This window comes from Mauremys mutica, chromosome 5 (assembly GCF_020497125.1).
Source record: "Mauremys mutica isolate MM-2020 ecotype Southern chromosome 5, ASM2049712v1, whole genome shotgun sequence".
Taxonomy (NCBI): Eukaryota; Metazoa; Chordata; order Testudines; family Geoemydidae; genus Mauremys; species Mauremys mutica.
The window spans coordinates 97,851,727-97,923,815 of NC_059076.1; the positions used below are offsets into that span (position 1 = coordinate 97,851,727).

At 41.1% G+C, this 72,089-nt stretch overlaps 1 long non-coding RNA gene across 1 annotated transcript; it reads left to right on the plus strand.

Annotated features, from left to right (window-relative positions):
- The first annotated feature begins 25,258 nt into the window (after positions 1-25,258).
- On the plus strand, positions 25,259-38,758 carry LOC123371731. Its single transcript, XR_006579929.1, has 4 exons — positions 25,259-25,340; positions 31,030-31,105; positions 34,170-34,254; positions 38,722-38,758. It is a non-coding gene; the product is annotated as an uncharacterized LOC123371731 (long non-coding RNA).
- Positions 38,759-72,089: the final 33,331 nt, after the last annotated feature.

Here is a 72,089-nt window from a genome sequence, read left to right on the forward strand (position 1 = left end):
CTTAATTCTGGAATCTCCTAGATTTGAGTGCTTGACTTTGTAACCTTAATGTTCTTTTAACATAGTTTGTGTGTGTGTAATATGTACTTCAGTTGCATACAACATAACTAAGGACCCTCATTAGATTAGTCAAGACCAAAAAGGACTGTGAGGAACCTACTCAAGCTAGGTGAATGGGCAACAACTTGGAAAGTTTAAACTAGTCATATACTTTAGTGTTCAAAAATAACTGTACCAAGTTAGGAAAGGCAGCTGGGCCTCACTGGATAGTCAGGGCTGGCACTTCCACTAGGCGACCCTAGGCGGTCGCCTAGGGTGGCAGGATTTGGAGGGTGGTATTTTGCCGCCCTCGGTGGAAATTCGGCGATGGGGGTCCTTCCGCTCCGGGTCTTCAGCAGAAATTCAGCGGCAGGTCCTTCACTCACTCCGGGACCTGCCGCCGAAGTGCCCCAAAGATGCGGAGTGGAAGGACCCCCGCCGTCGAATGCTCAGAGGAGGAGCTGCTGCCTAGGGCAGCAAAAACCCTGGTGCCGCTCCTGTGGATAGTGCAGTGGAGATCTCATCTCAGTGTGCCACTGCAATAAAAAAAAGCTAACACAATGTTAGGATGCATAAGAAATGGAATGGGGAAAATAAGGAATATATTCTAATGAAATTATGTAAATCAATGGGGCAGCCTCATCTGGAATACGGTGTGCAACACTGGTCACCCCATCTCAAAAGAAGATCTTGCAGAATTAGAAGGGGGTCAGAAAATGGCAATTGAAGATGATTAAAACATGGAAAAACTCGTGAAAAAATTTGGGATTATTGATTTAAGAAAGGAAATGAATATAAGGGCATACAATAAAATAACGAACACAGAGACAGTATAGTATGGGCTCCTGTTCAACTTGGTTGATAACACAAGAACAAGAGGACAGTTTAATTAAATTTAAAGGTGGCAAATTCCAAACTGATAAAGGTAAATACTGCTTCACACAATGCATAATAAGACCATGGAACTGATTGCCACCAGCTATTGTTGAAGCTAAAATTTAGTAAGATCCAAAAAGACACTGGGCATTTATATGGATTAAAATATCCAAAATTATTATAGTTGATGTTAACTAGGGGTGGTAAAAAAGTCATTTAAATCAAAATGTTCTATGGGTAAAGATTTAGGCAGAATTTTGTTGGGGAAAACTGAAACAAAACATCTCATTTCAGATTGATGTTATTCTGTGTCTGCGTGAGTCACCGCAATGTCTCTAGCTAGTTGTACTTATGTGTCTTTCATGCCCATAGTCTCCTGTAACAGCCCTTCTCCCAGGCTAGACTATATCTCCCATAATGCACCATGGCTTAGTAACAGGAAGAGACCACCACAGTGCAAGTGTTATATAACCTGCTTTTCCCTCCTCTTTTCTTCTTACTAATGTATCCACCCCAAGTCAACACGCTGCGGGAATAACTCATGCTTTTCTTAATTGGGTATAAGCCAAATTTAAATCTGCTGCACAACTGACAATTTTTTACTTTTGCTCTCAATACCTAGCTGTGGAGGAGAAGTCTGTGAACTAGGGCTCAACAGTATGAAGTTTTCAACTGCAGAGTAGTCTTAATCCTGGTCATGTGTCTTCAACCTTGGTAACTCAAGCACAGGGTTCGGTCACAGCTTTTCCTTGGCCCAGACCACAAAAGGAGCAGCAGCTCTCAGTTTTAGCTCATAGCCCAAAATGGAGTCTACCACCATGACACATAGACTCATAGACTTTAAGGTCAGAAGGGACCATTATGATCTTCTAGTCTGACCTCCTGCACAACGCAGGCCACAGAAGCTCACCCACCCACTCCACCAAAACAGCCTCTCCTCCTGGGAAGCTGAGTCCAGTTCCTGAGGGCACCCACCACTGCCTCATGGGATTTTTAGTGGGTCAAGGCCAGCATACAGTATATATGATTAGACAGACCTCGGACATGGTTCAGAGGCTTCTCTAATGGGGGGCCTACAGTTAAAATATTGACATTTCCTGCAGGACCAAAATGTAATTTTTTAATTCACTCTAGTAGTAACAAACGTTGGAAGATATATGAAAGCTTGTACTCCAGGATTTAAGCCAATTTCTAACTACTAGGGATTAGGAGGAGACCTAGTGTGGAGAACAGATTATTCTACATATGCCTAATGGAAAATTTGTTCACCTTCCTCTAAAGCTTCTGTTGCTGGCCACTGTGAGAGACAGAATACTGGATTAGATAGATCACAGGTCAGATCCAGTCTGGCAATTCTTATGTTACTATGGTACAATTTTTACCAGAGATTTTGACAAATGTACATGTTCAAAGGAAATATCTTTATAGATAATAAATATGTCGAATACATACCAGTATCTTGTCACTATATTTAAATAGAATTTCAGCACAGATATTTTAAGATATAAATTATAACTGAAAAGTATTATTAGTATAGTAAGTATATTCTACTTATATACTAGTCTCTTCTTTTCCTAAATTGTTGTGAAGTGTCTCTGAAAGCTGATATTTCCTCCACAGAAGTATTTCCATTTCAGTGTTGGCTGTAAGATGAAGTTATTCTGATAATGAGCAGTGCAGTATTTCCCAAAAATATGTTTTCAATGTTTAAAAGAAATCTGTATCCAATTTGTATATAATTTTTATGGATGTTCTAGGAAATAAGTTAACATTTGCCAGTAAGATGGTATTTAAGAATACTAGTGAAAAGCAAATGCTTAATTCAAACTTCACACTGGAAATTCAATTCTAAGAGGTATGCTCATTCAACCAGGAAACAAAAACAATCTGTGTGACGTATTTTCAATACAAACAGCACAAATTCTGAATAATGAATATGTGCAACAAATGGCTAAGAATCTTCAGAGCAAAAATTATTCACAGAAATGATTTAGTGAATAATGACTACATTGGACAAAATAATAATCCATTCATGGACAATTCACTAACAGAAAAGGCAATGAAATTTGATAAATAAATGATGTTATGAATTATTCATCTGACTCAGTTCCTGCAAATAAAAAGACATTTTTTTCAGTTACACCTGTGTAAGGCTGGAGTAACTCCATTGACTACCTAGCTATATCTATCTGTCTATTCTACTCTACAAATAAGTACCATAGAAATATCTATCTAGAACTAATACAATAGTGTCTGAGTTAGTAGTAATGTATGGACTAGTCGAATCAATACAAATTTGGACTGGCGGAGAATCCAAGGCTGCATTTCTATTTCACTTTACATCTGAGGTTTTGAACGTACTTTACAAATATTAATGCATGAAACCTCGCCATTCTTGTCAGGTAGAAAATCACTCCTAGATCTTAAGCCAGAAGAGACCATTAGATCATCTAGCCTGACCCCCAAGCCACAGGATTTTATCCAATTATTCCTTTATTAAGCCTAGTAAGTTTTGTGTTTCACTAAAAAAAACCCTAATATATCTTCTTATCCTCATTAAAAGAGAAAGAGAGAGATGGGGAAACAGAAAAAGACAGGCTGAGGCCTGGTCTACACTAGGACTTTAATTCGAATTTAGCAGCGTTAATTCGAAATAACCGTGCACCCGTCCACACCAGGAAGCCATTTAGTTCGACCTAGAGGGCTCTTTAGTTCGAATTCGGTACTCCACCCCGACGAGGGGAGTAGCGCTAAATTTGACATGGCTATGTCAAATTAGGCTAGGTGTGGATGCAAATCGAACTTACTAGCTCCGGGAGCTATCCCACACTGCACCACTCTGTTGACGCTCTGGACAGCAGTCCGAGCTCGGATGCTCTGACCAGCCACACAGGAAAAGTCCCGGGAAAATTTGAATTCCTTTTCCTGTCTGGACAGTTAGAATCTCATTTCGTGATTGGACATCGGGACGAGCTCAGCAGCACCGGCAGCGATGCAGAGCTCTCCAGCAGAGGAGTTCATGTAATCTCTGAATAGAAAGAGGGACCCAGCATAGACTGACTGGGAACTCTTGGATCTGATCGGAGTGAGGGGCGAGGAGTCTCTGCTTTCGGAGCTGCGCTCCAAATAACGGAATGCAAAGACCTACGAGAAGGTCTCCAAAGCCATGAGAGACAGAGGATACAGCCGGGATGCAACGCAGCGCCGCGTGAAAATCAAGGACCCCAGACAAGGCTACCAAAATAACAAAGCGGCAAACGGATGCTACGTAGCCTGCCACCAGTGCCCCACCAGTGACCATGGACTCTGACGATGGGACAGTGTCGACGGACAGTTCCTCGGCGATGTTCGCGGACGGGGAAGATGAAGAAGAGTTTCTGGAGGACGAGGCAGGCGACAGCGCTTACAACGCTGGTTTCCCCGACAGCCAGGATCTCTTCATTACCGTCACGGAGATCCCCTACCAACCATCCCCGGCCATTAACCCGGATCCTGAATCAGGGGAAGGAGCAGTCGGTAAGTGCTTTAACCATGTAAACTTTTATTCTTAATATAACAGGAATCTGAAGTATGTGAAAAGGAGGTCTCTCTATATATGGGGATAGAACAGAAATCCTCCTGGGAGATCTCCACGAACCTCTCCTGGAGGTAATTGAAAAGCCTCCGCAGGAGGTTCCTGGGGAGAGCTGCCTTATTGGGTGCTCCGTGGTAGCACACTTTTCCGCGCCAGGCTTTCATGAGGTACTCAGGGAGCATTGCCTCTCCGAGCACGGCTGCGTAGGGCCCTGGTTTGTGCTGGCTTTCACGCAGCATGCGCTCTCTATCTCCTTCAGTGACCGTCCTCAGGGTGATCTCGCTCGGAGACTCCTGCATGTAATTAGGGGAATTACTGTAATGTTACGCCTGGTCCAAAGTATTTTTAAAAAATCTCCGGACAGACGGCATAGCAGAGACTCAGCACGCTGCTGCGTGACGAGCGTAACGGAAAGCCAAAGAATCAAATGGACGCTCATGGAGGGAGGGGGGACTGAGGACGCAAGGTATCCCACAGTTCCTGCTGTCTCCAAAAAGGATTTGCATTCTTGGCTGAGCTCCAAATGCTTCTAGGGTCAAAAACAGTGTCTGTGGTGGGTCAGGGCATAGCTCGGCAATTTACGCAGCCCCCCAACCACCCCCAGAAGTGAAAGGGAAAACAATCCTCTCTTGACTCTTTTACATGTCACCCTATCTTTAATGAATGCTGCAGATAGACGCGATGGTTCAGCACTCAACACCGACATCCTTGCTCCCCCCACGCTATGGATGGCTGATGGTACAAAATGACTGGTATCCGTCCTCATCATCAGCCTATTGGCACATGGGGCAGTGCAAAAGGACTGGTAACCATGCCGACTAGCATCGGTAAGGTCAATCAAGGGCGCCTGGTCCTAATTTTTCGTGGTAGATGGTACAGTATGGCTCATAACCATCGTCATCATAGCAACAGGGGGCTGAGCTTCATCAGCCCCCAAACCTTCATGTGTAAAGAAAAGATTCAATTGCCCCTGGACTAGCAGCAGGATGCTGGGCTCCTCTCCTCCACACTCCTTAATGTCCTATCTGGACTATCATAGCTGCTGGAGGCTGCCTTCCACTCATTTCTCACTAACAAGTCACTGTGTCTTATTCCTGCATTCTTTATTACTTCATCACACAAGTGGGGGGACAATGCTATGGTAGCCCAGGAAGGCTGGGGAAGAATGGAATGAACAGGTGGGGTTGTTGCAGGAGCACCCCCTGTGAATAGCATACAGCTCATAATCTATGCAGGATCTGACACAGAGCAGCTGTGCTCTCTGGTTCTCTGATACAGTGGTTCTCTAGTACACTTGCCCATATTCTAGGCAGGACTGATTCTATTTTTAGATACCAAAAAGGAGGGATTGACTCAGGGAGTCATTCCCAATGTTGGCTTTTGCGCCCCTGGCTAAGAGCAGCCAGGGGCACTTATGACAGCAGCAAATGGTGCAGTGCAAAAGGACTGCTAACCATGCCCATCTTATTACCAATTTATGGTGTGGTAGATGGTACAATATGGCTGGTAACCATCTCTGCTGTCATGCAAAAGCAAAAGCATGCTGCTGTGTAGCGCTGCTGGACCGCCTCTGTCAGCGGCATCTAGTACACATACGGTGACAGGCACAAAAGGCAAAACAGGCTCCATGGTTTACACGCTGTGGCGTCTGCCAGGGCAATCCAGGGAAAACGGGCTTGAAATGATTGTCTGCTGTAGCTTTGCCGGAGGAAGGGATGACTGATGACATTTACCCAGAACCACCTGCGAAAATGGTTTTTGCCCCATCAGGCACTGGGATCTCAACCCAGAATTCACAGAGACAGATTAGACTGTGTTCATTCTTCGCAAAAATTTATCTTGGCAAGGAATTCACTCCCTTTTTCCCATCACACAGCTTGGACTGTCTCCAGACCCGCCACAGCATCCCCCTCATAAAGGCTGGCAAAGATTAGGCGGCGAAATAAAAAGACACGGGACGAGATGTTCACTGAACGTATGGTGTGCTCCCGAAACGACGCGGACCAGCAGAGCCAGTGGAGGGAGACCGTCTCTCTGTACCAGCACTCACTCAGCGAACGGGAGGAGAGGTGGCGTGAGGAAGACAAGCAGGCGACTCAAACGCTGCTTGGACTAATGAGAGAGCAAACGGACATGCTCCTGCGCCTTGTGCATGTTCTGCAGGACCTCCGGCAGGAGGACAGAGCCCCCCTGCAGTGTATCTGCAACCGCCCTCCCCCGCCACAAAGTCCCATGCCCCCCTCACCCAAAATAACCAGAAGGAGGGGCGCCAGAGGCCGTGTAAACTGTCACTGCACCCCAGCAGAGTGCTCAAGTACCCAAAAGCTCTCATAGCCTACATTTTGAAAAGTCCTTTCCTTCCCGCCTCACCCAAGCCCCCATCCCAGTTTCATCCCCTAACTGTCTAGTTGATAATAAAAAATACTTTTCTGTTAATTACTGTTTCCGTCATGTTCTTTTAGAGGAGACTGTGTTTGAAGGGGGGGAAGGGGGTTGGTAATTTGACAGGACAATCACCTTTACCAGGGTACAGACATGGGGGCAGGATCAGCAGCAGGTCACACACACACTGCAGTCAGTACGCACCCTGGTCGGTATGGGAGGTGGTTTGCAGGTTCTGTGTGGGTGGGGGGGTACGTGACTTTGTAGCGGGGGAGGGGGGTTACAGATCTCATGCAACGGTCCCTGTCCTGGACCACAGAGCCACGCAGAAGAGGAATCTGTATCCGTCCTCCCCCGCCAAAAGGCCACATAGCCCCCGCACACAGAGTCCCAAAAAGGAGGGATGGCAGGCTCCGTTGAAACATCCAGTCCGGCACTGCAGACCGCTCTGGGAGCAGGAGCCTGTCATTCCTCGAGTTTACAGGCGGTCTTTACATCACTGCACACCCTACCCAGCACAGTCCCTGTCCCAGTTTCAACCCTGTAACGCAAAGTCATCAATAAAGAAACCTTTGTAAAGTTACAGTGGAACATGTATTTTATTTTTAAACGTGTGTTGGAAGTTGGGGAAGCGGGGTGGGCGGGGTATGTAACTGCAGATGCTAGTCAACAGTCACTTGGTAAAGAAACAGGGGCAGGTTCAGCTTCTCTGTAAAGAAACTGAACAGTCACAGGTCACGCTGCTCGCTGCTCGCTGGTACTTGAAGAGTTCTTTGTCACTGTGCAAGGCGCCTGCACAGAGCTTCACGAGCCAGGGCATTAGCGGGTAGGCTGGGTCCCCGATGATCACTATAGGCATCTGCACATCCCCAAGACTTATTTTGTGTTCCGGGAAGAAACTACCTTCCTGCAGGCGTCTAAACAGACCAGAGTTCCTGAAAACAAGCACGTCATGAACTTTGCCTGGCCACTCGACGTTGATGTTGGTAAAACGTCCCCCATGGTCCACCAGTGCTCGCAGCACCATTGAAAAGTAGCCCTATTTCTCAGCAGCTGACTGTGGAAGAGGTGGACGATAAGGTGCGAGGAGTTGACAACGGCCATAACTGCAGCGGGATCCGTGCTCAAAGTGCTGTGGCGCCCGCGCTGTCACTGAGCAGAAAAGTGCACGAACAGATTGCCCGCAGGCGCTTTCAGGGAGGGAGGGAGGGAGGGCGTGATTGATGGTTCAATGATGACAGTTACCCAAAACCACCCTCGACACATTTTTTCCCCCAGCAGGCATTGGGGGCTCTACCCAGCATTCCAATGGGCAGCGGGGACTGCGGGAACTGTGGGATAGCTTCCCACAGTGCACCGCTTCCAAAGTCGACGCTGGCCCCGTTACTGTGGACTCAGACAGTCGAATTAGTGTATTTAGTGTGGATACACAAATTCGACTTCATAAGGTCGATTCCACAAATTCGAGTTAAGTAGATTCGAAATAGTCTTGTAGTATAGACGTACCCTTAGTGACTTGATGAAGGCTACAAAGTGAACCTTCAGCAACTTTGGGAATGTTATCCAGATTTCCATTTAACCACAAGACCATACCTGCACCCCAAAATTTCCAGGCATATGAGGGCTACACCTAATTTGCACTAAATTGAGCAGATTGAAGTGACACTCCTAGTCAGTGAAGGCCTGTGGTCCACAGAACCTTTGGGGTCCCACAAGTAAGATTTGTTAACTCAGCAAAATGAAACTCCATATTAAAGATGAGTATGATTATTACAGATTGCAAATACAACTTTGGCGGCCATATTTGGTTTCAGGACACACTGTGGTTACCCCTGCAATAGATATATGCACAATGCTATCAGCTGAGAAGGTTCACAAGATCAAGGAAATTTACAGAATTCATTTGTTGGCTCCAAAAAAAGGGAGGGGGCAGAATTGGTCTGTAGACCTTCAGAAATCTATACTTTTCATGTAAAATTCATGCAAATATTATTGCTTGTTTTCCAACAACTTCAAAGCTTGCGAATGGTATGCTTTCCATACGCTCTGTATAGATATTCAGAGAGTACATAAAGTGTCAGTAAGAGTGTTTAAAGATACTATGTACAGTAATATAAAGGTTTATATTGTGAAAGCATTTATACATTAATAACACTTCAGTTGCAGGGTATCTACCATACTAATAGCAAACTATTATAAAATGATGGATTTTCTAGAATGTCATTAAAAGAAAAATTCAAAGGTGAACTGGGGAGCAGATGAGATAAACACACACAGTTTCTGTCACTTTTCAGTCCTCTCTGTTTTTGTATCTAAAGAGATAATCATGAATCTTTCCTCCATTGAATAAAAAAAGTAAAATCAAAACACACTCATGCATGCATGCATGCACACACACCACTGATGCAGCTCTGATACAAGTTTGAAACCAGAATATCATCTGCAAGTCATTTTCCCCATGTCTGCACATTACTGCAGCTAAATCAAATATGCTTCCTGGAAAGTCTGCCTTCAGAAATCTAGGATATGTTATTTATGCGATTTCACATTTAAATATATTTTGGATGAGATTCAGACAAAAAATATTTAGTCCGTTTCTCTGGGATTAATGGTTTATACACAACTAGTCTAAAGTGCACACTCCTCCTTTACTGTCTTTGCATAAATTACCCTGTCATGCGATTCATCAACTACTTTTTCTCCACTTGAGAGTGATTAGTTCATTTATACAACACAAGGGGTGTGACTCCAACAGCTACTAAGCCATAGTGATGCCAAACGATGGCAAGCTACCAAGTGACAAATTGGGAGAGATATCTGAATATTCACACACATTTTAAATATAAAATAGATCCATATTTGAGGGGGTTAAATTTGGGACAACATTAGGACAAGGGTTACGTGTTGACATTTTAGTGTGTGAATTCTCTGTATGAGGCCTCTCATTCACTAAATTTGTGTTTTTGGTCACCCAGAAAAGCTATATTCCTAGGAGTGACAGACTTCAGAAGAGGCTGACTGGTTAGTTGTGACTTCTTCCCTAAAAATGTCATGCTTCCAGACAGCACTAATTCAGGGCTAGATTCTACCACATTTACTCACAAAGTAATACCTTATTCTGAAAACAGCCTCAGTACAGTGCCAAATAAACATCTTTCCATCTTCTGAGCAGACAACTTTCTTATGGTTTGGCCAGCACACATAACAACTTCTTCCATGCGTAGTATAGGCCCCTTCCCCACTATCATCTCCATTTACCATGAATTATGTTCTGTGACTTTCATAGTCGATGTTAAGGTAGTTGTAGGAAAGTTAACAATTGTCACTGAGTGGTATGATTCCCACTAAGGCTGCTTAAATGTTCCATGGCAAAACCAATGCATTGCAATGGAGAGCTCGTTCCTCTCTGAGGATATTGTATCATGGAAGCTCTTTTTTGCCCTCTTTAATATTACCAAGATTAATCTAGAAACTTTGAACAGGTTTCCACCTGTTGTGTTAGCAAATTGGTGTCTCTTTTTAGAAGAAAATGTGTTTTTCTATTATTGCAGCTCTATCTGCTTTTACTTTCTGAACCCTCTTATACAAAAAAATATACAAAGCAAATAAAATATAATCATCCTTTTCAGTCATACGTGACTTTGTACTTTCTTGTTCAAAATCGGACTGGAAGTAGAGATGCCAGAATACCATAAAAGAAGCTGATCTCAGAAAATCTGCGTCCTAATCAGAAGCAAGAGGAACCAGTAGCTCATTAAGAAATCTGTTCATGAATATTTCCAGTCCTGTCTTGCAGAGCAAATGGTTCAGATAATTTGGGTAAGCACTTAGTCTTGTGTGTGTTTTTGAGCTACATCCATGAATAGTACCTTACGATAGATGTTTAGGCTGGGAAAAGTTTTCTCAAGTGATCTACTACAATTCCCTGTATCATGCAGGATATTTTTCTACATTATTCCCCCTAGTGTACAGTCTTATCAATCCTTAAATACCTCCCTTGGAAATCTGTTCTAATGCTTAAAAGCTCTAAAACAATTTTTTTCCCAGTGTCTGGCCAATTTTCTTTTCTTTTTTTAGTTTTAGGCCATTACTCTTGTTTAACCACTTTTTTATAACAAAAAAACACAAAGTGTTGATATTGCTTCCTGGAAGGCATTTGCAGAATATCATGTTCACCCTCAGCTCTTTCAATCTCATTTTTCTTGGTGTATAAACTAAACTCCCTCAGTCTATTGTCTTAAGACTCATCTGTCAGCACTTGAATGACTTTATGGTATCTCTGAGTGCTTTGAGTAAGACAACAATGAAAGCTAAGCTGCAAAATATGTGTATGTAAATATGTATTATTATTATTGTAGTCCCTAAGGGTACATTCAGTATTGGGGTCCCATTTGATATAGGCATCACAGAAACATATCTAGGAGGTATTTGTTACAAATCATTATAATGATTATTTTTATATGTAGTGCTCTGTGCTTTTTTTTTAATATATGCATATATTTGTGGCCAAATTTTGTTTTTGGATGCTCTTGCACAGTCTTAGCTAAAATGTGTAGTAGCTCCTATTGACCCTACATGAAACAAGAGACCTTCCATTTTGGAAAGTTTGCTAGTTGATCAAGATTCCCTAACATTCTGATAAATGCCTGGTGTGACCCTCTTATGAAACAAAAATGCTTCAGTCTGTTAGGGAATCTTGAACACTGATTGCTGGTTTTGAAGATATTATGGTTTATAATGAAAGAAAAGGGGGAAAGTTTATATGTATAGAGAGAGACTAAGAGGAAGGATATGAAGAGACAAGAAGTAAACCTAAAGTTCCTGCTCTTCACTAAGCATTAAAGATAAAACACTCTATAAAATCTTTTGTATTTTCCAAAATTATTCTGCTAAATATATTATAATTTTGTGCTTTTTTAGATTTCAGATGCAGACTCTTTTCTTTTGAACTAGCCGTCCTTCTTTGCAGTCTGTACTCAGCCCAAAACTCGTAATATCCTCAGAGTCATAGTGCCATTGGTGTTTTAATATTCATTTTAAATTACTTAAAATGAACAAAAACTACTTAAGCAAACCCCAGTAAGATGAAGATAACATAGTATGCATATATCTAATAACAATTAACAAGATACACATGAGGTGGTGTGTGCCATCATACTCTGCTGTAACAGATTTTGCTTATAGCATCTGGTTCTCTTCACCCACCTGTAGATTGTAGCATTGTTGGCTGGTAGCTAGGCAGATCCACTAGACACTGGGGGATTGGGCAGTATTGAATGGGCAGTATTGAATTTATATAACTGTATATCCATGCAAAGTACGTATGATAGTATTAATCAATGTAATATCAAAAGTCATATGGATGGCATAAGCCTCAGGGACTTTCAAATTGTTTCCTCATATGGACCACATCTTAATACAGATATTTCTATACTGACCACCTTCCTTCCAATTTGTGATCCCCCGAACACCTTCCTTTCAATCTTCTGACGACAGAAATTGCTTTACAAGAAAAAGTAACAAAGCAAGACTGGTTCTAGGCTGATTCTTGCCTGCATATTTATACCTGCCTCTGGAAATTTCCATTACATGCATCTGACGAAGTGGGTATTCACCCACGAAAGCTTATGCTCCAATATGGCTGTTAGTCTGTAAGGTGCCACAGGACTCTTTGTTGCTTTATACAGATCCAGACTAACACTGCTACCCCTCTGATACTTGACACAAGAAAAAGTGATACTGAAAAAGGAATGATTTTTAGTTCTGCCTTGATGCAACTTAGCAAATAGAAACATAGCAGAGTGTCAGCATAGTATTACCAGCTGGCTCTCTGAGGACAACTGTGATGAGATGATGATGACTGACCTCTCCATCTCACTTTTCTCTCTCCAGTGAAGGAACAGTAGTTTGTTGAAGCCAAGACAGTTAGTAGCAGTCACTGCAGAATAGGAGACCATCACAGAAAGTGAAGGAGAGGAAATGAGAGGCAGCAGAGTCAAATTAATCATCATAAGGTAGGCTGAAGTAACCTGTGATGAGGAAAGTCAAACAGTGAGAAATCCAAATCAAAGAAGAAGAGGGAAGCAGGAATGGCAGCCACCTAGTTGAAGAGGGGAGGAAAAGGCCAGATTTCAGTCACTTACAGTTATAAGTGTAGTCTGTAGTTGTAGGTTAAATCATGTAATCTCTCTTAGCCTCAGGCCCCTGTAAAACAGGGATAATAATACTATCTTTCTCACAGCCAACTTTATTCTGTCTTGTCTATTTAGATCAGGGATGGGCAAACTTTTTGGCCCAAGGGCCACATCTGGGAATAGAAATTGTATGGCGGGTCATGAATTCTCACAAAATTGGGGTTGGAGTGTGGAAGTGGGTGAGGGCTCTGGTTTGGGGTGTGGGCTCCAGGTTGGAGCCAGAAATGAGGAGTTCAGGGTGTGGGAGGGGGCTCCGGGCTGGGGAGGGGGTGCAGGAGCAGGTGAGGGCTCTAGCTGGGGGTGCGGGCTCTGGGATGGGACTGTATATGAGGACTTTGGGGTGTAGGAGGGTGCTCTGGGCTGGGACAGAGCGATTCGGAGGGAAGAACGGGGGGTCAGGGTTGGGGCAGAGGTTTGGGATGCGGGAAGGGTTGCAGGTTCCAGCTGGGGGTGTGGAGTCTGGTGTTGGGCTGGGGATGAGCAGTTTGGGGTGCAGGAGGGTGCTCTGGGCTGGGATAGAGGGGTTCGGAGGGCAGGAGGGGGATCAGGGCTGGGGCAGGGGGGTGGGGTACGGGGAGAGGCTCAGGGGTGCAGGCTCTAGGCGATGCTTACCTCAAGCACTCCTGGAAGCAGCAGCATGTCCCTCTCTGACTCCTATGTGGAGGCACGGCCAGGTAGCTCTGCACGCTGCCCCATCCACAGGCACCGCCCCTGCAGCTCCCATTGGAGCATCAGAGGGGGCCATTGGAGCGGAGCCCTTGGAGCACATAGGAGCCAGAGGGGATCCATACTGCTGCTTCCAGGAGCCGTGTGGAGCAGCCCCCAACCCTGCTCCCTGGCTGGAGTGCTGGAGCGGGGCCATGCTATGGCTTCCAGGAGCCACGTGGAGTGGCCCCCCAACCCTGAGTCCTGGCTGGAGCACCAGAGCGGGGCAAGCCCCAGACCCTGTTCCACAGCGAGAGCTTGAGGGCCAGCTTAAAACGGCTGTTGGGCCAGATCCGGCCCGTGGGCCGTAGTTTGCCCACCCCTGATTTAGATTGTAAGTCCTGCGAGATAGAGACTCTCTCTTACTAAATGTTTGTACAGAGCCAGGCACCATAGCACAATGATCTTTGCTGGGGCTATTGTAATACAAATGAATAATAATTGATAATATAAAGTGTACCTCCCTAATTTTCCTCATTTTGATGGATGTGACTCATTTTAGTTCCAAAGTTGCCTATGTTCCACACAGCTCTGGAATCCAAATCCCATTGCTTTAAATTGCTGAAAATTCTCTAAATCAGCAATAAAGAATAGCCAAGAAGTGATGAAACTGATGCGATAGTTATTTAACCCTGAGGAAAGAATCCCACCACACTTTAACTTTCCTGCATGAATAATTATTTTTATCCCACATTTTGGGCCTTTGTCACACATTGAATCATACATTTATGCAAGTTGTAAGGGATGATACAAAAACAATGTTATTAATGAGAGCAACTCTCCCATTTTCTTAATGTTCTTTTTTTGTTTTGTTTCGTATTATTATTAAAATTTTTAATGGCTAGATCTTTGGATCAAAGCAAACTTTTCAAATCAATTCTGTCTGCAGTTTGTTCAGATGAAGATTTTTTTCCATCGTTACTGAAAATAAGTTTCTGCTCCAGGCATATCTAACACATAAGTCTAAACAATTACCAGCAACACAATGTTGATGTAGTTTGCATAACAGTAGGTGCAGAATTTAAAAAAATAGTAAATTCAGAAAAAAATTAACAATTTAAATCAAATTGATTAGCATTTGGATATAATCAGTCATGAGCATGATCTGTTATTTAATCAGCTAATGACTTCATTAAAAGTGGTTAATCACACACTATATTCAACTCATTTTCCAAACTTAGAATTAATTATTCAAATTATAGCAATTAAAATATACCAGTTGAGGGCTCAATTCAGTTGAAAAAAATACTTATGCAAGCTTGCCACAAATCTACAGATCATTTACAGGAGCCAGAATGTGTACTGAATATCTAATTAAAAAGGAAAAAATACAATCAGATGTGACATTAGGTAGGTAGGGACCGCATTCTGTGTGTAGAACAAATATAGATGTGAGGGAAACACCTCTTTTGTTGATAGAAGGAATTATTCTAGAATCTGAACATGCCCTTCTTCATCCAGGTGTGGAACAACAGTCTACCCTTTACTTACAAAATCCAAATAGCATATTAGAAAGAAGTGCTGCTGTTGTCTATCTCTAGCAGCCCTTTCGTCCATCCTCAGAAAACACTGTGGTCCCAAGTGCAACCATGAGAGAAAAATAAAATCCCAAGGAATTCTTCTGTCAGCATCAACTTGCTTTGAGGCAGTCATGAATGAAATAGAGAGTGCAACCCAATTGAAGGGAACATCTAGTTTGCCTTTAGGACAGTCCATTAATTGGCAATGTAGGTGACAGCATTGGTAGTACAGTGGAGTAAGCAAGGAGGACTGTATTGTCCTCAAATAGCTGGAGTCGACGTAGCCTAGGTCGATTTACCACGGTGTCTTCACTGCACTGCGTAGATGGGAGATGCTCTCCTGTCAACTTACCTTACTCTTCTTGGAGAGCTGGAGTACCGAGGTTGACTGGACAGTGCAATGCCATCAATTTAGTGGGTCTTCACTAGACCCACTAAATCAGCACATGCTGCATCGGTTGCTGCAGCTTCGATCTTCCCGATCATGAAGGAAAGCCTGCACTCCAGGAACTATTTTGGGGAAGTTCTGTGACCTGTGTTATACAAGAGGTCAGACTCAATGATCGCAATGGTTCCTTCTGGCCTTGGAATCTATGAATAAAAAGCTACTGGCACACGCCAGTAGCAGATTACTACCGTCACCATAACTCTTCATGCTGACTCAGTTGTACTGGATCAAGCTTGGAACAGGATATGGTCTCAAATGCCAGTGATGTGGGGTTTTGCTTCACCCCTAAAACATAGGAGATAGCAGTGTAATTATTTCAATACCCCTACAAAAAAACAAAAGAAAGAGAAATACTGCAAAGGGATACTTTAAAGAAAATTATAGAAGGAGAAGAAATGGAAAGTTTAGAGAGGTTGTAGAAAAACAAACATGAGGGAAAACAAGAATAGTTTTAAAAAGGAAAAGGAAATCCAGAGCAGGGGACAGTCCCAGCAATGATTTCTGAAAACTTAAAATTACATTGTCAGTGCTTGACTAGCAAATAAATAAATAAAAGAAATCAAGAAGGAAAAGAAACAACCCTGAGATGAAAGGAAGAAACCAAAGGAAAACAGAAAGAAGAGAGAGAGACATTTTCTTTTTCTTTTTTTCCCTTTTTGAGGGACAGTGTCAGTAAATATAATTGAATGGTGTAGAAGCCAAAATGTGTTTTAGTTGAGTAATTTATTGCTACAGTAATTATGAAATCGATGTGTAATGCTGTGTTCTTTTTAATGGCTACATTTTCAAAAATATTGTGCCACTAAATTGAGCACTTGCATCTGTAATAAGAGGATAAGTGGTGACTGTCCACTGAGACCTTTTAAAGGAGGGGATAACTGGGGTGCAAGTGAGTTATAGATGCCACAAGTAATGACAGCCAGGATGGATGGCCAAAACATTTTAATCAGCTGCACATAGTGAGTAGTTCACATTCAAGCTGTATTATATTGCCTAATTAACCCTGCCAAATAGCAGCAAATACATGCTCACCCTCTGCTGTAGAGTTTGGTTGTGTGGCCCATAAATATTATCCACCTCAAGCACAGCATGATGGAGAGTGAGGGGGCAGCAGGAGGCCCAAAGGTCCCAGGCATAGCGTGAAGCCTGACTATCTCCTGAACACAGGACATTATAAGTCATGGGTAAATGTTATGGGTGTTCATGAAGAATAATTCTTCTGAGTTTTACAACTGAGTATACAACCATCCTGCCTGTCTGAGAGGAGTTTGGAAGGGAACTGGGGTGAAGCAAGTCAAAGCCAGAGGAGCTCTGTGTTGTCAAAGTTTCCACCAACCTGATATTCTGGCAACAGGAAATTTCCAAATAGTTGTGGAGGCCATGACAAATATAAGCCAGTCTCCAGCTACACTGAGCACTTTCTTCATGCCATTCAGAGAAGGGATAGTAATTATGATTTCCCCAGATATCCACAACAGTAAATTATGAGATAGCTCTGACACACTGCATAGTTACTGCATGTCCTGGGTCCACAGTCTGAACTCATGTTCCACAAACTACATCCCGGGAAGTGAAGCAGCCTCCAAGAACAAGGTGAAGTATTAATTTATCATCAAGTAAATTGTCTATGATGTAACTACATAATCATATACATAATTGTGAGGACTTCAGGAAGAAACACATCTTGGATCCTACATTCTCAGGAAATCCCAACTTAGAACTTGAGAACAAATACTGGGCTGGAGGCTAATGCTGAGTAAATACAAAGAGTTAAGTTATAACAACATTGTGATGCTGGCAGACCAGGTGCCAGCTCATGCCAAGGCCCTAAGCCTCACTTACAAATGCATAGCTGGAAACCAGTCTTGCTTACCTATGTGTTAGCATTATCAAAATCAACATTAAGTTTTAAGTTGCTAAGAATGTGTTTAGTGTTTTATAAAATGCTTGTAGGATACTGCATATTTTGTTCTCTCTCAACTATACCCCATGTAACAGCAAACATTTGCATTGTATATATCTCTATAATTAAGTAACCCATCAAAGAAGAAAGAGGCTTTGTTTAATGCAAATGATGGTCTCTTACAAGAAGATGTTAAATCCTGTTCATTAAACAAAAATGAACCACTGTGCGAGATCAAGGATCAAAGACTTTTAAGTGCTTTCCTCCCCCCACCTTCATGAAGAAGGGACATGTCAGCTTGGTTTCTGTGAAAAGAAGCTATAAATATGGACACAAAGAAAAATCATCTCTGGACTGTTTGGATTGTAACAGAGCAGGATAACCAAATGAGAATACGGAAATCCCCAGAATTATTTTCGGTAGCCCTAAAAGACTTTTGGGAAACTGCCAGATTACTACATCTCTGCTACCTTTTGGAATTATAGAGTATGACTCACCCTGTACTTATATTTTTACCTACTTCAACCTCTCAATAATTCTCATCCCTTTTTCATAGCTAATAAATCTTTAGTTAGTTTAGTATAGAATTGGCTACCAAGGTAGTCTTTGGTGTGAGAACTGGGATGCAAATTGACCTGGGTGAATGACTGGTGTTGGGACTAGGTATAACCTGAATGTTTTGTGATTTTTGGTGTTACTGACCATCTATCACATAGTCCAGCTGGCCTGGGTGGTAAAACAGACTGGAGTTTTCTAAGAGAACTGTCGGTGACTCGATTATAAGGCTATTGTAATACTTTGGGGGTTCACATTTATTACTGGGCTGATGGAATCTTATTATAGAACTTACCACCAGTTGGGTGTCTGCCCTGTCTTTTGAAAGTCTGCTCTGAGGTTGGTGCTCACGGTTCTGAGCCACCCAGACAGTGTGACAAACTTTAGGTCCCATGGCATTTGTCTTTGTATTGTGGATATTCTTAATGAGAATATGCATTTTATGTCTTTCAGTGAACAGTGCCTGTCCCTTTAAATCATCGCTTCTTACTGCTGTTTTAAATTTCCTAAATCCCTCAAAAGAAAATCATAATGCTGCCCAGTGCACTGACTCCACAGAACCTTAGATTTAGATATCTGGATAGAGCATGTGCTTTATATGTGTAAAGCATTTTTGTCCTGATGCAACCAGCACAGTATTTCCATGAGGTGCATGATTAATCCTCACAAGGAGCTAAGGAACTAGATGTGGATTTGTCCAATCTGAAGGACCCTCTGATCCTAATTTGCAAAGTCTCCCTTCCCCAGTTCACCCCCATGCTTCAGGCAAGGAGGCCAGACAAAGCTGAATGGTGAGAACTTTTCTGGTGAGTATCATATATACAAATAAATTCCCCATATTTCATGAGACTAAAAGAAATAGTGGGAAAAGATATAACAGCTCAAGAGTTGCAGCAGGTTAAAATTTATCTTTATGCATGAAACCATGCACAGTTCATCCATGTAGTCACAGCAAATGAGCTCTGTTCACTAATTGTTTCAGGAGTCTTCTGCATCAACAATAAGGATATCATAGTTGATTAAAAGAAAAGTCATGGCTACTTTTACTCATTAGCATAATAAGCAGCTGTTGCATACCCTGTAAATTGCTAAACTGCTATTAGGAAGGCCATGTTCAGCCAAACATGAAAGCATGAAAAAAGTATAAATAAGGAAAACAATCAATTTACTTCACTTCCCTAACTCTAGGTGCTGGGACTGAGGCCTCTTTATCAAGCCATTGCATCCAGATAAAGTGTCATGACCTGTGGATCTTGAACCTGGGTCCTTAGGGTCATCATGCACCAGCCCTCCACCTGCCAGGCATCAGTTAGAACTGGCACTCTTTGAAGCCCAGCTCAGAGACAAGGCTTCCACCCCTAGGTCCTGATTGGTGGAATACCAGAGCTCCTGATTGGCCGGTCCCTCTACTTAAGCCAGAAGGAGGAACAGGACATTGTCTGTACAACTTAGCTCCACCTGCTTCAGACTGTTCACCCAGCACTACCTTCACCTGATCCTGACCTCCTGGTATATGATTTGTGGTTCCTGATCTCAGCTCCTGATCTCCTATGCTGACCAGTAGGTCTGGCCACCTATGTCCTTGCCCTGACACAAAGTGGTTTGTGATGGCTTTGAAGAAATGCTGTAGCTGCTTTTCCAGAGAAGTTTTCCGCAGAAGATACCTTAGCTATTTCATCATTACTCTAGGATGAGGCAAATATTAATGGCACGAGAGGTGTTGCAGCAGTCACAGATGACTCAGTATGGACTGTATCCTTAGCTCTCTCATTGTAGGAACAAAGGCAGACAAGCTATATGCCACAGTTCCTGCGTGAACATCCATACTCCCCATGATACATCTGGGGCAGGACAATGTTGTAATCCTGGTTGACTATTTCTAACAGCTGCTCAGTTTTCTATTAGCTTTTACAAATAAAAGCAAGGGTAAACTAAGGAAGCTCAGAAGCATCTGGGGCTCATTAGCATTCCAGAAACTCAACAGGGAACATTTGCAAAGGAAATGCAGATTTATGGTAGGCCATTCTTGTTTTACTATTACCTTCTGGTCCTCTCCTCTTCCCCTTCCAGTTTGTTTATTTTGTCTGCCTGTTGTATTTTTGCAACATAAATTGCAATCTCCTCAGGGCAGGGACTGTCTTTTTTAAGTAAGCGTTTGTATAGTGCCTTGCATAATGGGACCTTGATCCTTCACTGGACTATTACCACAGTACAAATAATAAAAAGGAGCTGTCAGAAGTGATTAGAAAGCCAAGCTACAAGGAGTTTCATGCGGAGTTTTGTTCTATTTAAAGACTTGGAGTGTTCCAAACTTGTTTGGGCTCTGCTGGGATACCTTTCCGGGGGTCTGCTCAATACACCTCTTGTGATGGAAAGACCCCAAATTTAGTTTGCTTTAAATGTATTTGGTGTCTGTTGGGACAGTTATTTATAATTTGGTTTTTGAGACAACGAGTCTCAAGACTTTGTAGGTTCTAGCTTGTTTCTATTCACTATAAAGAGAGAAAGAGGGCAGAGACTGAGTTTATCATGCTAGCCTAAGTAAGGCTTTATTTTCCACCCTAAAAAAGAGAGTTCAGAAACTTGATTCGCTAAGGCCCAGCCTGCATTTCCCAGGTGCCTGGTGGGATGTTCCTCTCCTCTCAGCTCTGTGGGCCTGATTTTGAATGGTATTTAGGCATCCCAAGGTGCAGATAGATACCTAGTGGGATTTTCAAGCAGTGGGAGAAAAACCCATCTGTGCATCTTTAGGCGTCTTAATACCTTTAAAAATCTGGCCCCACGTGACTGCTGGGCCAAAGCCCCAGCATAATCACATCTTTCAGAGAAGTGGAGGCAGCCCTGCTGTGTGGGATCAGTGAATGAGCTGTCTAAATGACTTAGCCAGAAATGAGCAAGCTGCAGCACTCTTGGATGCTACAGCAGTGGGACCACACATGAGTATATAGATGGATAATTGCTTTGAATGGTTTTAGTCTTCTCTTAAGCAGCTGTATATCAGAATCCCATCTTATTCTGCCTTTTCACATTTGCAGCACCATTATTAAAAATGTCTTTCTATTTTCCTAGTAAACTTTAAGACATGATTAAACAATAACACTAGTGTATTATCTGATGTTCAATTATGAGTATAAAGACTAAAAACCATAAACGAAGATCAAGAAAGGAATCTGGGCTACTTGTGTTCCCCCACCTACCCAATGCCTCTAGTACATTACAAACACAAGTATCTTGAAGGAACAATGCAAAACATAAATTGTCTGTTTCTTTTCTCTCTCCTATGGATGTAGCAAACTGGCAGTGTAAGTGGCCACGGCAGATTTCAGACTATCTTAAACTAAGATAATGGTATGAGAGACTCTGTAGCTCTCATAGACCAAAGGGAAAGACTACAGGCACTTGGATTTCCTGCTATACATCACTTGTCATTGCACATTATCTCCCAGTAACAGCTGGTGACAGAGACATTGTGCCTCTAGGAAAGTTCTCTTTTCTCTCTTCCATCTGTTTCAGTCCATTTACCTCAGAGATAAAACACTGTTTTGGTTGGTCTGTTCACAACATCTTATCCAGATCATAATGTAAATCCCTTCTGTTGGGGATACAGATCATGTCTTTTGTTATTTCCTTAAAAATAGTTGAAAATGATGGTTCCTGCAGTACTGTTGTTCCCCTAGAAATCAGAATTTGAGAAGCACATTGTTCTTCCTTTGGTATCATTCTGTGTGCTAAATAAAGCACAATTTTGTTGTTATGCCCTTGCTGAATTACTCTGCTTACCCACACAACAAGCATTATTTCTAATTGAGTTCCAGGCTGAAATTGTTACACACTTTCAGAAAAGAGGAGCAGCTGAGATTTTTAATCTTTTAATGGGATCCTCTTATATTATTATAAGGAAATATCCCTGAAATATTTGTGGTAATAAATATTTCATGCTAGCCATCTCCTTTGATATTTTCCTGTATGTTTTAATAACAGTGATTTAGCTGTTGGCAACTGCATTTGAGCATCTCCCCATTATATGAATGAAGTGTCTTCTACAACCACTCTTCTCAGTTCTTTACAATTTGAACACTTTTAAAGGACTAAAATTCCCCCTTCATGTTTTAGGACAGTTTCTGGAACTACCATGCTTGGGGTTTGGGGGGTTTTTTATGTGGGGGTGGTTGGCTTTTTTCTTCTAAATCTATTACTGGAAGCTCCAGGCTTACTTTATTAATGTTAGCATAAAAAATCAATACGAATATAGGTGGTATTAGAGTCCAGAGATTTTTTAAACAAGTGCATTTGTTTGGTGGGTTGTATACTTTATTCCCTGGTGAAACCCAGTGAACTGTTGAGTTGAACTGCAATGGTACTGTGTGGTGTTTGTTTAATTTCTTCTCCTTTACTGTTTCTTGGCTTAGGTTTAAATATACGGAATGACCCATTCACTTGGCAAAAAAAGAGGGGGGAAAAAAACAAGGGAAAGGAGTAAGTAAACCCAACTATTATGGAAAGTTTCTTGCAACATCAGAAATTCTAAGTGGAGCAAATCAGCCTAAAGCATCAACTATAGTAAGATGCGGATGAACATATTTAGGACATGCTTTACCAATGCCACCAACATGACTTTCACATCAAGTGATGATAATGTGAACACCACCTAGGAAGAGAAAAAGAGGGCGACCTAAAGAAACATTACCCTGAACAACAAAGAAAAGGCAAATCCATCCATGTGACGCTCAAAAGTCTGAACAGCCCAGCACAAACTGACATTAATGGCAGAAGTTGGTGGATGCCAAATGCACCTGAGGGTGTGGGAGGATAAAGAAAGGAGACTGTTACTAATGGGACACATGCATCCTCAGCCAAAGGCAGGCAGCCTGGACACTGGGAGAACCACAGCGTGTGCAGGCTGTGCACAGGAGGGGTTGACACATAGAGCTCTGACATTCAAAGGCTCATAGCCCAGAATGGCAACATCAGCAGCCAGTCAGGTAAAGCTACACCCCTGCATGACTTGTACCCAGACCTTGACAGGCTCCCAGCCCACAGCTAGCTCAAAACAGCCCTTCTGCTTATGCAAACACCTAGTTATTTGAAAATTTTGAATAAAGGTGAGTGTACTGTATTCAAATGTATATCATGTTATCTCAGTGTAATGGTCAGGAAAAATGGAGGAGTGTTTACAAGTCATGTTCCTTAGTTCAGTTGCATTTGCTGTAACCTTTTTATTTTTTTAAATAAGTGTGTGATATTGGCATAGAAAGTACACTTATTAAGTTTGCAGATGATACCAAACTGGGAGGGATTGCAACTGCTTCGGAGGATAGGGTCATAATTCAAAATGATCTGGACAAATTGGAGAAATTGTCTGAGGTAAACAGGATGATGTTTACTAAAGACAAATGCGAAGTGCTCCACTTAGGAAGGAACAATCAGTTTCACACATACAGAATGGGAAGAGATCTAGGGGTTATAGTGGACCACAAGCTAAATATGAGTCAACAATGTGATGCTGTTGCAAAAAAAGCAAACATGATTATGGGATGCATTAACAGGTGTGTTGTGAGCAAGACACGAGAAGTCATTCTTCCGTTCTACTCTGCGCTGGTTAGGCCTCAACTGGAATATTGTGTCCAGTTCTGGGCACCGAACTTCGAGAAAGGTATGGAGAAATTGGAGAGGGTCCAGAGAAGAGCAACAAGAATGCTGAAAGGTCTAGAGAACATGAAGGAAGGCTGAAAGAATTGGGTTTGTTTAGTTTGGAAAAAAGAAGACTGAGAGGGGACATGATAGCAGTTTTCAGGTATCTAAAAGGGTGTCATAAAGAGGAGGGAGAAAACTTGTTCATCTTAACCTCTAAGAATAGAACAAGTAGCAATGGGCTTGAACTGCGGCAAGGGAGGTTTAGGTTGGACATTAGGAAAAAGTTCCTAACTGTCAAGGTGGTTAAACACTGGAATAAATTGCCTAGGGAGGTTGCTGAATCTCCATCTCTGGAGATATTTAAGAGTAAGTTAGATAAATGTATATCAAGGATGGTCTAGACAGTATTTGGTCTGCCATGAGGGCAGAGGACTGGACTTGATGACCTCTCGAGGTCCCTTCCAGCCCTACAATCTATGAATCTATATATATTGTTCTGGCATGGAAAATATTCCCCACCCCACTTCTCACAGTTCAAAACTGGCTGAACTGTTTATCTCCCCCTCCCACCCCAAACTGTCCAAAAATGTCCCCTTTGGGTTTGAACAGGAAATAAGGGTCTACTGATGTTATTGAACATTAGTAAGTCCCCCTTATACTTCACTGGGATCAGGATTCGACCCCAGCATGGAAAAACTTCAGGCCAAATGGACAATTTTCAGAAAATTTAGAGTAAAAATGGGATGCAACAACATTTTCAGTCCTTACCTAGAAACATTAAACATTAAAACTTCATAACTCTAACACTGGAAATTGTTTCATACAAACATTTCATACAAACATTTGTCTTATCTGCTGAGGCACGACTGAACAGATTATAGATGGCACAAAAACTATAGAAATTCTGTCTCAGAATGTAATTATTTATTTAAAATGTTGTTCTCTGGGATAGCCTCATGAGATATAGCTCATTTTTGTTAGCATTCTAGTGGGAAAGACAACATCCAATACTACTCAAGCATGCTTTAGTGCAATACAAAAAAACTGTAATGCAGGATACTCAGCATGAGGTAGCAGACAACATACATTTAGCAGGCACATTTTTCAATTCAGTTTACTCTGACAAGGACTTTTAGGCTAATGGATGAAAAGTTCCTTAAAACTAAACCATGTAGATGTTCAATACTGTGGATCAGGCTGCCTATTCCACCTGATCAGGCCCAGGTTAACCAATGTGTACTCAATGCATTTGCACAGGGTTCCTGTCTCAGTAGGGACCCTGACCACCAAAAAACAAAAATAAACCTGAGTGATGCTGCAGTCCTGTGTGCTAGGTCACAATGCCAGTCACTCAGATTTGGCCTGACCACCTCTCTGACATGATGGAGAGCTGGCTAGGCCAAACCTGAGCAGCACGGGTCTGTGTGAGTGTGGGGCAGGTGATGGGAGCAAGTGGAGCTGGGAGGCCAGGGCAAGAGTGGACCACTGAACTGCAGGAGGAGGGTCACCAGTGAGTGGCTAAGAGGGTTGGGAGAGTGGTGGGTGAGGGGCTGGGGACAAGTTGTTGGTAGGCTATGGGGTGAGCAGAGAGTGTTGGTTGGCTGTAAGATGAGGATTTGGGGGCGAGTGGGTGATGTTGAGGGACATTGGGTAAGGGGTTGGTGTGAGTGTGGAATGCTAGGGGGTGAGTTATGGGGGCTGTGTGGGGAATGAGGGATATATGCAGGATGTTGGGGGCTGTGGCCTGTGGGGCTGAGGTGTTGGGGGCTTCAGTGAGTGAGATGTATGTCAGGCCTGCTGAGATGTGTGCTTTTAGGATCAATGGGGACTGGTAGAGAGTTGTAGGGGTATATGTGGGGTGGGAGAGGCATTTGCGGGGTCTGTGTGTGGAGTGGGGGTCTATGATGTGTGTGGGAGGAGAGGGGCATTCTGGGGTATGTATGGTGCAGGGGCACATTAAAGAAGGTAGCAGGACAATTTCCATAGTGCCCAGAGCCTGAAAATTATTTAATCTGGGCCTGCACCTGATTCATAGATGCAGAAGGAACTGTTGTGATCATCCAATCTGACCTGCTGTATAACACAGGCCAGAGTACTCCCCAAAATAATTCCTAGAGCGTATCTTTTAGAAAAACATCCAATCCTGATTTAAAAATTGCCAGTGATGGAGAAGCCACCACAACCCGTGGTAAATTATTCCAGTGGCTAATTACTCTCACCATTAAAATGTATGCCTTATTTCCAGTCTGAATTTGTCTAGTTTTAGCTTCCAGACTTATATTGGACTGTGTTGTTCCTTTTTCTATATTGAAGACCCCATTATTAAATATTTGTTCCCTGCATAGATACTTGTAATCAAGTCACCTCTTAACCTTCTCTTTGTTAAGCTAAATAGATTGAGCTCCTTGAGTCCATCTATATATGAGGCATGTTTTCTGCTCCTTTAATCAGACTACTCTAGATAGCCTGTGTATTGAATCTCCAGCAAGGATAATCTATTTACCTTTATGGTTGGAGAGCTCCGTGGGTAAGCCTGATTTTTTTTCTTATTAGTTGGGCAGACTTGCTATCCACATGTGTGTTGTATACATCTCTCTGTTCCCTTTGACCTGCTGGATCTTGAGAGGTACCTTCCATAGTTTCCATGTTGAGGACCTGATATTGAGGACCATAATTTTCATGTTGAGAACCTCTCTTCAGAGATTCCTTTGTGACCAGCTCCATTCTTCCTTGAACCTGGGGTACTAGTGTTTCCCAAACCCGTTTTTTTAGGAACTCCTTAGCTACTGTGATTCTTAGCAGTGTCTCAATTTGCCCCCCTCCCCAATCCAAGAATCTTTTCCTTCATCACAGCCACCAACTTAGACTTTGTGTACAGGAAATCCCTTCTTGTCTCCGGACAGGAACTAGAACATCACACATCTATTGCAGGTCACTAACACTGTTCAGTCGCTGGCCATGTTGATGTCGTACATAGTGCTGAACCTGGAAGGAAAGCCTTTCACATTCCCTCTCCAAACTCCTCTGTTCATGCTCTTGAGTTCACCTAGTAAGCGACTTTTTATACCCAGTCTTTCTTGCTTAGCTCAGCTCAGTTCTGCCCCTCATCGTCAGGGAATGATTAACCACTCACACTTCAAACGGCTGAGATGATCAAAGCTCAAAGGGCTTGATCGGGCCCAGATCCAGCTACACAGCCTGTCTGCAGAGAGCAAAGAAACCCTAGAGTCTGACACAAAGCCCATTGAGGTCAATAGAAAGACTCCCATTTACTAGTGGGATTTGGATTAGGTCCTTAGTCAGTTTTAGCTTTAGTCACTTACAATTTAATGAGCAAACTGAAGAGGGTAGTTTTGAGTTATAAATGAACAGATTTGTCTAGTTTTTTTTCCTGGTTTCATATTTTTTTCAGTTGCAGCACTGTATTCTATACTACGGAAATGTAAGACATTTTCCTACAGCATTTTATTCCATTGGATTCACCATACGTTTTTGAGCTGCAGTGGTTCTTTATGTCTTCTATCACTTGTAAGAAGGAAAACCACCAAGTCTCCACCTTTATTAACTGACACCCTGGAATCTCTACAGTGCTGAAGAGGGCCCATGCTCTACTGGCCCTCGTTAGCTCCAGAACTTGATCCTCATGGTGCCCTCAGGGAGAGGTTCTGCACTGTCGATAATGCTCTGGTACTGTCTCCTTACAAGCATACATAGTTGTTCAACTGTTTGTTTGTTTTTGTTTCCACAACTTATTCAAGCAAAGGGAGCATTTGGCTTTATGAAAGGAAAGACCTTCAATACGGAGATAAGTTCTAGCAGAAACATCCAAGGTAGTTCTCAGGGTGTGTATGTGTACATGCACTTGTACTTAGTTCTTTTCTTTATGCTTTCAAAGCTTCTAACGGGTGATTTTTAAATTAGTAAGGAATAAAACCCGTGTTTAAACATGATTAGCAAGGTAATTACTGTGCCCTTTTAAAGTGATCTGGAGCCAAGACACATTATAGTCTTTAATCAGAACAAGTGTTAGAATAGTGAGGAACTTAAAAAAAAAAAAAAAAAGAGCTACGTATAGTCAAAAAAAGGAAATTTGGTCTCTGTTCTTCTAGGTTTGTACTGCAGTATTTATGGTGAATTCAGTTTGTGATCTGTGCTGGGTTTTGTTTTGTAATAGCAAGTATAGTAGCTGGGTCATGTTAGTCCATTCCAGGTTTTAGGCTTTTACTGAAGACGTCAGTTAAGTTATGGTTAGAGGAGCTGCATGCTGTGTTCTGTGAACAGCTGGATTAAACAAGTAGTCTGTGGAATCTTAATTTGAAACTATGTACAGCATCTGTGTAATTCTTTCCAGAAGATCCTACTCAGGCGACAACATCTGTCACAGAGATCACAGTTGAGACTCTTGTAGCCAATGCCAGCAGGGAGATTAAAGAATGTTATTATTAATAATGTATAAAATCCTTATGAACATCCCTTCACTCCCAACCCAAACATCACATCCAGAGTGTGTCCAGTTTTATCAGTGGAATCTACAAGTAGGTGGATTGAGTGGTATATTTTCAGCAGAGCAGTTTCCCTTTTGTAGGAGCAAATTGTGCCCATAAAATTGGCACAAATTCAATTGCAAGTGGAAATCTAAATACTTGAGTTACTAATTACGTGATTGCAAGCATGGATAAGGTTCTCAGAGGCACAAGTTCATTTTCTGACCTAACATTGCAAGCACAAATTTTGCAAGTGCAATTCACCCAGAAAAATGGAGGCTGGATCCCAGCTGAAAACTTATCTATGAAAGTGCATTTACCTTGCACCATTAAATGTACTCTCTCCAAGATTGTCTTAAAACATTTTGCATTGCGGAGAATGTCTTCTGTGTTGTACAGAGAAATATAGGGTGTCACTCTCCTGAACCCTCATGTAGCTTGTTGGATACTCACCACGGCGCCTCCTGCTGGTTTCTTCAGGAATTAGCTCTTCCAGCTCCAGAGCACCTCCTGCTGGTCAGTGTCTCCCTACAGTTATTTGCTTCCTTTCAATCTCCACCATTGTAGTTCCAGCCCTGCACCCTCCCAGCCCGCAGTGCCCCTTCTCTGGGGTACTGCCCTGCAGCAGTGCCCACAGACTCAGGGGTCCTCCCCTTCCTGTGGAACCCCAATCCCCTAAGCCCACCTTGCCTCAGTGACCCACTGCCAGTCTTCATCTAGCCCTTTCCCTCAGGGCCAAAACTGAAGTCTGAAATGGCCACTCATCATCAGCCAGAGGGTTGGACCTGCTGCCTCTTCCTTCCCTGGCTGCTTCCTCAGAGCCCTAGTACTTCCTCTGGCCCTGAAAGCAAGGCCTCTGCCTGGGGGTTTGCCAGGCTGGAGCTTCCCAGCTCCTCCTCCCCTTCCCCAGCACTTCCCTGTCCTTGCCTCTGTCTCTATGCCACAGCCAGGTCCATCTCTCTCTCTAAGGCTGGAGAGAGACTGACTACCCCTTGTGGTCTGCTCTCTTTTATACTGGCTTGGGCAGCTCTGATTGGCTGTCAGCCTCAGCCCCTCCAAGGGTTGGCTTTTAACCCCTTCTGAGCCGGAGCAAGGTGACCGCCCCGCTACACCTCAGGTAAGTATATTTCTGAAAGGTTAGTTCTTTAAACAAAAATGATGGAAAAATAAATTACAGGATATAATTACCCAGAATCTGAGTGATAGCCTTATTGTAAACATCTACAATAATAATATTAGCACAATCAACTTTGTACATAATAGTGAATGCAGAAGAAAGACTATTCAAATGAAGTGTCTGTTTATGTTCACAAGAAGATATATCTGTACATATCTTGTGTTAAAAGTCAAAGAATATACTTGCAAAAGTCAGCCCACCAGCTAAACACCACATTTTCATATTTAAGCACAATCCTTCCTGTTTCAGACAATTATTATTTGTTTATTACACATTGTGATGGGGTGTACCAGGCATTTGCTCCCTCTACCAGAGGCTCTGATGCCTTGGCACATCCCGTCCTAAGATGATGTCCTCCTGGAAGGAAAGAATAGTGAGTTCAAACCTCCAGGGTTTGCCTAGAGAGGCCTCCATCATCAGCTTCAGGCAAAGCCCGTGAGAGTTGGTCCTCCAGTGCCTGGAAGGGCTGGGAGTAGATGGAAGCCAATCAGGCCCCAGCAGGCCTGATAAAAAGGGCTGGCTGCTTCTACTAGGGGCCAGTTCTGGGCAAAATCAGGACAGGGAAGGCAGCCTTTCCCTGCCCTAATCCAAATAATCTGGCTCAGTCACGGACCTAACCTTGACACCACAGGCCTTGAATTATCTCTATGAAGAACTACTGTTTATATTATGGATTTTAACACCCAGGTGGCTATTTCGAGTTTATTTTCTAGAAGGGGACGGGACTAAGAGCTGACCACTGGAGAGCTAGGTCACAGAGGCAGCAGACCATTGTGGAATGAGAACACAAAGGGAGTGCTAGAATAGGAGATCCCCTGCAATACTGTGTCCTAACATGAGCGGTGCTGGGGTGATGAGTTCACAACATAGCACTTATACAGTACCATAGATGAGTATAGTGCTGAAAGAAAATTAGCTCTGGCAGTCTGAATCAAACAAGTAAAATATGGTGTTCTTACTCTAAACAGTTTACAGTCTTAGAACTAGATCTGCACTAAGCACCATCAGATGCATTAGATGCGGTGTTGTCAGGCCTCTCAGAAGCTACACTTCCCAGGAGGCATTCTGGCTGACCCTGTCTTAGGGATACCCAGATGTTCACATTAGTGAACTGTCTATGCTTTGCTTTAATATTCTTCCCTAACTCTCTGCTCAACAGGCTGGTGCAATGTGAGCCTAAGAGCCTAAATCTTTTTTGAAAATTAGATTTAGGTTCCTAAATCAGCTATTGCAATGCTGAGCACAGCAACACATACATACTTTTAAAAATCTTGGCCTTAGTGCTTAAGAGGCTGTTTAAGGACAAAAGAACTTTGTTTCCCATCAGGATTCTGGACTGGAAATTTATAAGAAAAGCTCCTTGCACTCCACCCCATCTCGCATATATATCCAGGGGCCAATCAAAATCTGTTCCTAAATTAAGAGACAGTATGATGAGAGAAGGTAACAGTCATTGGGAAAATCATTAACTGACTTTGCTTAATTATTAAAGCTCACATCCTAAGAATAACGAGGTTGTTTATTTAATGTTCTTTCAGTTGTTACAAAGAGAAGATGACTAATGTTTGGAGATCTTACTGATGGAGTGTGTTGTGAGGAGACATAGCAGACAGGGTGAGGAAGTGGGTATCCAGATACAATGCCTTATTTGCTATGACACACTAAGATGGGAGTGCAAAAGAAAAAGCAGTAAAGCTGATGGTTAGCAGTGCAGCTTCAGTGGGGTGGAATAGAGGGAGGAGAAATAAGAGAAGAGAGCAGGGTAGGAGGTAGGCATAGAATTGTAAAGAGCTCTGAAGGTGAGAAAAGTAGGATTTGCTGTAGAAGTGTGTGTAGGGGGAAGTAGCCAGTTAAGGCATTTGAAGAGGGGCTAAGCATAAAGTGGCAGGCAAGGTAGATGGTTTTCAGAACTGTATTTTGGACAGATTAGAGAGGGCAAAGCGAGAGGCAGTGAGGTGGTTGCACCAGTAAATGCAGAGGAAGCTCTGAGCCTGGACAATCATTTGGTGATGGGAATGACTGGAACTTGTCAGACATTGACAGAATAAAAATAATCCAGAAAGAATTTGGGGCAGAAAGTAAAAAACAAAAATGACACTAAATATAGAAGCCTTTTGCAATATTGAAAAAGTTGTGGTCCTCAAGTGACCTATTATCTCATGCCAGAGTTAATGTACAAGCGCTCTTTTGGATGTTTTTTGTACTGCCAGCGGGTTCTGGCAGATGCTCAATATTCCAGAACACTTCTTTTTTATGACCTGCGTCTAACCTCAAAGGTGCAATATTTCAGCAAGTTGATTTTCTTTGTAGAGATATCTGTAGCAGAAAGAAAAACATACCTCTTCTGTTAAAATAATCACATCATCCTTTCACTAATATTTTGCCTGTTAATAAAAAATAAAAACATAATTGTTTAAAAAATCATATTATAGCAAATCTGCATTTCATGGAATATAGATACCCCAACGTATGAAATAAATATCAATAATAATGGTATACTCTTCTTCCATTAATGATATAATTATAAAATATCCTTTAAAAATGCTTTTAAAGGGAAAAAAAAGCATTAACTCATTCAGGAAAAAAAATGGGAAGAGGTTTCTTATCATTATCTGAGGTCTTTTTCTTAGCTCTATTATACAACTTTAGTTTTTGGTCTTTTACAAAAGCAAACAAACACACTCGGTTTATTCAAGCAAAGAAAACTAGTAATTGAGTTGGCCTTCAGGAGAAGTAATGCACATAGCATTACAATTTAAATTGTATTGAAAGGTTAGCTTTATACAAAAACAAGGAAATAGCTCTTTTTTGACACTTAAATTACACTTTTTTTTTTAGAAAGGGGCCTTTGTGTACAATAAAAACAAAAAAAAATTTATACCCATATTCCTGCTATTTCAATACAATGGCCATCATGTCTTTTGGAAATGTACAGTTCATTAAAACAACACCCATTTCTATTCAAATTTGGGGCATTCTTGGATACTACAAATTTCCTTTCAGAGCCAGCTTCATCCAGTCTCAAAAGACTATTTTCTGACTTGATTATTGTGTGAAATTAATTAAAACCACCTCAAACTGCAGAGCAAGAGAGATTGTAATTTGCTCATCTCTCACATTGTGGACTCTGGGGCACAATGGCAGTGAAATCCCCAAAGCATGAGGATATTTGAAGTGAGCAGAGATACTTCCAGCCTTATTGGGCCCCACAGAACATACAAGGTGGGGGAAGGAAGCATTAAAGATTGTCCCTGGAACCTGAACTGAGTTAATGAAAAGGCGAAGAATGTTATTTGGAATGGATTGAATTGGAACCTGAACTAGCATCTTGGAGAAGAGTCAAAGATAAGTGTCTATGGGGAGTTTACAGTGAAGCATTGATGGGTATTGGATTGGAGCAGGGAGAAGTGGATTGGAATTAGATCAGGTAGGAAACTACATTGACAAGAGAGAGTGGCTTCGGGTATCAGTCATTGCAGTGCGAGAATAGAGGGGCTTAGGAACTGGACTGACGGGAGCTGGGATTGATGCTAGTTGGGATCCTGGGCTTTGATGGAGTCAGCAGTGTGCAGAGCATTAGGTGGCAATAACCAAATGAGAAGAAAGGAGAAATTGGGTAGAAAAGAAGGTGAGGGGGACTTCTCCTAATGGATTAGACCAGAAAAAAATAGGGGTGCAGTCCAAGAGATGGATCAAAGTTCAAGCCAGTTCCCATTGTATTGTGCATGAAACAATTGATATTACCCATCCTTATAAATTATTCCAGTACTGCTTAAACAATTCGGGTGATTGTATCTTGAATATAGTGTATATGGGTTTGGACACCTCATTACAGAAACATTATTATGCTCTGAAGTGTCCCTAGCCTCTGTTTGCTGGCAGCTCGGAATGGGTGATGGGATGGATCACTTGATGATTACCTGTTCTGTTCATTCCCTCTGGAGCACCTGGCATTGGGAAGACAGGATACTGGGCTAGATGGACCATTGGTCTAACTCAGTATGACTGTTCTTATAGAAATTGAAAGCTGTACCACACAACTAAGGACAACTGAAATGATACACATAGTTGAGGACCTTAGTGATTCATTAAACTCAGTCTAATTTATTCTTCATATATACTCATTGAGAAACACAGTACACTTTGATTACAAAGAGGCAAAGGGAAGGACAAAAGACACACCCACATTCTTGCCATGTCCATTGCAAAGTCACAGATGTTAGAAAATTACCACACACCCAATATTTTTTTTCTGTGAAACAATAACATGAAGAACAAAGTCAAACCATTTATAAGAAGTGCAAAAGTGCATGGAGTAGAGAAAGACAGCATTTTGCATCAATGAACAATACCTCATTTCAGCAAACAATTGGAGTTCAATATCATAACCACACAACTGTGATGCTTGTTATGATAAAATATAACCTATCTTATATATGTTTCATTCTGACTCCATGTTCTAAGCATTAAACTCCGAGAAACAACAAAGGTCACACAGATGTATTATTCTTAAAGAGAATGCACATCTCTAATTACTTGGACTGCCAGTATTATGGTAATTTCCCTGATTTAAATAGTATTAAAAGAAGTCCAAGTGTTGATAGAGTTCAGATACTTGTAATTAATTTATCCATATTTCAGATGAATTAAGTTCTACCCATCCTCTCTGCTTCACTAGGCTCCATAGAATCCTTTCTCTGAGCGACAGATGAAGAGATTGCTACAAGAAAAGAGGAGCTAGAGATAATAACAAATTTCCTGAGGTAAACACAATTTTGAAGGGAATGCCAACAATACAGTAAAACCCACAACATTATTTACATTAATGTCAGCTATAAGAAGAAAGGGGCATGAACTGAAGCTAAAGAAGCTCCAGGCATTATAGAAATTTACATAGAGTATTTAATATAGAGAAATGAAGGACAGCAGCAGGAGCAAATAATATATATAGACAAATCAAAAAGAGTTAAGCAAGTTCTGTATTTTAAGGAGGGAAAATTGAATTCTAGAACTGCACTCTCACAGGAGAAAATGGACCTAAGTGGGTTTTCTTTCCATCCTGAAATAGTCTATATTTCTGTGAATAAGCTCCACTGATCCTGCAGAGATACTTTTACCTTTATAAAGAGGAATAAAATAGATGTGTAGTAAAAAAATATCAGCACCATGGCATAAAGTATTTCTAAAAGGAACCTGTAAGGTTATTACGATGCCTACTAATGTTGAAATACTGAACCTCCGTCTCATACTACTGTGCATGGAGCATCACTTATCCTCCAACCTTAGAAAAAAAGACCTCCTGTTGAACTAAGTCATTACAGAAGAAAATTTTTAACAAAGTTGTTTTTAGTGGACTGAAGAGAGAGAGATGGATGTTGGGAAGGATGGCAAATTAACCACAGGCCCAATCTTGCAGCACTAGCTCAGCCAAAACTCCCATTTGGATTGTGAGGCTTGGGCCGTAAGGGTGTTTTAGGGGGAAATTTTCAAAGGCCCGAGAAGTTAGGTGTCTAACTCCCAGTGACTTTCAATGAGAGTTGGGTAACTTATTCACCTTTGAGCCTTTGAAAATCTCCCCTTTAACTACTGCTACAGCATCAGTGCTTATCCTGGGTCATTGTTCTGGTGTAAAGAGCGATTTGTGCGCTGCACCAATGTAAGTCGCTTTTTACACCAGTGCAGCAGATATTTGTACTGGGGAAGCTACATCAGCAGCTACCCCAGTAGCTAATACCCTGTGTTAGCAAACCCTTATTTGAATGTTTTCATGTGTGTAATCATTTTTGGTTTTATTTCAATGCTAAGCGATCCAGGTATGTGACCATTATTAAAAATAAAATAATACTTCACATTTATATACCACCCTCCCATCCAAGGAGTTTAAAATCCTGAACAAACATCTGAGAACTAGGCTCCATTCTTGCAACTGGATCCATGTGGTTGGACCCCTACACCCATACTGAGCCTCATTGGCTTCAATGGGACTCCACCTGGGCATTAAGGGGCTACCAATGCAGGTCCAATTGGGGCATAGGCACCTTAATCTTCACAAAGCCCCTACAAAGTCAGTAAGTACAGTAATTATAGCGGCTCCCCCCCCCAAAAGGAGACTGAAAACATTCCCACCAAAAATATTGTTTTTGATGACATTTTTCAATGTTTTGGTGGGAAATTTCAAAACAAAACAAAGTTTTGCTTTGTTTCATTTTGAATTTAAATGTTCGTGTTTGAAAAACCACATTTTTTTTTAAATTGCAAAATTTCAAGTTTTTGTTTTTTCCCCAAATCTCCGTCTTTGATTCTTTTTTTCCCCAGCAAGTACAATACATTGAATAATATCCAGGAATGGGGGAACTTTCATATTTTCCCTTTTCCCTCTTTACATTATGTAACTTTTTTCCAAAGTTGGAGAAGTTTTTAGAAGTTGCAGAGTGGTGGTGGAGAACTAGACATTATTTGTTTTAATGCATGCAGTGCCAAATGTATAACTGGGAAAAGGAAGGTGTGAAATTTCAGAAATTTGAAAAAAATATCTTTTCAAAACCCATAACAAAATTTTCAAATTAAATCGCAATATTTAATGAAAATTTCATTTTATTTTGTTCCAGAATTTTGCCATGAAAAATTGAAAATTTTTGAACAAAAGATTTCAAATGAACTGTTTTCATTCTAAATTTTTCACAGGAAAAAAAACAGGTTTTCCAGCCAGCTGTAACCCCCATTTTATAGCTAGGGAAATAGAAGCATGTCAATATTAAGGGCCAGATTAATGTGGCCATGGAGGGAAGTATGGGGAAGTAAAATGTGACCCACCCCCTGTGCGGCTCCATAGGGAGAGTACCAGACATGGGAGAGCTGGAGCTACATGACCGGTACTCCCCCACTCCAAGTAGATGGGCAGGGAGTGGTGGAGGGAAGTAAACCCTTGGTTCTCTCTGTCCCTGCCAATGGAGCTTACACAATGTGAGGTTGGGAGTAAAATGAACCCCTTAAAGGGCTGCAGTAAGCTACCTTTTGGAGCAAAGGAGGAGCAGGCAAGAAATAGTAATTGGGACACATGTCCTTCCCAAGGCTCATTTTAGGACAGTGCAACTTTGAACCCCCACTTACAAAGGTATTTTACAAAAGTTCAGTCTAGTCCACAGTTATTTGGCCAAGTTTGCACAGGAAATCCATGACAAAAGCAGGAATAGGAGTCAGGTTTCCATCCTGAATCTTAATCACAAGAACATTCTTCCTGCTCTCACTGCATCACGTTATTAGAAAATAGACTCATAAAAAGTATATAGTATATGATTTTCAAATATTATAACTTGGCAGTAGTTCATTCAAAATCAGATTTCTTCAGCTCTTTTAAAAGTACCTTTCGTCACTGAATACTAAATCAATGCTAAGTTTTACACTTTAAAAGAAAACAGTCTTGTGCTATCAGAGGACAAACCAAACAAAATATCTGGAAAATATATTAGCGAGAACACCCCCTCACATCTCCAATTTCTATTTTTGGTAATAGCCAGATGATTTTTTACCAAACTTTTCCTTTAAAAAATCACTTTTGATCTGAGAATGAATACAAGAAACTTTAGTTCAAAGAGAAACATTGTGATCACTTATAAATACTCAAAAGTAGGAATTTCAATGAAATCATAATTATAGCACAGCTGATGTAATAGGTATGCTGTGTAATAGATTATTGCACTCCTACTACTTTTTAGTTAAAATTCATTTTATCCTGAAAGAAATTTAATTCACTTTAAAATAAGACTGTGTAAGGTTTTGATGATAAATGCTTTCACATCCATTATCTAAGAAGTCTTCTAAGAGCCTAAGTCAAATTGAGGTCAGCACATTATACCCTCTTGAGATGTAGCTTGTAGCAAACAGTGAATAGCAAGTAATCTCACTACCACTGAGTAACATTTCCCACCCCGGCCAGAGACTTATAGAATCACAGAAATGTAGAACTGGAAGGGACCTTGGTAGGTCACCTAATCCAGTCTCCTGCACTGAGGCATGACTCAGTGTTATCTAGACCAGTGATACTAGGACTGAGGCTTGGGAGCCACGAGTGGCTCTTTAATATGTGATATTAAAACACTGTGTGATTTAATTATTAACCAATCTAAGCTATTAACCAATCAGGATGCTTTTACTATGTTATTAACTAATTGTAGAATACTTGGTCAGTCATTTTGCTATAAAAATATATAAATAGTAAATGAAACAATGAATTACACTACTGTGGCTCTTTGTGTGAATGTTAATTGCTAATTTGCCTTCTGAACTACTGAGGTCTGAGTATCACTGATCTAAACCATCCCTGACAAGTGTTTGTCTAACCTGTTCTTAAAATCATACAGTGATAGAGATTCCACAACCTCCATAGGTAATTTGTTCCAGTGCTTAACTATCCTGACAGAAAGTTTTTCCTGATGTCAAAACTAAATCTCCCTTGCTGCAATTTAAGCCCATTACTTCTTGTGCTGTCCTCAGTGGATAAGGAGAACAATTTATCACTCTCTTCTTTATAACAACCTTTTACATACTTGAAGACTGTGCTACCTCTGTCTTCCTTTCTCCAGACTAAACAAACCCATTTTCCCCAAACCCCTCATAGGTCATGTTTGCTAAACCTTTAATCGGTTTTGTTCCTCTCCTCTGGACTTTCTCCAATTTGTCCACATCTTTCCCAAAGTGTGGTGCCTAGAACTAGACACACTACTTCAGTTGAGGCCTTATCAGTGCTGAGAAGAGTGGAAGAATTACTTCTCAGGTCTTGTGGCACCTTATAGACTAACAGACGTATTGGAGCATGAGCTTTCGTGGGTGAATACCCACTTCATCGGATGCATGTAGTGGAAATTTCCAGGGGCAGGTATATATATGTGCAAGCAAGAAGCAGGCTAGAGATAACGAGGTTAGTTCAATCAGGGAGGATGAGGCCCTCTTCTAGCAGTTGAGGTGTGAAAACCAACAGAGGAGAAACTGCTTTTGTAGTTGGCAAGCCATTCACAGTCTTTGTTTAATCCTGAGCTGATGGTGTCAAAATTGCAGATGAACTGAAGCTCAGCAGTTTCTCTCTGAAGTCTGGTCCTGAAGTTTTTTTGCTGCAGGATGGCTACCTTTAAATCTGCTATTGTGTGTCCAGGGAGATTGAAGTGTTCTCCTACAGGTTTTTGTATATTGCCATTCCTAATATCTGATTTGTGTCCATTTATCCTTTTCCGTAGGGACTGTCCAGTTTGGCCGATGTACATAGCAGAGGGGCATTGCTGGCATATGATGGCATATATTACATTGGTGGACATGCAGGTGAATGAACCGGTGATGGTGTGGCTGATCTGGGTAGGTCCTGTGATGGTGTTGCTGGTGTAGATATGTGAGCAGAGTTGGCATGGAGGGGAAAAACTCTCAAGATATTTATATGGGAGCAGACAGGGCTCAAGGACCATGCGGAACATTTTATTTGCTTTCCTCGCTCCTTTTGTCTGGGGATCTGCTTGTTTCTGCAGCTGCCCAACTGTTTTGTCAGAAGTGTAGTTATTGTTGCTGGCCTCGAAGATTTTGCAGTGCCTGTAGCTTTCTTCACTGGTTTCCTACAGTGGTAGACCCCTCTAATTTCTCCTTTTTGGTGACCCACCTTAGGATCAGTGGCCCCTGCATCGTTTGCGGCTTTTTACCTTCACGCCCCCCTTCAGAGAGCAATTGCAGGGCTACATCTCCTTCTGCTTCTGGAAATTGACTCCCTGTAGCCAACCCTTTTCTCCCTGAACATCATGCCTGTACAGGTTCAGTGCACATGTCTGGACAGTGCCCGATATCTACAGGCTATCCTGGGCCTGGACTTGATAGCTCCGGCATGTCAGTCCGACTCCTGACCTAGCTCTCCTCCCTATCCCAGCCCCAACAAGCTGTCTCTGACTCAGGCATACAAATAAGGCAGATCTTTGGAGTCCTGGGGACCCACCTCCTGATAGATTCCATTCTTAGTGTTGCATGGCAAACATGTTCATTGCCATTTTCCCTAACTCTTGCTTCTGGGCTGGTGCTCATGGAAGCCACTTCTCATTGGCTCCCCAAAATGGCTGTAGCTGTGGTTGCACCATTCTTTGTTGCTGCTGAGACCTTTTCTGATGCTTTATTGGATTTTGCCCCTGATGGTTCTACTATCTGCTTCTATAATGTCTTGTGCAATTTTACTATAGCAGCTGTTTCCCCTTTGTGATGGGTTCCCTCCAGGGTGCCACCTCGAACTGGGGCACCACTGAGCCCACCTGACTCACCAGCCTGAGCTCCCTTTACACTGTACTGCTGTGACAGGCCCTCAAGCCCCCTCCAGCACACATACAGGTAGGGACACACCCAGCTGCAGCTACATACAAATGCTGAGATCAGCTCTGCATGGGAAGGCTCAGCTAAGGATCTGTCTAGTTCCTCAAGTGCACCCCCACCCCCTTTGAAGAGTAAACCCAAAATGATACCATCTTGCACTGCACAGGGAACTGTACAGCGTAAGCTCATGACATTCACTCCCTCCCTCAATGTGGAGGAAGCATTCTGCCCCCAGTTATGATTTCCACACACTGACTTCAGACAAAACAAAAACAAGTTTATTAACTGCAAAAAATAGATTTTAAGTGATTATAAGGGATAGCAAACAGATCAAAGCAGATGTCCTAGCAAATAAACAAAACACAATCTACACTTAATATACTAAATAGGCAGGATGTGAATTAGCAAATTCTCACCCTGAGTGATAAACAGGCTGGCAGATTCTTAAGGCACAAGCTACCTTGGCTCTGCAGCTCGAGTTTTCCAGGTTTTCATACACAGACTAAAAATCCCTTAGCCTAGGACCATCACTTCCCACAGTTCAGTCCTTGTTCCTCAGGTGTTTCCAGGTGTATTGTTGTAGGGAGAGTGAGGTACCCCCATGATGTCATTTTCCCCCTTTATATCTTTTTCCCACTTGCTGGAAAGCACTTTTGCTGTGACCTCAGTTAAACAGTTCCCATTGTGTAGTGTTATCTCTGAGAGGTTTCTATTGTACACGGGGTAATCCATGTGATTGTGTACATTTCCTCAATAATCAATTAACATTGTTTGGCCTTTTTACTGTTGTACCCGAAAGGCTGTTTTCAACCTCACAATTTGCATACAACAATAGCACATACAATCCAATGAGATATTAATGTCTAGCAGATCAAGACTTTTAGAATGATACCGCACAAGGCATACTTTTTACAAAACATATCCTAATTACATAACAGCGGTGAATATTGGGCTGCCAGGGTGTCACACTCTTCCCGCTCAATGTTTTGTCATTAGATATTGTTGCTACTATTAGTCCTTTTTCCACCCACAATGTTATGAATTTTGTAGTTGTTACTGTTCTGAATTACTTACTTTCCTCAAATTATTAAAAATGTGGAAGATGTGGCACTAGTTTAGCAATGTTACTACAATCCTTATTAAATGAACTCTGCTCATTTGCTAGATACCCTTGCAAAATCTGTCCAGGGAGTCATGAAAATTTTCCTAGGATTGGCAGGACACATTTTTGGCATAATTTGGAAAAGAGATTTGTTAGTCTTCAAACCAAGAAGCATGAAGCATAAGTGACAGCAGAACTCTAAAGATCCTAAAAAGGAAGGACTTATTTTTAGTAGCCAGTATAAGACTCATATACTGTAGTATGTGTGCTAAGCAAAAAAGGAAACTCTGAAAAAGAATAAGAAAATTCACTTAAATCGTAAAGCTATTCCTAGGAACGAAAGTCTCAGCTCATTTGAGCAGAAGAATGTACCTCGTGTATCATGCCAGTAAGTACGCAAGTGTGAGACTGAATACATGTTTAGATAATCCACGATGCTCCTCATCTGTATCTCTACTACTTTTCTCCCAGCTTCTCCCCTAGCAGATGTGTTTTACCACAAATTTAACTGGTAGACTGACCAAATTCAGCCATTGGTTGAAGTAATAATACTTGTTTTCTTTTGTATACTGGTTCTTGTACCACCCTTATCATTTTAGTATCTGAGCACCTAGGATGTTCTAAGTGCTTTACAAACAGGTGCTATTGATTCTTTACATCATCCTTGTAAGGCAGAAAAGTATTATTATCCATATTTTACAGATGGGGTAACTGAATCAGGAAAGTTAAGAGACTTACAAGTTCCCAGAGGATTAAGAACTTGAGTTCTTCATATCCAGGCCTATGTTTAAAAGTCTAAACCCCTTGTCTCTCTTGAAAATCAGTTGTTACAATTTATATCTTTGGGATATAAAACCATGAAAATTAACCTTTAAAAACGGCACTAAACAGTAAACAGGGCAGGGCAGTACCTGACTGCCTGGACCATTGGTATGCTTAAGTGGAGGTCTGATGTCACCAGTGTTGTTGGTGACATCAAAGAGAATGCTGTTGTTGAGAGATCACAGAGAAGTATGAGCCAGGTGTCACAGGACATGAAAGGATGAAAAGGTTTTTATTTGCATTTTTATTCATTTGTGAATGTACCAAAGGCAACTCTAGTCAAAATATATCAAAACCTTCCTTATTTTATAGGGAGATTTGTTTCCCTGCTTCACTTCTCGTTTAATCTGTACATTTAATTGAAGACTGTAATATTTTTCTGAAATGTAAGAGCCCAGTGGGAGTTCAGAACATTCAGCACCTTTCCAGATAAAACTCAATATGTGCAGCACAGGAATAACTTATCATGCATAGAATTTATCACAGTTCAATATTCACAATAACAACATTTAATTAGAAATTCAAATCCAATCAGTCGATAACTTTAGTTTCCATTTGTTCAATAGTGTTCATTACAACCATCTGAAATATTTTGTAACGCAGTCTTTACATCTTCAGTAACATACACTTAAATGTCAACGTTAAAAACATTCCCATCTTGCTTTGGATAGCTAGGTAATATTACATCTGCATTCACATAATTCTGTATGGAATTACAGCATATAGTTTCCACTTAAATTAGCTCACACTTATAACAAGAGTTCACAGGCAAACTCAGTAATAATAATAATAATAATAATAAATAAATAATTAATAAAAAGTGAATGTCTGAGTTTGCCCCAAGATCTAGAATCATTCAAAATTTTGTTAAGTTCAGACATAAATCACTTTTGGTTAGAATGAATGAATCTGACACTTTATAAACCATGCTTTACATTTACAGAGTTCCCACAACGACTCGAAATTCACAAAAACATTTCCGTATATTATAAAACCATGGAAGGGTGTCCCCCCTGTGCCCCTGATGATTTTTTAAAATGCATTTCTAGGACAGACAAATCCCTAAAGTTAGAGTACCACACTTGGGTGTGTGTATCAATATATACAGTGTCAATTTTTTCACTAGAGTTTTATTTTCACCCTCCCTCGCTGCTCGTTTTCTAAAAGTGTCTCTGGGCCTAATTCTGATATCACTTTGTTTTACTCTGATATCACTTTGGGTGTTACTCCAATGACTATAGTGGAGTTACTTTTAATTTATGTTGGTGTGATGGAAAGTGGTATCAAGCCCTCAGTATTTGGTTTTTACTCTCTTTCTCTGGTCTTTTATTTTTCATAGTCACTCCTAAAATGAATGAAAATCTATTAGCTTTGAGTTGTTATGGCTGTTTTCTGAGTTGAACTTTTGAACTCTTAGGGCAGGTCTACACTAAGGGCGGGGGTCGAACTAGGGTACGCAAGTTCAGCTACGTGAATAGCGTAGCTGAACTCGAAGTACTCTAGTTCGAACTACTTACCCGTCCAGACGCCGTGGGATCAAAGTCCGCGGCTCCAAGGTCGACTCCGCCACCGCCGTTTGCAGTGGTGGAGTACCGGAGTCGACCGGAGCACGCGGGGAGTTCGAAATATCGCGTTTAGATTAGACGTGATAGTTCGAACTCAGAGAAGTCGAACTCACCGCGTCGACCCGGCAGGTAAGTGTAGACTGGCCCTTAATGTTCAATTGAGTTAAAAGTTGGGAAAGGCATGTTTGCCTGTTACTCTCTTTTAATTACTCAACTTGAAGAAGAGGAATGAAAAAAGAGAACTTCCTCACAATGTTTGGTTTCATATTTCTACATCAAAACTATTCTAATAATGATTTTTCTATTATGTTAAAATGAATTACTGTATCTTTGTAAAACCAAAAGCACTAATGGTCTAACATTTTAAGTTGTCATGGAAATATCCTAGATTTCCCAGCATGTTTAGCAATTTAAGGTAATAATGGATGTGACCTTTTCCTAATGTTGTTGGAATCAGGGCTCTCAAGGAAATAAAATATTGCTCTCCATTTAGTGCCAGCATACACGTGCACCTGGGTGGCCCACTACTATAAGCAGACACGTACAACATACATATTCAATTCTGCTACCAGTGAAGTCAGTGGCAAAGTTTTGATTTTAGTGTGAGTACTATCAGGCCATACAACTGAGCACATCAGTGGTGAAGAACAGATCTTTGCTATTCCACCCAGACTTCAGTCAGAAGAATGGCAGGTGAGAAGCAACAGTCTAAAGGAGGAAATCTGCACTTTTCCTGACCTTTGCCTTCTTCTCCAACTTGGGCTTTAGACTGTGAGCATCTCAGGGCTGGGACTATCCCTTATTTAATGTCTTCAAAGTACCTAACACATTGCAGGAGCTACCATAAACAAATAATTAACAAGAATGTGTGAAAGATTACCAAATTCACTACTCAAGGTCTATAGGACAAGCTGTTCAGGTTGGGCCAGGGCTCCACATTGTGATTCATTTGGATGGTCACGATGAAAAATAACCCCTACAAAATTCTCCAGTGCTATCACATGTGGAAAGAATACTATCAGGCAGATAACTAAATGAAATAAGAAGCATTACCTGAACTACGTTCTGTTCCAAGCTGAAACAGATTCCGGACTGGACCTCATCTCAGTTACCAGTAGCAGTTGGTTTAGGACCATTGTGAACTCTTTGTTCCTCAGATTATTCTAAATCTCTCTTGTTGACATTGAGATTTCAGTTGCTGTTAAATTTCTCCCATGAGAACTTTCCTAATCACTGTAAGTTAAAGTTAATCACTGCCTTTCTAATCACTGTAATCTTTTAAATTTAAAATTTATAGATGGCAACCCATACACAAGGTTTATGGGGAGTGATAGGCCTGGTAGGTTACCAATACATGATCCCTATGGGACAGATTATGATACCTTTTCTCACAATGCATAGCACTTTTCTTAACAAGTAGGCCCATTAACATCAATAGGACTACACAGATGAGTAAGCTGCAACATTAGTAAGGATTTCAAAATGTGGGCATATGGAAATATGTCCAAGTCCAAATATTTCTCTCCTATCCCCATGAACAGAGTTTATTGACCACTGAAACCCTGATCTTTCAAGTGTTTACCTATAGAATTGAAGGATCAGGGCCTACATTTGTCTTTTTTTGGTGCTGAATTTATACTCCTCATATATGCCATTTTTAAGTTTAGTTACAGAATTCAGGTTAGTGTCAGTTAAATAACAATAATAGTCTATGTATTAGATGCATGAAAAATGCTAGTGTGAATGTGTCTGATAGAAATTATGCTGTGCCTATGTGATGCCCCGCAATATGCCAAAAGATGGAGTAAAGCAATACCAACAATGTGACTACCACTATTGTTGCCACTGTATAACATTATTCAATGCAAATATTATAATATTCCTGTCAGTGGCATTCCTCTGACCTTCCTTTCTGAAATGGCATAAGATTAAGGGACAATTGTCCCCCAATCTCCTCAAAGTTTGCTTGGAAAATAAATGCACCCATCTAGCAGTTACTCAGCATCACTTCACCCCCCAAAAACATATGGAATTTGAGAAGGTGATACATGCAAGCTACCTCACCACAGGAGAACAAATTCCCATACCCCTCTGCCAGCTAGTCTATTTGTCATAGAAGCCATTACCTTTGCAAAACAGAGAGACAATTTAGTTAATGAAAATCCTGCCTTCTTTTATTTGTTTATGTGTTGTGTGCTTGCTCAAATGGTTTTAACACACTTATAAGTACATCTAAAGTGTCTAATTATCTTTGTATGAAGTTGCCACCAAATGTATGATTATATTCTGTCTTAACATCTAAAACGTAGATAGTAGGGCAGTGATGCAACCACTTAAACTTGGAGTGACTGGGTATGAGAATGTGTTATTTCTATAATCATGGTGATGAGCACATAGTAAACTATTGGGGGCCGGGGATGTTTCCCCCTCATGCACCTTGGGATTGGGGAAAATGTTACGATTATAGGTGTAGAGCCAGGGCCAGTAGTAGCAAGTAGCCGGTTTGAGGGTCCTATTAGGTGGACTTCAGGACCCCTTAGTTTGAATTGCACAGTCCTTACAATCTCAGCTACCAAAAGCTAAACACAATGGGGAACATTGTTGATGGTTAGATTATAAATGCTGGGTGAATCAGTGCTCAATGAATAAATTATATTTGTGAGTCTGGATTATTTTAGGTTGGCAGTGTACCCTACATTTTTTATGTATTAACATAAGAGGTCTTAGGAAGACAGCAGCAACTGGACTGTGATCACTGTGGTACTAGACGTCATGTATAGCAAGGGGCTGAGAATTCTCAAATTACCTGGGTGATAACAAATTTAGACAAAAATGTAAGTGTTGTATCTCTTTGGAGATTCGGAGATACCGGACTTTGCAAAGGGAAAGTAATGATGGGAGACAATCACCTCTGTTGCCTTTCTCTAACTGTCATTGTTTTCTGTTGTTCACGTTTGCATTATAATCTGAACTCTCTGAGTTTGAATATTTAATGAGGGAACTGCCTCTTGGGGGAAAAGAGTTACATGGAAACTGTGGACTCTCCTGCTGTTTTGAGATTTGTTCCTTGGAGCCACAGCTGTGGCTCTACACAAAGGATCATCAAATATTAAATCAGATTATGCCTTTGAGAATTCTAATTGCAGTTCTTTTGGGGTACCTCTCGTTTCTGTTAGAGAAGGGGTGAAGAAGTCATTCTACATGTTTCAACACTAAAATTATTATTCAATGTTCAGGGGAACTTGTATGTTGCCCCTTGCATTGGACAACTAGGTAGATATTGTGTGCTGCTCAGGAATGGTGTACCACACACCTGTCAATTTCTTACATAAAAGGCGTGTCAGTTATTAATTTAGCTGAGTATTTTGTTATGTACCAGAAATCAGCATGTAGTTTTTTGTTGTCATTCAGATAGGTCCAATGTTTTCATATTTAGCTGCATAAAATAAGGCACCTAAGTCCATAATTATGCAACTAAATAAGTGTCCTCATTCTCAGACCTGCCATAAACTCTCAAGTCCCTTTGTCTTCAATGGGAGCTGCGGCTGTGCAGCATCTTTGAAAATCAGGCCACATTATTTAGGTTACTAAATACAGGTTTATATGCCAAACTATAGACATCCAAGTTTTTAAATTTTGGCCTAAGTCCAGGAAGCTGATTTGTGTTCTGATGTAGTTGAGATACACTCAGATACAGGCAGACCTCTCCTACCCCCACATACACATGAGCTATCCTACCAACACACAGGTGGCAGAATCTCGCTTTGAAGGGAGGGAGGGGCCTGAGCTTTCATTACAAACTTCAACCTGGAGTCCCATCATCGAGCCTCCATTCTGCCACTCTGCAGCAGGAATGGCATGGGGGATTCAGGCTCCCTGCACCACGCTGCTCCTCTGTGCCCACTACCTGGCTGTCAGTGACATACTGAACATGAAGGAGGAGAGTTCCTCAGCCAGGAGTATGCTGTAGTCCAGCCCAGGCTCCAGCATCTTTCACCTCCAACTCAGGCAGCAGCAATACCAAGCATACAACAAGAGAGGCAGTGAAGAGCCAGGCAGCTGGCAGGGTGGAGCGGGGCCACTCTGTGGAGAGCAGCCACGACCTGTCAGCTGCAGAAGCTGACCTGGCAGGGGAGGAGCTGGCCAGAAGGGGGAGGGGCCAGGAGGGGAGTGTGGCTCAACTGGAGGGCTGCCCCTAAGAATGAGCCAGGTGAGCTGGTGCCTGGGATAATCTCAAGTGCCTCCAGCCACCCAGGATTCACTCTTACTTTCACCCCAACACCACCCCTTGTGTGTGCAGTTTACGGGAATGAAAACATGAGGATGGAAGCATAGACCAGCCTCCACAATATTTCCACTGTGGGGGTTGCTGGTCCCCATTGCGCCCCCCCCCCAGTTCCACTGCCCTGGTGTGAGCAATCTAATCAATATTTGGGTCTGCTACGGGAGGACTTTTAGCTAGATAATAATAATAATAATAATAATTAGCAGCGACTATTTTGCCTAAGCTGGTAAAAATAAGCTTAGGGGTTATTCATGCAGGTCCCCACATCTGTACCCTAAAGTTCAGAGTGGGGGGGACACCTTGACAACCCTGCAGGTGAACTCAATGAGAAATTTATAAGCAGAATATGAAAGGCATGGACTAGATGGAGAGAAGTGAGCGGAATGATTTGTGATAAGAGAATGCCTACCATTGAAAAGTAAGAGCTACAAGACAGTAATTTTGCCTATCCTTTTGTATAGCTCCAAATACTGGGCACTGAGAAAGAGAAAGGCGCAAATCTTGATTTCAGTGGAAATGAAAATGTTAAGATGGATACTTTGAGTTACAAGGATGGACCATGTTTAGAATGAATTAATTAGGGGAAGTGTGAAGGTGGTACCAATTATAGAGAAGCTGAAAGAATCCAGGCTTACATAGTTTGAGCATGTGAAAAGAAGATCGGAAGAATATATAAGAAACAGGGTGTTAAACTTACAAGAGAAAAGCTGGAAAATCCAAAACTAGATATCTGGGTGGCATATAAAATGATTTAACTGCAAAGTTTCTGAGGCACTGCTTCAAGACTGCAGCAGAGAAGAAGGACTTCAAGAGCCAACTCCATACAGAAGAGACTACAAGAAGGAGAATTACTTTAGTTGTGGTGTGATTTTTTTGACCAATATAGTTATACAGGTAAAAGCTCTAGTGTGGATGCAGGTATACCTGTAATAAGGTGTCTTATACCAGTGTAGTTATTACTCTTCCCAGATAGGAATAGCTATATTCATATAAAGTACCTTTATACCAGTATAACAGTACCAACACTAGGGAGTTGTAGTGCTTTAACTATACTGGTATACCCAGTATCAGTACTGGGATAATGGATATTGGTATAGTTAAAGGAGTAAAACTTTCTAGTGTGGACAGGCTCTAAGCCTAGTCCTTGTGATGTACCAGGGAACTGGGTGAAGAGAAGTTTCTGAATGGACAGCATTCTCTCCTTCCACTCTCTCAGACCAAATCACCCTGCCATGGAATCCTGTGCTCTCAGAACAGGAAGTGATGATAGGAACAAATGTCAATATTATTTGTATTTTTAAAATAGAGAAAAAAAGGAATAGGAGTTTGGCTGTTGATTCACCTATCGGCTGAAAAGAACAGGAAACATAAGTGTGAGTCAACAATTTGGGGACAGGGTGACAAGACATGTCTGGGACAGGGTGGTCGTTACCCTGGACAACACATTTTGAGGAAATTCACCTTGACAAAATTCTTGTTAGCTATTTGTTTACATTTTGAAGGCTATCTATTCAAAGAAAATGGCCCGAATTCACACAACCTTTAAAAATAATGAAAAAGGCAATATAATATATTTGAATGTTTATATACTTCGGAGAATCTGCAAGTTAATTCTGGGAGTCAGGATAAAGAGGTCAGATATGAAAGAACTCAATTCTTTTTTTTCATTTAAAGGAGATCACTTCCAAAGCAGTTAATCACTGAAATTGATACAACAAATTCTATGTTTGGAAGCAAAGAGGCTTTCCCCTTTTGAAGAATTAACCTTTTAGCCATTAAAGCAGCTCCTAATTCCATCATCTTCTGAAGAGAAGATGGATCAGGAGCCTTCTGTAAATATTCTGCAATGAACAGCCAGGCTCTTCCTAGCAAAGCGCATAAAGGGCTTATTTACTATCAAGAAATAGGATATAGGGTAGGGGGAGCCTTAACCAAAACATCAATTCTGAACACCCTGGAATTTTGGGGAAATTTGATCTATATTTGGATTCAGTGTAGGGCGATAGGTTTTTATGTTTTTTCAAAGATTTCAGTGCTGGCCTTATTCTGCTCCCACTAAAATCAACAAGAGTTTAAAAATTGATTTCAGTTGGAGAAGAATTATGCTTAGATGTTAGGTATCCTCTTGTTCATTATCAGAGGGAGAGGAAAACAAGCATTCTGGAATTGGTCTTTCTTGAGGTATGGACTCTGGTACAAATTACTGCTTCACCTCCAGAGGCAGAGGATGAACACTTTCTGGAAATCTGTAGCTTGTGTACACAGGAAGAACGATACTGGATCAGGCACCTAGTCCATCTCATTCACTATCTTGTCTCTGGCAGTGGTCAGCACTGGATTTGTAGATTCTAAGGCCAGAAGTCCTTTATGATCTAGTCTGGACTCCTGCATAACACAATAAAGCAGAACCATAATATAGCTTCAGTGTAAATTAAAAAAAAAAAACAGTAAGAAGATATGGGATAATGTACTCCCCATGAAGGTCTCATCCTAATCTCTAATTGAGACTGACATAAATCTGGAAGAATGCAGTTTTATCTCCCTTCCAAATTTTGTTTATTAACATTAACTATTACAACTCTGGATATTTCTTATCATCCATATGCATGTTGAATAACTTTTTGAGTCTTGCTAATTTTTTTGGTCACTCTGTAACAATGAATTCCACAGTTTAATTACGCTTTATATGAAAAAGTATTTCTTTTTATCAGTTTTGAATTTGTGGCTTTTCATTTTCACTGAATGACCATCTGTTTGTGTGTTATCAGACAGGGAGAATAGAAGATCCTGATCTACTTTTTCTATAGCGTTATTTTATATATTTTTATCCTGTCCCCTCTTATCTATCATCTTTCTAAAGGTAAACACACCTAATATTAACATAATCCCTCTTATATGAGAGTTTTTCCCTGCCCCTAATCATTCTGATTAAATTTTGCTGAATCCCTTCTAATTCAACAAATATCCAATTTGGATAGGCTGACAAGTTCTGCACTCAGTATTCCAGATTAGACTGCACCATTGATTTCAATAATGCCATTGTAATATTTTCTATATTGTTTTCCATCTCATTCCTTTTGTTTCTTAACATCTTGTTAGCTTTTTTCCCTGTCTTTTTTTCATTGAACTGTACATAGTAACACCATGATCCTTTCCTGTATTAACACTGTTCATTTAGAATCTTGAAAGGTGTATGAGTGCATCAATGCTGTTGCCATATGCTCTTGTTACAGTGTGGTTTTATAGGAAATCCTTCCAGTGGTGCCAAAATCTTTTTGGAGACTTTGCATTTGACATTCCCAAAGTATTGCTGAGTAAAAGTAGGTATCAATCAAGAAGGAGAAATCTGACAACTTTCTCCTATTCTTGTTTTTATTTAATAATGATTTGGTCTGTGTAGAACATGGTCTCTTTTCCATTTTACTATTTTTAAAAGGTTAGGTCATGAAATATCCTGTCTCTCATTCCAGTTAATTCAAAGGCTTTGCTGTGGCAAACCAATAAATGCTTTGTTTCACTGTAACTGAATAAATAAAAAAAATATTTGTACTGATGGAAAATATCCATAAGGGTCAGTGAGAGAAGATCTGGTGGAAGGTGAATAGACTCTTTTTGATGTTATCTTGGCTAAACATTTTTGGATAATAATTTTATCTAGTGAAAAAGTGGGGAAAGGCTTGCTGCTTCCAGGAAGAAACTGAAGTTTATTGCAGAATCTTTTTGAAGTGCAAGGTGCTTTTTTTCCCCCTCAGGCTTTAAATGCTTGCGTTACCTTGTAATTTATTTAGCTGTATGTAATTAATTCAGTGCTTCAACTCAGTGAGCACTGGAAACACACACTGGCCAGTTGTAGCTCTGAAATGAGATTAATTAATTAGCATGGATCTTTTCAGCATATATCTTTTTGCCACATTATAGTTGCTATTTTTGTTACATTTCATAAGAAAGGAGCACCCAGAACTCTGACTGGAATCTGAAGAAGAGAGTCAACCCATTCAAGAAGGAAGAAATATGTGGGTTAACTTGCACATGGGAGAAGCCATAGACACTGTTAAAAATGGGAGAGCCAATGAATGTGGAGCATGCAGGGGGTGGAATATGGGACAACTAATTAAAAACACCAAAAATAAAGAACACTTTGCATAATATAGAGGAGCTCCAGGTCTGCATGGAATTTTAAAATGTGTATTTTGGAGATAAACAAAAAGAATGAAAAGCTAATATGTATCAGAAATTAAAAGGTGTCAGAAATTGCCAGTTCACAGACAGTGTCTTCTCTTCTAAATCAGTTAAAACAAAATCAATGGAAGGAACTATTTGTCAGTGAACCATCTTGCAACACAGTCAGTTTGCATCCATCACCAGTTCCTAGTGCTGCTCACAGATTGCACGTAGAGCTGGATGAATATTGCAAAAAAAAAAAAAGTACTCAGAGTTGTTGGTCAAATAAAATCTATTAGTTTGCTTCACTCTTAATAATGAAGCCTTTTATTCATTTTCTATGAACATGGGTATGATAGAACATATGCAGAAAGTAAGTGTATCATGAATACTTGTGTGAATGTATTTGTGCAAAGTTTCATGCTGGAAAGTGCAGCCTTCTTGAAATCTCTGAATTGCATCGTCATAAAAATTTCATGTTTCCAATCAAGGAGCAGAAACAATACCATATGACTTAGAGGACCAATCACACACCATAAATAATTAGCTAGTAAATAGTCAAAGACTCTTTGAAACAACTAATCCATGAACAACACATTCTCCAAACTATATTTCCATAAAGTATTGATTGAAGAATTTTAAATGACAATTTTGTAAAAACAAGAGTCTGTTGCCAGATGAAACCATTTTTCCTGCATTATAAACTTGAATCAAAGTTTGATTCAAATCCATTGACTTTTGTATCTTTAAAATTTTCTAAATTTGAGGAAAAAGGCAGAATTGACTGAAATAAAGTAAATATAGCTGAAGAGCACACCACATACATATATATATATAGCTGAAGAAATAAAAAACACAGTAACGTGTTTTCATTAACCACCCGAGGAGGCCAAATCCTCAGCTGGTGTATCACTACTGCTTCATTGGAGACACACCAGTTTAGATCAGCTAAAGATCCGGCCCAATCCTTTCATACCCGGGAAATCAAAATTCTGGATTATTGTGCTCATTCTTGTAACATCTGAACATAGGTGCTAGAACTAGGAGTGTGGGGAGGAGCTGTCACACCTCCTGGCTTGAAGTGATTTCCATTATATAGAGGGTTTAGAGTTTTGTTCAATGGCTCTCAGCACCCCCACTATAAAAGTTGTTCCTTCACACCTGTATCTGAATTTTGGCTTTTCCTGAGAAAGCTGAAGGGATGAATTTTTTCATTCTATTTCATTTTTGATAAATTCAGTTGATAATTGTGATCCTCTCCTTTGGAACTGATGAATTTTCAAATCCCAAATATGGTTATAGTATCTGCCATTTAACTAAGTATGTTTCCTTTGGCCACACAGTGATAATGAATTTGTGACACCCTAGGTGACTTTTCAAATAATTATCCCCAATCACCTCTCTATGTAACTATCAAAATTTAGGTTACCTGAATCCCTCTCAGGTGTGCCAGAATGGAGGGGGGGGGTGGAGGGGGCCATGGCCCTCCCACTTTTTGAAAGTGGATGGGCCTAGCCTGTCCACTTTTCAGCAGGGGGCCCACCTCCACCCTTCCCAGTCAAGCAGGAAGATGGAGTCGAGCTAGGTAGCCCAGACAGCTGTGGGGCACCATGGAGCAGCCCTTGGCCCATGTCCCACCCCCATCCTCCCCCAGAGCAGGAGGGTCCATGACTTCCCACAGCTGCCCACACACCCAGGGGCAGCAGGTTTATATAATTTTTATGGGTCCAAGTCCCCCCCCACACACACACCTGCCTAAGGCTCTGAGAGGGAGTGTGGGTGCAGGCTCTGGGCTGGGGCAGGGTGTTGAGGTGCAGGAGGAGGTGTGGGGGACAGGCTCTGGGAGGGAGTTTAGGTGCAGGGTATGGGCTCTGGGCTGGGCCAGGGGGTTGGGGTGTGGGAGAGGGTGAGGGGTGCAGCACTTACCTCGGGTGGCTCCTGAAAGTGACTTGCACCCCCCTCCGGGAGCGGCTCCTAGGCAGGACGGCCAGAGCAGTCTCTACCTGCTGCTGCCCACAGGTACCATCCCCGCAGCTCCCATTGGCCACAGTTGGCAGAGTCGGTGCTCGGGGTGGGGCAGCATGCAGAGACACCCCCCCAGGGGCCACAGAGACATGCTGGTCACTTCCAGAAGCAGAGTGGGTGGGCAGGAAGCCACCTTAGCTCTGGGCCCTTTTAAATTGCCTGGGTGCGGAAGGCAGGGTGGGGGGCATTCTCCAGGGGAGGCATGTGGGGCCAGGGGAGAGACCCAGCCCTGAACTTTGGTGGAGCCAAGCCCCTGGGCTCTCATATTGGTGGAACACAGGCACCGTGGGCCCATACAACTCGCCACCCCTTCGCGCACCGCACATGGCTCTTACCTGCACCCAGCTCTTCTGGGGGGCTGCAGCCTGACCATGTGGGCAGCTGTAGGGAGCTGCACCATCGACCCTCCACCTGCCCTGGGTGGGGGGGCCCATGGGGCAGGGACATGGGCCACAGGCTGCTCTTGACCCACTCACCAGAGCTCACCCTCTGACTCCAGCAAGGGCTCTGGCTGGTGAACAGTCCTGCACACCCCAGCCAGGGGTTGTCCTGTGGTTACCAATTCATCATTCCTTTTGCTCAGAACAAGCCCACTCATGAATCTGTGACTGACTCTTTTACCCAGTTTGGGCTCTAGCTTGGTCCTCATGTAACAGGTGATCAGCAGACAAAAAGTCCCCAGCTCCACTGGAAGTTTCAAAGGCTCAGTTCTTGCATAACCAGAGTAGGTATATTTGCATACACCTCCTGCTAGAGATTTCCTGGGAAACCTATTTAACTAATAGTTCATTCTTGTCTTAGCCCATTGTTTAAGAGTCCTTTGAAGTTCACAACATTTCCCAAGGTTAATATTAGTCATGTCTCCTAGACAAGTTACATACAATCTCACAATCTCACATAAACATTTGCATTTTTAATACAATGGAGTCCTAAAATACTTAAACTTAATTCAGTTAGGTTTAACTTAATTCAATAAGGTTTATTCAGGCTATTGCAGGAAATTGCCATCTCTGTCACAGTAGCCACAATTAGCTGCTAATTTCTTAGGCTAGAGAAAGAGTTATAGGAAAGGTTGGAGGGTAAAAAGGAATATTTATTATAAAATCCAAGTTCATATATTCCAGCTATGTCAATAGATTCTTGAGACAGAAGGAAAAAGCTGTTGCCCTGAGCTGAATATACATCACTGGATTTTATGGCCTCCGTGTTATTTCCTACTCAGTTGTGTCTAATTAATGGAAAAAAATATGTTTTATGATTATGATGAAGGAAAGATTTTCTAGTTTGCTCAGATTAGTAATGTATATGTGTCAGCTGAAGATGGAGAAAATGGATCACATAACAAATGATCTCGTTCAGTATTACCTGACGCTGAATGATTTTGAATTAAATGTAGGCAATTAATCTTCCCTGTTATGCCCCAAATGCAGTATGTTGCTAGGTCTGATCCCAGCCCCATCTGCCTTTCCAGGCAGTGCAGTGGGGACTTAGAGCTACCTGAAATGAGAATTCCCTGCTGTGTGTGTGTATGGAAAGGGCTTTGTACCATCCCTTCCCAATCCCATTGACACAGGGCTTGGTAAGGGCAGAAGAGGATGGTGGAGGGTATATTGCACTCTAGTAACCTTGCTACAGGCCCCTAGGGGGCTGCTAGCAGTGAATGCAATTTACTGTATTCCTGAAGGTATTCTAATTTATGCTTGGGACTGAATCAGTGCCCCCAGATGGGGGCAGAAGTGTGACTGAAAGCTACCTTTGCTGCTCTCTTCTTCACATGAATCAGATGTTGCTCTGGAGCACCTGAAGATTAAGCTTAATGTCTTCTGACTAGACTTTCAAGATGCTTAACTTCTTATTCATTTTTTCCTATTTATCCCAAGATGACTTGGAGTACTTTGTCTTTTCAATAAGACCAGTGATCTTATGGTGCTTTTACAATGATTTATGTCTGTCAGTGATCTTATCTTAATATTCATTTTGTATGTTTACAGCTTATTGGAAAAACGTTTTCTTTCCATTAAATCTTTGTGGTATTTTCCACTCCATTTTTCATCCAAGTTTTTATACTTTTACCAGCTGACTAAAATCTCTTTTTCTAGTCTTCCCTCCCATGGCTAAGGCTTGGATAAAAGACCAGCAAACAACCAATAGCATCATCGATCCTCTTCCAAACTTCTTAGTCAAGGTTCAGACTTAGATATGGCACTGCAATTATGTTGGTTGCCTTAATCAATGACCTCCACATGGTCTCAGACAAAGGATTAGCAGCCACACTGAGCCCTTCTACTTTTATTAGTGGCCTAAAAGGGATTGCTGACCAATTTGAGATGTATGGCAGAGGCAGATGGAGTTACGTTAGTTTAGGCTAGGGCCTGGTTAGGAAACCTGACAGGAGGATGACAATTTCATTTCATGGCAACTTTTGAGGTTTAGAAATTTGTTGTATTTGATGTGAGCTTTGCTTATGTTTGTCACATACTTTGTAATGAAAGCCACCCCCTCCAGAACATGGTAAATATTTTGACTCCACATAGTGTGTGCACTTTGTTTTAGAGCAAGTTGGGGAAAGCACGTGCTCAAAGTAACATTTGACATATTCACCATACTATACTATAACTGCCTAATATTTGTATGTTCCTTTGGTCTTCTCATTCAGTCACTTTAAAAAGAAAATGTAGAATCATAGAAATGGAGGCCTGAAAGGGACCTTGAGAGATCATCTAGTCCAATCTTTTATGCAAAGGCAGGACCAAGTATACCTAAAACCTCCTGTTCTTAAAAACCTCCAATGATGCAGATTTTGCACCTCTCTTTGAAGCCTATTTCAGAGCTTAACTACCCTTGTAGTTAGGAAACTTTTCCTTATATCTAACCTAAATCTCCCTTGCTGCAGATTAAGACAATTACTACTTCTCCTACTTTCAGTGGTGATGGAGTGGCCTACTGTCCTACTTTCAGTGATCATCCTCTTTATAGCAGTTCTTAATATATTTGAAAATTGTTATCCAATCCTCTCTCAACCTTCTTTTTTTCAAGAGTAAACATACTAATATTTTTAACCTTTCTTCATAGGTCAGGTCTTCTAAATATTGTATCATTTTTGTTTCTCTCCTCTGAACTCTCTCCAGTTGTCCATCTTTCCTAAAATGTGGCACCTAAACCTGGACCTAGCTGAGGCCTCACTTGTGCCAGGTATAGCAGAAAAATTCCTTCACATGTTTTAAATATGACATCCCAGAATGATATTAGCCCTTTTTTTGGCAACTGCAGCATATTGTTGGCTCATATGCATTTTGTGATCCACTATAACAGTATTACTGCCTAGCCAGTTATTCCCCATTTTGTAGTTGTACCTTTGATTTTTCCTATATAAGTGTAGTTCTTTGCACTTTTCTTTACTGAATTTCATCTTGTTGATTTCAAACTAATTCTCAAATTTATCAAGATTGTTTTTAATTCTAATCCTGTCCTCCAAAGTGTTTTTAACTCCTTCCAGCTTTGTGTTATCAGCAAATTTGATAAGCCTCCTCTCCAATTTAATGAAAATATTGAATAGTACTGGACCCAGGACAGACTTTTGTGGGACCCCACGAGATATGTCCTCCCAGATTGATAATGAGCCAATGATAACTTCTCTTTGAGTATGTTTCTTTCAATAAGTCACACACAAGTTACAGTGATCTAGATGAAATTACATTTCCTTCATTTACTTATGAGACTTTCATATGGGACTTTGTCAAAATCTTTAATAAAATCAAAATAAATCACATCTACTGCTTCTCCTCTATCCATCAGGCCACTAGACCTGTCAAAGAAGGAAATTAGTTGATTTGGCATTATTTCTTGACAAATCCATGTTGGCAATTATTTTCACTCTATTATCTTATCGGTGCTTACAAACCAATTGATAATGTATTCCAGTGTCTTTTCAGGTATTGAAGTTAGGCTGACTGGTCTATAATTTCCAATGACTTTTTTAAAGATAAGTACTATATTTTCCCTTGTGGTCCTCTGGAACCACAGCCATCCTCCAGAAGTTCTCAAAGATAATCAAAATTGCTTCAGCTATTTAGAATCATAGATTATTAGGGTTGGAAGGGACCTCAGGAGATCATCTAGTCCAACCCTCTGCTCAAAGCAGGACTAATCCCCAAATGGCCCCCTCAAGGATTGAACTCACAACCCTGGGTTTAGCAGGCCAATGCTCAAACCACTTATGTACCCTAGATACATTTTATCAGGCCCTGCCAACTTGAATAAATCTAACTTACCCAAATATTCTTTAACCTATTCTTTCCCTATTCCAACTTGGGTTTTTTCTCACTTGTTGTTAATATTAATTGCATTAAGAATTGGGTCACAATTAACTTTTTTAGTGAAGACTGAAGCAAAACAGGTATTAAATGCCTCAGCCTTTATAGTGTCATCCGTTATTAGCTCTTCTTCCCCATTAAGTAGTGGACTTTCACTTACAAACATTATGTTTTCTATTGATTTATTTCTGCTACATGAAAAATAACTCAGTAGTGGCAATATAAAAATAGTCTTACTGTTTCCAAACTCTCTGTCATTTCTCTAACGGAAGTGCTCATTACAATCTTGAGTATATCGGATATGTCAGTATGATCCTTGTTATCCAACCAGTTGTCACTGCCATCATAGTCTTTCAACTATGCAGAAGAGAAAGCAATTAATCACTTTCTATCCATGACTGAATATGGTCCTGAATCAGAACTTTTGAACTGAAATCCAGTGAACATCTTTACAATATGCAAAACTAAAAGCCTGGTTTCTAACACTCCTGTACTTGTGGTGGGCAGGACCAGGTCAATTTAATCTGGTTCATTAGTTCAGGCCCATTTCTAGCTATTATCTAAAAACATTTGAGGAAGAGCTATTTGGGAACTCCTCCTTCCCCCAAATATTTCCCCAGTTCTTATCCCCCTTTTCCTGGCAGGATTTGACTAATTTCCCTCCCCCAAGTCTCTATACCCTTTTTCCTGGGTAGACTCAAGAAAATTCCCCCCACCAATTCCTGGTGAGCCCAGATCCAAAATCCTTGGATCTTAAAACAAAGAAAAAACAATCAGGTTCTTAAAAGAAGACTTTTAATTAAAGAAAAGACAAGGTGAAAGGAATACCTCTGTGAGATAAGAAAGCAAGATAATCTCACAGACAACAGATTCAAAACACAGAGGATTTCCCTCTGGACAAAACTTTAAAGTTACACAGAAACCCAGTTTGATTTTCCCTCTATTTTGCAAAAGAAATTATAAATAGAAATAAAAGTAATTTAGTACATTCCTTCTCTAATTACTCACTACCCTGTTAGGAGTGGGATGGTTCCTTCTCCCCATCCGGCAAAAGCCTACACAGCCCAGACAAAGGACTATTTTCCCGGCGAAACAACCAGCACCAGAACCATTGCCAGCACTGAGTCCAGCGCTTGCAACCCCGTCTACAACGCCAACGCCAGAGGGCACCAGAGATCCTGAACTGGCAGAAGCAGCAGATAACCCTACCCAAGAGGCTCAGCCAGGGGATAAGGACTGGGGAAATATTTGGGGGAAGGCAGAGTTCCCAAATGGCTCTCTCTCAAATGTTTTTTTAAAGCATTTGGTGGTGGCAGCGACTGTTTTGCCTAAGCTGGTAAAAATAAGCTTAGGGGTTATTCATGCAGGTCCCCACATCTGTACCCTAAAGTTCAGAGTGGGGGGGGCGCCTTGACAAGGGTATCATCTAATCTACAGACCATATGCTCTGGTTTATTTCTGCTGATTTTCATGCCATTTCTTGCAAGTATGCACCCCCATCTCTCTAAATCTTGTTCCACTTGCTATTTCTTTCCCCCACAAGCACTACATCATCTGCAGAAAGCATGAGCCATGGTGCCACTCTCTGGGTGTTTTCTACAAGTGCATCAAGCACCGACATGAACAAAAAAGAGGCATAGTGCCAAGCCCTGTTGTGCTACAACTTTTACCTAGAAACTGTTATGTTTATCCACATGCAGGCTTTCCCTCTTTTCTGTATATTTTTCCACAAGCAATCTTAATGCAAAGATAGCATCCATTGTTGACCAACAAATAAACATCTCTTCATCTGGCAAGACCGGTTTTTCATCTCTGCTGTGGGGTAACACCTTCCTACAAACTATAAGGCTATATTTCCCATATATAGTCATACCTTTTAAAATATCATCCGTACATTCATTTCACAGTGATAGTAATGACCAGCCTGATCCTGGCTTTCATTTAAGATCTCACATGACATTCTTTTCAGATAAATACTATGACAGTAATGTGTTAGGTGCAGTGAGTTTTTGAGGCCTGGTGGCACAAAGTAGTGACACCTTTGCCAGCTGGCACCAATGAGCCTCTGTTCCACACTGGAATCTTCAAGTGAACCTATAAGCTTGTAATGGTTTTGGAGGTTGGGATTTTTGGATGGTGGTGGAGGAGCCTTGTGCTTACGGCTAAGCATGAATAGCCAAATTAATTTCAGTGGGATTAAATGTATGTGTGAGTATTTACAGGATTGGGCTGTTAGCTTTATGAATTATTGATGGCTCAGTTGCACCTTGTCCAGAATTAGAAGCAAAGCACAGCTGCACATGCCCAAGGGGAGCTTTAGTAGTCAGTGTGACCTGGGGAAGGCAGAATGCCTCCTGGAGCTCCACGATGCACAGGTAGATGTATATCCCTGTACCATGGGCTGCTGTGTGAAAACCTCATTGCGGTTCCTCACTGTGCCCGTTGAGCCACTGTGCCCTTAGTGCACCATGGAATATGGGAAGGCTTGTTGCACTCTCCCCATGACACACTGTAAACATGTGTTCAAGCTCTGAAGTACTTTGACTGCTGAAATCTCCTCTCTGGCCTTGATGCTAGCACCATACTCCCTCAAAGTGCATTCCAAACACAGCTAATAAGATCCTCTTCTTGGCTCATTGCTTTGATGCCAGCACTCCCCTCTTTAACTTCCTACCATGACTCTCCCTCATCCACTACATCAAGCATAAACCTCTTGCACTTACTTTCAAAGTCCTCCATAATAGAGCCCCACCGCACCTATCCAACCTACTATCTTATGGTAAGGGCAGCTCTTGCCTTCACTCTGCTAATGATGCCAATCTCAACTGCCCACTTTTCCAAAAAGCACTTTCCTGCTTTCTCCAGTATCGCCTGTTACAAGTGGGAAAACTCCCAGGGAAAAACCAAAATGCTGCCACCTTATGAATGTATATAAATAATAATAATAAATGCAATACTACTGCTAAGTTGGGGTACATCAAGGCATTTCAGAAAAAAGGGAGTTTCATTATATTGAAGTTAATAAAATCTGGGTTTACCTGTAATGCAGTGGTCCCCAACGCAGTGCCTGCGGGCACCATGGCGCCCACCAGGGCATTTATGTGCGCTCGCCTAGTGCCCAGCAGGGGAGAGAAGCTGCAGCCCCACGCCTGCCAGAGACAGAGAACTCCGGGGCTGCAGGCTGTGGGCGCCGGTGTTCTCGGTCCCTGGCAGGCGCGGGGCTGCGGCTTAAGCCAGAGAGAAGCCACGGCCCCACACCTGCCGGGGACAGAGAACTCCAGGGCGGTCCTCCCAGCTTCTCTCCAGCTTCTCTCTGCACTGCCCAGAACTGGCGCCAAAAAAACTCAAAAAACAAAGACTAAACAAAAAACAAAAAAAAAATGCTCCGACTCTGCAGAACGGACAGAATGCCGCCCCGTAGCATGTGCTGCCCCGGGCACGTGCTTGCTCCACTGGTGCCTGGAGCTGGCCCTGTATGTGAGTAATTGTTGGCTCCCACCACACTCTTCTGAAAACATGAATGTGCTAGTGGCCACAAAAAGGTTGGGGACCACTGCTGTAATGGAATTATAAAGAGAATCAGTTTTGCTATGCAGATGATTAGCCCCGCAAAGATACAAACCATATTTCAGATGGAAAAATGAATAAATGATTAAAACTTGTGAAAAAAAACCCAGAAACTGCTGACATAATAAGCTGAGATTTATATGTAAAGGATCATTTTTGCTTTTTCAGGGTATTAGAGGACTTCATCCATATTTCTAGGCTACATTTGTTAACACTGAACTAACTGGAAAGACTAGGTTTTTAAAAGCACTGACAACTATGCAAGGGGGAAAAAAATTAAGTAATTTTTTAATCTCCTCGCTGCCTGCTTCCAGGAGTGTATGCACTCAGAATACATGGCTGTTATGCAGTGTAAAACCTGTGTAATGTAAAACTTTGTGCTACACATTTCAAATTGGTTTGACCCTTTCCCCTCCCCAAGTGCATGTGCATGTGCATGTGCATGCACACACAGACATGCTGACTCTCAAGCTTAAATTCTCACAGAGTATTTCGCAGAGCTCTGGGGCTCAGGGCTTCAGTCCCACAGGAGGTTCCAGGGCTTGGAGCATCAGCCCCCAGGCTGCGTGGGGACTTGGGGCTTCAGACTCATGGGAGACACCAGGGCCCAGGGCTTTAGCCCTGTGGGAAGCACCGGGGCTCAGGGCTTCTATCTCGCAGGTTTGAAAATATTTTCCAGAGCTTTGCTCTGGACAGCTGTCTGAATTTAAGCCCTGCACATACTCAGGCACAGTCTTCTCCAAATTGCTATCTCCTCCAATTTATTCAAGTTCCGTCTTTTATAGTGATTTTAAAAAAGTCTTTTAATTAATGTTTCAGTCAGAAACCTCACTGACAACTTTGACTAAGAATTAAGCAGCTGTAAGTGACTCAATGTGTTGCCTTTCAAAGCTCAAAGTGGGTATAAGCTGACTGCTTGCAGGACTCAGGAAATCTATTTCCTTCTGGCTAAAGTGTGGCAAATTATCTGCATGCAAATACAAGGTCAAATCCTACCCTATGAATTCAGCCCACATATGCAAATATTTGCAAGATTGGACCCACAGGTATTTGCTTTCCTCTGGAAGCAGTAGGCCAGATTACTTCCCTCAAACCAGTGTAGTGCTGTAGCTGGCTAGTTAGGAATACCCCAGGTGCAGAATGGAGTTCTCAGCTGGTATAAACTGGTATAACCAGCTCCTATACTAATTGCTCCACCCCCAACCTTGCATAGGAGATGGGAGATAGCACAGCACGGACCAGGTAAGGTCATGTGTGATCCACCAATTCTAAGCTAGTGCATGGTTCTGTGGAGACCTTAGCCACCAGGGTAAGTTAGAGAAGCCCATAGGCAGCTTTCATACCAGGGCTGGTGCAGATCAGCCATGGAGACAGGAAGCTGTAATCAACTCCTGGTACTGCATCACTCACACTCTCTCTCCTGTGCCAGGAAGATCTCACCACAGGAGGGAATCTGGCAAAGTGACTACCTGGACCTATGTTCTGCTCCAGTGTGGCATTTTTTATATTTACCCACATTGTTAACTTCTCTTGCATTACAATCGTAGTTCTCTACTGAAAGAAGAGAGAGAAAAAGTCACAAAGATTACTCATCTAAGGATTTTTTAATATACCTTCTGAGAAAATAACCAGGAAATCAAATGCAAGTTCACCTAACAGCACGAGACCTGTATTAGGAAAGAGACTCCTGTCTTTCTCAAACTAGAAGCATTGCAGAAATAATGGTTTTACTCTCTGGGGACAAATTTCTGAAAGCCTTATTTTTGAATTATCATGATTGAGTGAGGAGAGTACCTGAGCATGTTCCTTTTTCATTTTTGAATGTCAACTTAACTATCAGCTCAAAGCTGCTTTTTTTTTTAAAGGAGGGGAGACAGCTATTAATTAACTGCATTTTAGAATCAATCAATATATGTAAAGTAAATAGTGATGAAAACTGTCTTCATAGGCACCGAGGCATTGGTGTGGAAAGTGTCTGTCTCTGGTCTTGAACCAGTCCTGTCTGGAAGAGATTTTGAAGATCTAGAATTATTTCTGTCCTTGACATATCAATTTATTTTAAAAGGTCAGAAAGAAATCATGATTTATTAATTAATCACCAATTTCATTTGTAAAGAGCTTTGGGCTTAAACTATTCATTAACAATTGCACTAAACCCTGTATATGTCATGAGTGTGTGACATTTTCCATATTTTGGTATGACGGTTGCTTGAGAAACCTAAATAATAGTTTTAAAACCTACTTTTTAATTTTAAGTATAATATTAATGTTCCCAATCTATCCCCTAGTTAAGTTAAAGGCAAAACTTCCATTGCCTTAAATGGGAGAAGGATCCATTGAAAATCCAAACTCCACTTTTCAAAAAATAGGAGTCTAAACTTAGGCTCCACAATAGAACTGTTGGGAATTCTTGTACAAAATGTTTTTTCCATAGAAAAATGCCAATTTGTCAAAACTGAAACTTTTTAAAACAAAAGTTTCCGATTTTTGCTTCAGAAGCTCTTTTCATTTCAAAATTAAAATTAATTTATAGTAAAAATATTTTTAAAAAAATTATTGAAACAAAATGTTTTGATTGACCCAAACAGATTTTTGTGTGGGGAGGGGTGGATTTACAGTTCATGAAGAAAATTGAGATTTTGACATTTTGTACTGATTTGGGACAAGAAATTTTTTTTCAAAATCGCAATTTTTTTCTGGGTTGGGAAAACCATTTCCAGCCCTACTCCATTTCCAAATAAACCAATAGTATTTCAAAAGTGCTGAGCACCAGACGTTCCCATGACCTGGTGGAGAATAGGAGGGAGCAGTCCAGGGGCTGCAGGGGCTGGTACTGTGAGGAGAAGTGCTTGTAGAGTTGAGTAAAGGGTGAGGGCAGTGAGATGCATTGATCAATCTCACATACAAGTCAGCATACATACATATTTTACCAGCAACAATATTATACACTTTACCTATTAAAATTCATTTAACATTATTGTCAAGAAACAGCTTTTATAAGTACTTTACAAAACCACTCTGCTGTCAATTTAACTATGTCCCCCTTAACAGCATTTCTTAAACAAAAATATTTAGATATTAAAATCAAGGTAATAAAAATAATGTATTAAACAAATACACAGGGCAGTATTAATACTGTTGTTTTGTAATACATTTATTTATTCTTGAAAAGAATGTTTGTTTGTTTGTTTTCAGATTTGGGAGCTTCTAAATCCATAGTTAGCATTTAAATGAAAGTGGCCTATGTAAGTATTTGGGGAATCTGTTTATGTAAGGCTTATTAATTCTCTTTGATATCCAGATATCTTTTTATGTATATCTGTGTCAAACTGCAAACTCCATTTTGAATGTAGGGCTTGCTACCTTTTCTGTCCTCTTACCTCCATGTTGGACTGAAGTTTCAAGGGATGGTAGCAGAGGGCTAACAATTGAGGGGTTTTTTTAAAATAAATTCTTCAAAAGACCACCATTATCTAAAATACATGTGTGCCCAGGCTGCCGCCAGGCATAGGGACACCAGTTTAATAATACTGCATAGGGCCCCATAAATCCTAAGGACAGCCCTATCAGTGGCCATTTTGAGAAGAGACGAGGAGCAGAGGAAGGGTCCTGACTGCATAGATCAGATGCTGTGAATCTGAAGAGAAGCCAGGTGCAGGAAGGGAGGAAATTGGAATTCACCGAGAACTCTGTCCCAAGCCCAAAGAACTCTCCAGAGTGGTGAGTAGATGGAAGCAGGCTTGTGTATTATTTCTGTCTATGTATCTCTTGTGCTATCTAAATGTAGAGTAATGATGTTTTAGAATGCTGTGCAAAGTATGTTTTGTTTCACTGGTATATTCCCCTGAAAAGTTAAACTGTAAACTCAGAGTACCCACAATGTGGGGTTCTAGAAAGAGTGTGCTTAAGTTATGAGGTAGTCTGAGGGGGACAATACTGGTCCTAGGGCCTAGGCAGTTGGACCACAGGGTCCCAGCCCTGAGAGGGCTCCAAATAGATGTAATGCACCCTGAGAGTGCGCCTATAGACCTCAGCCACGGAGAGTGCCTGGATTCTGCTTGGGAGGCTTAACGTACACGGAGCCTAGTGAGGTGGGCCCTAAGTCCAGCAGCCAGCCTAGTGAGTATCCAGCCAGGGGAGCCCTAGTAGGGTTGCAGTGTGTGACAAACTGACTTTCAAAGATGCTTGACTATATGCAGCTTCTGTTGATTTCAGTGAGGTTTGTGGGTACTCGCTACGTATACTTTGGGGCCTAATGATGGATTTAGGGTTGACACGTTCAAAGCACTGTAGGAAATTTAGCCATACTCTTCTGTCATAATTAATGGAATCCCCTGCACTCCTTTGAGATTCACATCCTACGAACCATCTCTACGGAGCCAAATTTGAAAATTTTGGCTAATAAGTGCATGTTTATTTTATTGCCAATACAAGCTTTTTATATATTCTCAACACCTCATTCCTTGGTTTTTAAAGCCTTGAATTATTCAACTCTAATGGTTTGTTAACTGAAGTTTTTGGTTTGTCAGAGTATTCAGAGGGCAGCTGCTGTTGAGCTGGGTTGAAAGGTGAGCCAAATTAAAATGAATCAATTATATGGTAGCAGAAAGTTGGGCAGAAGTTAAATGAAATGCTCACAAATGCTGTGTGAAGATCATACCTAAGAGATTTAAACAACTGTAGATTCTCTATTTCAGCAATTCACTTTGCAAGAGGTTTCTTGCAAAGAAACATCATGCCAATGGGATTATCTTCCATGGAAATATCTTAATCATATGCAGCGGGATAGGATTTCATTCTCTTGGCAGTTAACACGAGATAGAAGTGCTACAAGAGGTGCTAAGAAGGAGTATTTTTGCCTCTGCCCCATTCCCTTACCACTCACCTACCCCCAAAAAATACTAATTGCATTATTTTTGAAAACCCAAACATTTACCATCTCAACACATACCAATAGACTTCATAAAAAAGTCCACATTAAATAAGATGAACAGTATTTTACAGGTAATACTAAATCAGCACCTCCTTGAGCTGCTTGGGGCCCTAAGCAATTGCTTACTCTGCTTATGCCTACTGCCACCATTGAGGTCACTACAGAAGTAACAACACAGTCATTTCCCTGCATTGTAGTAATCAGGATGTGGTAAAGAGTATTAAACTTAAGACTACCCCAGTGAGAAAGAGAGAGGCTCTGTAGCCCAGTGATTAGGGGCACCCCTCTCCCACCCACCCTCCTGAGGCGGTGAGACACAGAGTACAATCCCCTGCTCCAGACACTTTTGTTATTTATCCACATTGGAACACCTTCATCAGGAGAGACTGGGGGAGCCCTATTTAAGAATATCCCATAGCTCAGGAGTTAGAGTAAAGATTCCAGGCCCAATTCTGCAAATCCTCCTTCATACAAATGGTTATTAAACAAATGACTAATCCTTCTGATGTCAGTTGGACTACTTGCCCTGCCTTGCTGAAGTGCTCAATTATTGCTCAGAGTTTACTTTTTACTACCTTTAGGATTACGGGAATTAAATTGCCTTTTTTTTTTTTTATTTAACACTATTTCTCACTGAGTCTCTCTGGAGTCTTATGGAGTTAAAAAGGTAAATGCTTCCCATTTACTTATGCTGTCATTATAAATAAGCCACTTTGAAAATCAATAAAACAAAAGAACTTTGATAATACTATTATTCCTAATACAAAAAATTAAAAATAAAAATAAAACATCACTAAACACTTTATCAATTTTTTATTTAATTCTAGCATTTGATGAAGTCAAAGATTTCAGTCTATGGTTTGTTATATGTCAAATCTCCTTGCAGATAATATAACTGTCTAGTACTCTAGATAGTGGATGACAAGGCCAATAAAGGGTGTCAGATAGGGTGGGCTGTGAAGTTATTGCCATACCCAAAAGACATTTACAACTCTGTAACATAATATAATATAAAATAAAACATCACATCAAGATAAGTGTTATACTACAAGTATCATTATACAGCAGGAATGGGCAAACAGATATAAATAAAAACGTTTTGTTTATTGTTGACATTCTAAATGTAAGCAGGGTCTGAATGAGCTATCCCCTGACATCTAGTGATGAGCTGGGAGAAAAGACTTCAGGAACGGACTGTTTGCATAGACATGCCTATTCTGCCTAGGTGCTCAGCAGATGACACTGCTGTTCCAAAGTGATCAATTTTGGCTGGTGTGGGGCTACAAATCACTCTAGTATTTGATTCCAGGGGTAATGCAATGTTGTTGTTGGTTGTTGTTGTTGTACATGAAGAAGCAGTAGAACTGTGCTTAAAGTGCCCTGATTGAGGGGGTCGCCCTTAACTGAACTTCACTTGCTAAGCAGTGGGTAGGGATGCCAAATTTCACTGAAGATGAGTGGGTGGGGACAAGTATCCTATCTATCGTGTGGACTCTGCCCAAAGAGTCCTAAACACCATTTGGCCTGCCCCTTTCCAGTGTTTAGTGGCAGAGCTGCTTGGACTCCACTGAGAGTCCTTGCTTTTGGATGGTGATTCTTAGAGCTGACATCACTGCTGAGCCTTAGACTTTGTATGGGGACAGTGAAAGACAACACATAGACTGCACTGGCCATGTGATTCCCAACTACCTGTTGAAATCAGTGAGTGCTAAAACTGCTAAGAGCTGAGTTAAGTGGCGGAACCTCAGAATATGACGTTGCAGGAGCAGCGAGCAGCAGCAGGTAGTGGTGGTAGAGAGACAGTGGTAGCTAGAAGCAAGTTGCAGAGGCATTGCTTGAGGCCCTGCCCAAAGCATGGGAGGTGAACCCCATGAATGCACCTTTGAACTCTGTCTTTGCTAACCAAGGACATAAGAACGGCCATACTGGGTCAGACCAAAGGTCCATCAAGCCCAGTATTCTGTCCTCTGACAGTGGCCAATGGCAGGTGCCCCAAAGGGAATGAACAAACAGGTTATCATCAAGTGCCCTGTCACCCAATCCCAGCTTCTGGAAAACAGAGGCTAGGGATATCATTCCTGCCCATCCTGGCTAATAGCCAATGATGGACCTATCTTCCATGAATCTATCTAGCTCCCTTTTGAACCCCGTTATAGTATTGGCCTTTACAACACCCTCTGGCAAGGAGCTCCAGAGGTTGACAGTGTGTTGCATGAAAAAATACTTTCTTGTGTTTGTTTTAAACCTACTACCTATTAGTTTTATTTGGTGGCCCCTTGTTCTTGTATTATGAGAAGGACTAAATAACACTTCTTTATTTACTTTCTCTATACCATTCATGATTTTATAGACCTTTATCATATCCCCCCTTAGTCGTCTCTTTTCCAAGCTGAAAAGTCCCAGTCTTATTAATCTCTCCTCATACGGAAGTCATTCTATACCTCTAATCATTTTTGTTGCCCTTTTCTTAACCTTTTCCAATTCCAATATATTTTTTTTGAGATGGGCTGACCACATCTGCATGTAGTATTCAAGGTGTGGGCATAGCATGGGTTTATATAGAGGCAATATGATATTTTCTGTCTTATTATCTATCCCTTTCTTGATGATTCCCAACATTCTGTTCACTTTTTTGACTGCCACTGCACATTGAGTGGATGATTTCAGAGAACTGTCCACAATGACTCCAATTTTTTTTTTGGATAAACTGAAAAGATTGAGATCTTTGTTTCTCGTTGTGAGGCAGTTCTCCAGCCCTCATTTTTATGGTTCTTTTCTGCACTTTCTCCAGCTTTTCAATATCTTTTTAATTGCCTCACTATTCCTGCTCACAGCTCTCCTGTTTATAGATTGTAAGGATTGCATTAGCCCCTTTTCCCACAGCATTGCCCTGAGACCTCATGTACATTTGCTTTTCCATCTCTAAATCCTTTTCAGAGTCACTGCTTTTCAGGATAGTCCCCTATTCTTTAGGTATGACCGTATTCCTGGTTCCTAAATGTATCACTTTGCATTTGACTATATTAAAACCTATTTTGTTTGAATGGGACCAAAGTCCTCCTGATAGGCAGGGTAGACATACAGGGTAATCTGCAAGTTTTATCAGTAATGATTTTATATTTACTTCCAGATCATTGATGTAAATGTTGCCAGTTCCTTCTTTCTCCAAGTCTTTGGTCATGTACCCTCACCTGGTATGTTTCCACACAGGTCAAAAGCCAGCAGCAGCACATGTGGCAATAGAACATGTATTTTGGGCTGGAAGGAAACAGGGGGGCTTTGCACTTCTTCCAGGCTTGAGTCCAAACCTGTTCCTCATGTCTGCTACTGGAAACATTGCCAAGTAACACCATAATTCCTTGCCTGTCCTGCTCCAGTGTTCTAAAGTAAAGGGACTATCGACTGAAGTAAGTAAATTTACAGTTAAGATGGATGCATCCATCTTTAACTCACATATATTCTTTTAGGCATTTTAGAAACTATGCAAACAATAGATTACTTTTATTAGGACAAGGATAGATTTTTAACTGACACAGAATTTCCTTCCCTCTGCTATTCAGTTTTAGCTAGATTAATAACAAAAAGTACATTACCAATATTTAAAAGGGAAAATTCAAAACAAAAACTAGTCACTTTTAGAGTTGTTGGTCCATGTTGCAACTATGTATTTGATGCACATAGTATGTGATGATATATTATCGAAACATGACCATTTATGTCATTAGTGTTGCCCTTGTTAAACAATTGCAACAAATCTTATACAAAGTATGTCTTGTACGGTATCAATGGAAAAGTCAAAATCTATCAAATATGATTATCCTGTTTGTATGCATGTATCGTCGTCGTATCTAAAGTTATGATTATTGACTATGTGCCAGTATTTCAAATGTGTTTACACCTGGGATAGCACCCACAAGGTAATTTACATACAGATTAGCCAGTACATTGTGAATAGCTGCTCCTATGATTCATCAAAGCATGCAAAGACAAATGACTTGCTCATGTGACCCTGGACACCATCTTGTGCCTATAATTTTCCACAAACTAAGATTGTGAGCAGTCCCTCCACATGAGAAGTGTCTCTATTTTGCCTCTTTCCTGCTCTGATCTCTGGACTATGAAATTATACTAAAAGGAGCTTTCCAACTAATGGACTGAGGACCTTCCAATGTTTTGGAAGTTACCAGAGACTTTGCAAGCCTGCAGTTTATTCCATCACTGCTACAAACCTGATCCAAGAACTTTGCAATGTGTATGTATTTCCTTGTTTTTCTTGACCATTATAATGCTTTCTTTTCTCTTATCTAATATCTAAAGTTATATTTATACTAAAGAATTGGCAACAATGTGATTATTGGTTAAGATCTGAGTTACATATTGGCCTGGCTGTGTGGCTGATCTCTTGGGATTAGAAGGACCCTTTGATGAAATTGGTTTTAAATAACCGCTCATCATAAAGTCTAGTGTCTTGGTGAAATAAATGCTATAATGCCTAAGGAGACTGCATTTCTGACTTCTTATTAACCAGTGTGGTGAGACAGAAGTTTGCTTTGGTCACTGGCTTGGTATATCTTATGGAAGAATAACCACCAGTTTGGGGTGTGTTTGCCTCATTTCTCAGCAGTTTGTCCAGAATCTGGTATTCTCAGCTGTGAATCCACTGAGACACAGTGACAGTATGCATATTCAAAAATCACAGAAAAGCAATTATCATTTAAGCAGTAGCCAATATTTACTGTTAAATATTTTGCCAATTTATTTTTCTCAAAATTACAATAACAAATGCAAATAGACTATATTTTGGCCTCAGAAAAGACATGCTTCATGCTGCTCCTTAAACATGAACTTGAAAAATACTTAACTGCAAATGTTCACTTTTATTTTCAATGTTCCAGATAAATTATACTTATACATAAACTACATTAAAATAACATTTGCTTTGCAAAGTCAAGCCCTCCAAAGTTAGGAAATGACAGAATTAAGATTGCCTGCCTTCTATTTGGAATCAATTTTCACAAAACTAAAGTATCAGGGTGGAGGGATGGACTTATGCACACAGGACTGGAAGCCAGGAAATCTGGGTTCTAATCCTGGCTCTGCTACAGAATTCTGCTATGACCTTGGTCAAATCACATACAACCCACAGCTGTCTATTTTCCATCTGTACAACGGGGTTAATAATTATCTAATTCACAGGACAGTTTTGAAGGTCAATCCATCTGTGTTTGAGTTACTAAGAAACTATAGTAATGAGCACCAGAGAACTGCCTACAAATAAATAAGTATATAACTCTCCCTGTTGAGAGGTGAACATTAGAAGTCAGTTTCCTGAGCCTTCAAATTAACCCATACACCAAAAATATAGTAACTTCAAGCATAATGAATACAATTAAGCATTAGAAAAAAATTCTATATTAAGTATAAACCTAAAATTAGCTTTAATGAGGGAATAACCCATCTCTGAGTTATATAATGTCAGCATTTCCAAAAGTT